Here is a 72,089-nt window from a genome sequence, read left to right as displayed (position 1 = left end):
AATTGTTTTCTATAAAGATCCAACTAATTCAGCTTCTAAAAAGAGGATTGCTAATATATTCAGAAATGGGAAGAAAATTTGTGTGGTAGCTGGACATACTCAATTTGCTCAAGCAAAGAGAGAAGAAAAAAACCAGATTGAAGCAGGAAAAGAAGCAAGCTATTCTAGATGCAAAGAAGGCTAAACAAAAGAAAGAGCAGATTACTATCTTGGCCAAGCTACAGGTGTGAATTCATCACAACAAATTCCTTCTCAATCATCTGAAGCTACTGAATCATGGAAACATGTTGAAGAACAGAAGAAATCTCCAAGAAAGAAAGAATTGGCTAAAAGAACAAAAGGAAACTGGATATTGTTGACAAGGAATTGGAAGATCAATTTCCTAAGGAACCCACACCAGCTATAACTCAAGCATCAAAGCCCTTTATGGTATTTGAAGATATAAGGGTGGTGGATCCCTACAGGAATATTCATGGTGAACCTATTTTGCCCAAGGATGAGCCAATAGAATGGGATAACATACCAATTCCTGACTTCAGTCTACAAATCCTTAGCAAGCCAAAAGGACAAGTCAAGGGCAGTCAAGAAAGTGAAATTGTCAACCCTCAAATCCAAATCTGTAGTCAAAGCTCAGCCCAAAGTAAATAAGGGAGAGTACTTGTACTTGTGTGACATCAAAGAATTTTCTGATCTAAACCTCTATCTGGATGAACTAGATGAAGTGAGGGGAATTGATGCATACAGAAACCTACCTGAAAGGTTAGTGTTCAAGTACAAAGGAGGAAAGGAGATTCAGTGGCCACTTCAGAGGATTCTTCAAGAGAGCCAAGTTGTACTGATTAAAGTTTATTCATCCTTCAAGAAGAACTTTGGGTTCAATGTCACTGCAAGAAGACTAGTATGGAAGAAGATTGAAGAACTAAGGAGTGTTAGAGCTAAAGATGCACTCCCAAAGACTCTAATCATCCCATACACAGGGAGAAGAGTGCATCTAAGGCCCTACTGGCTGATGGAGTTCATAGATGACAAAGGTGTAAGAAGATTCTTCAGATTAGAAGACTAACTGGGCATCTCCAGCAATGAGACCCTCTTGGAAATGCAAGAAAAGCTAAATCTCTCAGAATCTGATGAACTGAAATTCCACAGGCAGCTCCAAAATCAGATTGATGAAAACAACAGAAAGCTTGGAAGAAGATCCAGACCTTCAAGAAACTAGAAAAATCTGCTCAGGCTAGAGGAGCATCTTGAAAAGACTGTGAGCTAAACTTTGCACATTTTGATTAATTGAAGCACTTTCAGTATTATCTACTTTTCTTTAAAGCTGTATGTTTAGGATGTTTTGTTATCATCAAGTATCTCTTAATTTATGGCTACAATTCTAGTAGACATAAATTTGGGGAGATTGTTGTGCATATGTTGTGTACTTGATGATTTCACAAACAAAACACCTAAGTAGATTTTACTTAGTGAAATAATGTAGCACTCGACGGATAAGAATTTTAGTTTCGACGAATAAATCTATAGTCCCGACGAATAATGATTTATTATCCATCGAGTGAGTAGCTTATGTAATAATGAGTCTGTAGCACATTTCTGCATACACCTTTGTATAGATTATGTAGTAGCATATAAGTCATGTTGACTATAACTACATACGTAGAATAGGTTGATTAATTGTACATAGATGATATCTTCTAATTCTGCATAAATGAATTGAAGTCAAGTGCCAAAATAGCTACCGATGGATGATTAACAAAGCCATCGACGGATGATCAAATGGCTATCAACGGATGTTTTTATATAGCAGTCGACGGATGATCAATGAAGCCATCAACGGATGATCATAAAGTCGACGGATGATCATGTACTCAACGGATAAAGAATTCAAACATCAGTTGACAGTGATAACTGGTCACATCCATCGGGATGTATGCAAACGGAACGAGGAAGCCTATTAACTGGGTAATAGAGAAAAAAAGTAGCAAAGGATAAAAACTGATAGTTTTTATAATTATTCTATCTTTTGACTTTGTAATCTTGGTATTATATAAACCAAGAAGTAGCAAATAGAAACTAAGATCTGAGATAAAAAAAGTGAGAAACATTTGTAAGCAGAATTATTAGCATTTCTCTGTATTCTCAGTAGTTCAAATTTGTAAGCAGCTGTGAGCATTCTTGCACACAGAGTTCTCTCGATATAATATATAACTCTGTTGGAATTGTTTAAATCCACCAGAAAGTTTTTAAAGACTCTTATTTTTAATTACTTATGTTTTGATTCACTTAAATTTTTATTCCGCATTGTGCTAATCAAAACACTTATATTTGTATTCGAGTTTGAACATTTTTATTTTAAGAAAAAGGTTCAAGAATTCCATTCAACCCCCCCTTCTGTAATTCTTGCTATATTGTTAAGAGACTAACAAGCGTTACAAAGAGATGTTGAGAAAGTGTCCACATCAAGGAATGCCTGATTGGATGGTGATCACTGGTTTCTATAATGGTTTGGGGGCCCAATCTCGGCCCATGCTTGAAGCAGCAGCTGGAGGCGCTTTGTGGGCCAAAAGCTATACGAAGGCTTATAATCTTATTGAGACTATGGCTGCAAATGAGCATCAAAACCCAACTCAAAGGATGATTCCTGGGAAGGTAGCAGGTATTCTGGAAGTCGATGCAGCTACAGCTATTGCAACGCAGCTCCAAGCGCTGTCTATGAAGGTCGATTCTCTAGCTACCTATGGAGTCAATCAGATAGCTATGGTCTGTGAGCTTTATGCAGGTTCTCATGCTACGGATCAGTGTTCTCTTGTTAATGAATCTGTTCAGTACGTAAATAATTATCCGCGACAGCAGCAGCCTGTGTCAGCTACTTATCATCCTAACAACAGAAATCATCCAAATTTCAGCTGGAGTAATAATCAAAATACTATTCAGCAACCATATCAGCAAGGCGTGAGTAAAAAGTTCACTCCACCTGGATTCCAGCAACCACAGCATTATGCTCAAAGGCAATCATATCCTCAACAAGGAGGTGCAACTCCACCCTCTAGTTCTGATTTTGAGGAACTTAAGTTGTTATGCAAGAGTCAGACCATTTCTATCAAGACCTTGGAAAATCAAATCGGTCAAATAGCCAATGTAGTACTCAATCGTCAACCTGACACACTTCCCAGTGACACTGAAGTGCCAGGAAGGAAGGAAGCTAAAGAGAAAGTCAAGGCTATTACCTTAAGGTCTGGGAAAGTTGCTGATGCTGAGAAAATAAAAGAAGGAGAAGCTGAAGCTGGTGATGAAGACGCTAAGGAAAAGGAGAAAGCGGCGGAATCAAGGAAGACTACTGTTGAACACACTCTTCCTGAGGGTAATACAAGGGAGAAACAACTCTATCCTCCATCACCTTTCCCTAAGAGATTGCAATAACAAAAGCTGGATAAGCAATTCAGTAAGTTTCTGAAGGTGTTCAAGAAATTTTACATCAACATACCTTTCGCTGAGACTTTGGAGTAAATGCCTAGTTATGCGAGATTTATGAAGAGTATTCTTTCAAGGAAGGTGAAACTGGATGACCTTGAGACCATTGCTCTAACGGAAGAATGCAGTGCTGTGCTGCAACAAAAGTTACCTCCAAAGCTTAAAGATTCAGGTAGCTTCACCATTCCTTGCACCATTGGCAAGTTGTCTTTTGACAAGTGTCTTTGTGATTTGGGAGCAAGCATCAATCTGATGTCGTTGTCTATCTTTAAAAAGTTGAACTTGCCTGATCCAAAGCCCACCTACATGTGTCTGCAATTGGTTGATCATTCTATTACTTACCCAAGAGGCATAGTAGAGGATGTGCTAGTAAAGGTGGATAAGCTCTTCTTTCCTGCAGACTTTGTTATTTTGGATTTCGAGGAAGATAAGAAGATTCCCATAATCTTTGGAAGACCTTTCTTGGCTACCGGCCGTACCTTGATAGATGTGTAGAAAGGTGAACTTATTATGCGCGTGCAGGATCAGGATGTGACATTCAATGGATTTAAAGCAATGAAATTCCCTACAGAAGATGAGGAGTGCTTAAAAGTGGATTTGATTGATTCTGCGGTTACTTCTAAACTCGATCATATGCTAATGTCTGATGCATTAGAGAAGGCCTTAGTGGGGGATTTTGACAGTGATGATGAAGATGGCAATGAACAACTACAATATCTTAATTCTTCTCCCTGGAGGCGAAAGCTAGACATGCCGTTTGAATCTCTTGGTACTTCTGACCTCAAAAATGCTGAAGGAAGGCTCAAACCATCTATTGAGGAAGCACCTACCTTGGAGCTTAAGCCATTGCCTGAGCACTTGAGGTATGCTTTTTTAGGTGATGCATCTACTTTACCTGTTATTATTGCATCTGACCTTTCAGGTAGTGAGGAGGACAAGCTCTTAAGGATTTTGAGAGAATTCAAATCGGCTATCGGATGGACTATAGAAAACATCAAAGGGATCAGCCCTTCATATTGCATGCATAAGATTCTGCTAGAGGAGGGTAGTAAGCCGACTGTTGAGCAACATCGCAGACTTAATCCTATCATGAAAGAAGTGGTGAAGAAAGAAATTCTGAAGTGGCTAGATACAGGAATCATTTATCCTATTTCTGATAGTTCTTGGGTGAGCCCCGTGCAATGCGTACCTAAGAAAGGAGGTATTATTGTGGTAGCAAATGAGAAGAATGAGCTCATCCCCACTCGAACAGTCACATGATGGAGAGTATGCATGGATTACAGAAAGTTGAACAAGGCCACAAGGAAAGATCACTTCCCGCTTCCGTTTATTGATCAGATGCTTGAGAGGTTGGCCGGTCATCAGTATTATTGTCTTCTGGATGTCTATTCAGGGTATAATCAGATTTGTATTACACCAAAGGATCAAAAAAAGACTACCTTCACTTGTCCATTTGGCACGTTTACTTTTCGCAGAGTTTTATTTGGGTTATGTAGCGCACCAGCCACTTTTCAGAGATGTATGATGGCTATATTCTCTGACATGATTGGAAATAATGTCGAGATGTTCATGGACGACTTCTCCGTCTTTGGACATTAATATGATGAATGTTTGAATAATCTTCGTGCAGTACTCAAAAGGTGTGTGTAAACTAATTTGGTGTTCAATTGGGAAAAGTGTCATTTTATGGTGCGTGAGGGCATTATTCTTGGACATAAGGTCTCTAGCAAGGGTCTTGAGGTGGACAAAGCCAAGGTGGGAGTCATTGAAAATCTTCTACCACCAATTTCTGTAAAAAGAATCCGTAGTTTTCTTGGTCATGCGGGTTTTTATCGGCGTTTCATCAAGGAATTTTCGAAGATATCTAAGCCGCTGTGCAACTTGCTTGAGAAGGATGTGCCTTTCAAATTTGATGATGACTGCTTAACGGCATTCGAGACTCTTAAGAAGAGTTTGACAACTGCATCAGTTATTACAACACCTGATTGGACAGAGCCTTTTGAGATGATGTGTGATGCAAGTGATTACGCGGTGGGCGCAGTTCTTAGGCAGCGCAAGAATAATCTCTTTTATGTGGTCTACTATGCTAGCAAGACCTTAAATGGGGCCCAAATGAACTACACCACTACTGAGAAGGAGCTCTTGGCGATAGTGTTTGGTTTCGAAAAATTTCGATCTTATTTGCTTGGGACAAAGGTGACAGTGTTCACTGATCATGCGGCCATTCGCTATTTGGTTTCCAAGAAGGATTCGAAGCCGAGACTCATTCGTTGGGTGCTCTTACTACAGGAATTTGAGTTTGAGATCAAGGATCGAAAAGGATCGAAAAGCTGAGCGACCACTCAGGGGTCGACTGGAAGAATTTTTTTTTAGTCCTAATAAAAACCAAAAAAAAGCTGAAAAACAAAAAATAAAAACACAGCCCCATTACCCACGACTTATTTCCCCATTACCCCATGATTTTAACCCTCAAACCCACTCCTAATCAATTTTTACCCTAATCCATACCCTATATATACATACACTTATTCCATATATTCCCCATACACTTTCAAACCTTAAACTCCCTCCCAAACACAAAAACACAAATCTTTAACACTTTTACTCAGTTTAGATGGTACCCAAGAGATCAAGGACTATCAATAGCAGCATCACTGTCCCTACTGCTGATTCCTCGAGGGGTACTGCTGCGAGGCCTCGTTTGAATGATAAGGCTGCTGAGGAGGAGTATACTAGGCTTCTGGGTAAGCCAATTTTGAAGGAGAGGGGGTTCTTACCATCGGGGAGGGATGGTGAGTTGTTGCCTATGATTGCTGAGAAGGGGTGGATAGCTTTTTGTGAGTCTCCTGAAGCAGTGACGATGAGCGTGGTTCGCGAGTTCTCTGCGAACGCGAAGGCCGAGAAGAATGGGTATTCTGTGGTCCGGGGGATGACGGTTGATTATCACCCTGCGGTGATTCGCCGTGTGATTGGGCAGAGACAGAGGAAGCCCACGGAGGAGAACTGGAACGAGAAGACTGCTGAGGATTTTGACTTGGATTTGATTTGTGCTACTCTCTGTAGGTCGGGCACAGTTTGGACCTTCAAGACTGAAACTAATGAGTATCGTCACTTTCCGGCGATCGCCATGAATAGGTATGCTCGTGCATGGAATGCTTTTATTTGTGCTAATATTTTTCCTACTTCGCTTGCACATGAGGTCACAGTTGAGAGAGCACAATTGTTGTGGGGAATTTTGAATGAGGAGTACTATGTGGACCTTGGTGAGTTCATCTACCTAGGAATTCTGAAGTTTTTAAGGGGAGCTAAGCACATGAACATCCCGTATGCATCCACGGTTACCAAGCTCTGCCGAGCGGTGGGAGTTCCGTGGCCATCTCATGAGCAGTTGCAGTTACCGGCCGCTCCTATTGATTCCGGGACTCTGCATGCGATGCAGGAGTGGACCGGTGGTGAGCCCGAGGAGCATGGGCTTGGTTATCGTCTTCCAGGAGGGCGTCCAGCACGAGGTGCTACCATGGCGAGGCCAAGGTGAGATGAGGCTGGTTCTTCTAGAGCTCAGGAGGGTGCTGGGATGGCTGATGTCCAGTATAAGAGGCTTTCGAGGAGGATGGATGCTATGTACGAGACACAAAGCAGGTTTGCTCAAGAGCTCACCCTTGCACTAGGGACTGCTTTTCGAGGCCTTGGAGCTGACATCCAGTGGCCAGTTTTTGGTGAGGACTCTGCATATCCGCCTCCTGATACACCACCCTCTGAGGGTGATGATGATGATGATCTCTCCGAATAGGTATACCCTGTGTTCCTTTCTACTACCTTCATTGGGGACAGTGAAGATTTTAAGTTTAGGGGTGGTAGTTAAGGAATATTTTGTGTGTGTGTCATATAGTTGCATATTCATGATAGTTAGTTCATATAATTGCATAATTTTTGTCATATAGATTTTTTTATTATTTATAGCTTTATTTGTTTATCATGTCATGTAGCTCATGCATAGACCATGATCCATTTTGCGCTGATTTACCAATTGATTTGTGATGTTGATGCGAGTGTAGTGATAGCGTTAAAGTTGATGTTGAGTCGTGTAAGGTGGCATGCATGCTAGAAACACTTGTAATTTCACTAAGTCTTAGAGAATATTGAAGGACTAGATTGTTGTTATGGTTTAATGATTTTCAAGGTTAATCTATTGATTATGCTTAGAATTTTATAATAGGTTCTTAGTGATAAAAGACATGAAAAGAAAAAAATGGAGTAAAAAATGGAATTCATTCCTAATTGTGGCTAGGCGTCAAATGGCTAGTAGCCGGCTCGTATGTTTATGCGAGTAGTCTAGGGTTGAGCAAGATGGAGCGAAACGCACTTGCTCAGATTGAAAAAAAAATAGAAAAAAAAGATAGAAAAAAAAAGAGAAAAAGAAAAAAAAATAGTTTATGAATAATTGATCACGAGTGGGCTCTTTGGTATTCGAGTTATTAAGTTCTTAGGGGACTTTGTGCCTAGTGACCTAAGGCTTTTATAGTCTGGGATCCGCTAACCTAACACTCGCTACATGGATGCCATTGTATAAGTCTTTTGTGGACCTCACTCATTGCACGGTCAAATAAGCATTTAAATAAAAAAAGCATGATTCCGTAATAAGCTCCAGGATTCTTGAAGTGTTATAAGTCACTTTGTGCCTAGAATTTTTATTCTTCGTATAATCATGCGATTGCCTTGAGGATAGTTGATTCATGATAATTGATCTAGTTTCGAAGCATATCTGTTAAGCATTTGTACTCACCACGTTTCTGGCTGCATGTTAGTTTGTATGATTCGATTGATCTTTATTCGCCTAATTGCATTTGTTGAGATGTCGTAAGTTGGTTGGTTTGGTCATAGTAAGGGGGATCACTGCATTTTATATAGATTGCATTCATGCATGTTTTTTTTATTTTGTTTTTGAGTCTGTGACGCTTGAGGACAAGCATTGATTTTAGTTTGGGGGTGTGATAAGTGACATTTTATACCACTTAGAACGTCTTATAATAGCTTAAATTGGTGTCTTGAAATCAAGTATTTTGTGTATTTGATACGTTTTTCTAGTGTTTGTGCATTTCAGGGTATTAGTTGCATTTCGGGAGAGAATTCATCAATAATAAGCCTTGGCATGTGTTTAGCATTGCAAGTGGGAAGATAGGAGCAGATTACAGCGAATAAACGGAGCAAAACAGATCAATTTTCCAGAAGGGGTCTGAGCGCCCGCTCAGGAAAAGTGAGCGGCCGCGCAGGGTCGTAAATTCAGATTTATTATTTTAGACTTTTATTTATGTTTGGCTTCCAACTTCTGAGTTATCTGGGGTTTATGGGACTCCTATATAAGTAGATTTCAGAGACGTTTCACAAAGGTTGGATCGTTGTATTAATCAAGGAGCGAAGAAGATAAGGAAGAAGACCGTTTTAGCACACCGCAACGAAGAGGAAGCATATTTTCTTATGATTCTTTATTTCGTTGTAACATGGGATGCTAGTTTTCTTACTTTGAACCTATTTACTCTTATGACGTACTCTGGTTTAATATAAGTAGTTTTAGTTATTATTCTCTTGTGTTTATTTATCATGTTTTCATATGAACCCATGATGACGATGAGTGCTATCATGGGCTAATCGTGATCATGGGGTCGTAACGGATTTACTATGGAATTCTTTAGTTAGTTGTTTAATACCTTAGTGTGTGATGATTGTATGATATCTAGTATTGGTTGTGCGTATTCGTCTTATTTGCGTCACGAACATATAAGATAGGGTGTTAATCTCTTGTGAAGCGACGGTGGATCTTGAGATTTAGAACTTGCCATGCTAGCATAGGTTCATGTATGAATATACATGATCAGTGGGTAACTCTAACAGATTTATTCACCCTGTGTAATCAAAAAGGAATAACTTGTGCTTAAATCATTATGTTGTCAATTTCTGTAGACATATAGGGACTCAACATAATTGATGCCTATTCAACTTCTATCTTAATTGTGGATGTTTGGTAGAATGGTATTAGTACAATGAAAGTTGGCTTTTAAAAGTTTCGTGTTATTCGATTAATATCATCACTGTTGCATACTAAGGGTAATAACAATAGATATTGAAGGAAGTAGTAATGAAGTTGTGATCTCATGAGTGTTTTAATATTGTTAATTCGAGTGTTAATTAAGTGGTTAATTATAGTAGTTAATTGTAGTTAATAATTAGTTAATCAATTCTAAGTGTTATTGTCTTAACATTGAGAAGTAATCATACATTGATGAGTGAGTTAATTGAACAATAATTAGTCTGAGTCTCTGTGGGAACGAACTAGAAAGTATTCTATATTACTTGCGAACACGTATACTTGCGTGTGTTATTAGCGTATAATTAGAGAATGATTAACCCCAAAAACTTACCTTCTTGGCCTATTTATAGCCCAATGATAGGGTTTTGGGGTTGGTACCTTTAAATCATAGCCCTTGGTTCTGGGAGTGGAGGACACCTGGTTGGAGTGGATGTTTTACGCGTGTCAGTGCGGGACTGGTCGAGGAATGTTCTGAGGATCCTCTGACACGTGCCTTGATTATTTCCATGATTGATGTGTGACAGTTGTCCCTATCATGTGCTTGGGCCAGTGGCTCACGTGCTGAAATCCCTCAAGGTTGTCCTTGCGGGACTAGGTCAGCTAGGACTGGCGATGTCTGGGAGTAGACTGATTTAGGATGTAGGACTAGTCCTTTCCAGAGCTGTATGGAGTTAGGAGTCCAAGACTAGTCCTTCCAGGAGCTGTATTCCAAGACTAGTCCTTCCAGGAGCTGTATGGAGTTAGGAGTCTGGGACCAGACCTCTCAGGAGCTATATGTATTATCAGCACTCATGTTTGCTTCGATACTAGTGTATTAATCTATATTAAGGTTGAGATTAGAGATGCACAAAAAGTCCATCGGGTCGGGCTTTATCCGGCCTTTAAAAAGCCCGGTTTTTTGAAAATGGATTGGGCCGGTTTTTTTAAAAATCTGGTCAGGCCGGGCTGGGATTCCTAAGAAATATAAGGCACGTTTTAAGCCCGCGGGGCGGGCCGGATCGGGCCGAACTGGGCCTTATCCGGGCTTTTTAATTAAATATTAAAAAAAATAATTTAATATTTTATTACTCGAATTATGAGTAGTTTAAATACCGGAAAAAATAATATCTTGATATATCATATAGATAGTTTAGACACCAAAATAAATAATTATTTTTTAATATAATATATAAATAATCATATATACCTCAATTGCTTCTAAAATTATAATTTGTAATATAATATTTTAAAAATTATAAAAAGTATTGTATATTTTCAAATTTTATATAAAAAATCAGTTTTTTAATCAGGCTTTTCAAAAAGCTCGGGTTTTTATCCAGGCCGAACCGGGCTTTTATCCGGGATTTTTTAGATCAGGACTTTTATCCGGGCTTCGGGCCGGGCCGAATTTTTGAGAAAAAAAGGCCCATTGAAGGCCCGCGGGCCGGGCCGAACCGGGTGGGGCTTTTTACCGGATCGGGCTTTTCAGGTTTTTTTCCGGATCGGATTTCCGGTTTTGGATTTTTTGAACATCTCTAGTTGAGATAGGCGTGATCATTGTTTGAAAAATAGGATATTTGAGGCATGATTAATTCATGATCTTAATATGGGGTGGACTCACAAAGGGATAGATGGGGCCTAGGCCACCCCGAACCTTCCTGCAGATCCATATATTTATATACTAATTATAGTTTAAAATATTAATAATATATATAATCTGGCTCCTCCAAGGTTTAACTGGCTCATTAATATAATTTAAAGGGTAAAAATTTAAAAGCCCGTGTAAAAAAGTTTAACTTTTTAGTTTTAAATCAATAATTAGCAAGAGAAGTAATCAAGAATCATCTAGTATATATTTATTTTATTCTTGTCTTCTATTATTTTATCACTTTTATTCTTGATCAAAATTTTAAATTCATGTGTTAATTTTAGGGAATATGTTCTCACAAATTCTAAGATTTTTTTCTTAAGTAGCATTAATAAGTATTATTTTAATTTTAATTTTTTGTGTTTTTTAATTCATATCAACATTTATTTTAATGTAATCATTGTTGATGCCCGCTGTTATTTCTGTATTTTTGGTAGATGAAAAGGATAACTACTGTTTAATGTTGTATACTGAGAAAGAAATTGCTGATACGGTTTCCCGTAAATTTTTGTTATAAAAGATTTTCGTGACTTGAAAAAGAGAAGATTTTGTTTTGAAATATTATTTAATAAATATACGTTTTCTCATATTAATATATGTGTTTATATTTTTGGCCCCTCCAATTTTTGATCATGCGTCCGCCCCATTCTTAATGATATATCTTAATTTTAATAGTTGAAAGTTGGTCCTTACACTAAGCACATAGTCTTTCATGTTTTGTGTCTAATATTTTTCTTAGTAAGATCTAAATAGAAATTGATAAGAAATATTTTGCGTGAAAAAAAGGTATGTGATTTGTCCCACATTGAAATGGTGATATAGACTTGGTGGCTTTTTATAGTCCCGTGTGCAATAGTAGTTCAAAAATACCAAGGCATGTGGGTGTGCATGGTGTTATTGTGGGCCTCGTTCGCTCAAAGGCTCACGCCGCCATCGCCTCATCTCGGGTCGGGTCGGACAATTTGCGTGAATGTCTCGGCATGTCGCGTATGCGAGGTGACCTGGGCGAGGGATTTATCACTTGTTTTAATAAATTAGTATCTTTTAATAAATAATATATATATATATATATTCTTTATGGGCCTGGGTCGGTTTTGTCCAACTCTGATGGTGTGACGCCCACAAACTCGGGTTTAAGAATGAGGATTCACAACACTAATATACTAATATACTATAACAGTAGAAATATATTGAACCCCGAAAACTACTAGGATCTAAACAGGATAAAGTATGAGACAAGATTATAACTAACAACTAGAATATTATAAATAGAACCCTTATATAAATAAATCCAAATAATTTGATTCCGACATGGAATCGACATATAACCCAAAAGTATCTGATCCAGCTATTACAATCTTCACTAACTAACATCGCATCCTCACACAACATCTAGCTGATATGGCACCTGAAATTCGACGGAATGAAAAGGACCACCAGGAACACTCTTACGAACGGTGCGCCTAAATCTGGCCATCTTCTTGCTTAACTGTCAAGGTTAGATCAACACAAATAAATAAGCTAAACGGCTCAGCAAGTAATCGTTATACAATTCTAATATCAAAACAAAAATGACATTGGCAATCTCAATAAACTAGATGACAGTATTACAATATCTAGGAGAGGATGTGGGATAAGGATTCAAGGGATTTGAGGTTCAAGTGATGATTGTTCAGTTTCATGATCAAATGATAGGGTTCTTGCATATTTCAACAATTCCAAGATGTTTTAGGCTGTGTTCCCAAATCTAGGATAGAAAAGAAAAGAATAGAAAATAACCAATTTTCCTTTCTCTCCTAATCTTTCCAAAAGTGGGAAGAAGATTTTGGAGACAAAAATAAAGAAAACTTCTTCCCAGATCTGTAGCTTTCTTTTCCTTTCTTTCATAAAAGTTGTTCGGGAACAAGCTGAAGAAATATATTTTTTACATTTCTTTTCTTTTCTCTCCAAAAAAAGTTTCTGGAACACAACGTTAATCATCAAAAGACAATTTCAAATCATTATAAATTAACTTCAAATTTCAATTCAAGAGATAGTGCTTATTGCACAATAAAAACCTTTTTCATCATTTCAAACAACGTAGAACCTTTTTTGATTGGACTTATCCATCTTTTAAATATAATACGGGCGATCAACCCGTACTGAACTCCATCCGGTCATTAAGGTAACAATGGCATTATTTCAGCCTATAATGGACTAGCCCTGCTAGCTTCCTACGTGACTGGACTAGTCCCACTAGCCTCTTACATCTCTATCCAATCTTTAGAAATTCATTGAGAAACCTTTATATTGGAAAAAATAGAGTTTAAACTAAATTGCTTTTTAATGTTACCAGCATTTGAAATCATTTGGACTCTTTCAAGTCGAAAATCATTCTTAGGTTCAATTTAAGAATTCAAGGGGAATGAGCAATTAAAACGAAGAAAATATAAGTTGAGGAAATGAGTAATCACTATAAATAGGTATTACCAAAGTCATTAAACAAGACGGTTCTCAAGAAACAATACGTTGACAAGCATCGGGTTTACTGTTATAAACATTTAGGTAAACAAGGTATTAAACAACAAGGCTTAACAAACTATTAAAGATCAATGGTCTTTGTGGAACATAGGGTATACTGAAAGTAGGGTAAGGTATTTGAAATGAAATAGGTCAACAACAAGGTTTATCAATTTCATATTCATCAACTATATCTTTAAGATCGTCTATTCTATCAATGTATATCATATCAATTCTCTGTGATTGAATCACAATTAGAAAAAAATCAGAGTTACTTGCCTCACAAGATTTCCGTTTCATTGAAACTGAGCTAATGCCACCTAGAGCCTCTTTACCTTTCCTAGAACGAATGCATTTGCTTTCTGAATCTACAATCACCAAATAAACCCTAATCAGAACCTCAACAAGTCTTGACGTTTCTCAGAATGTTTAACTTTCTACCCCAATCGAAATATTTTACTTCCTATAATAACTTATATAATACTTAACACACATCAAATAACCAATTATATATACTTTATACCTTCGATCACTCATTTACTTTACAAATAGCACGTAATCACGTAGTCACATAATCCGACACTTTCATTCATAATCAAATCTTATTAAAGCTTTACATCTAAATTCCTGATACTTATATATATTAAACAATCAATCATTGATCCACTTGTACATAAATCACGAAATTATAAAATCTATAATTATATTAATACGAAATTTTGAATTCCATACTGAACTTAATATGAACTTAACTTTGAATTCTTAATTACATTCCACATATCACATATCATCTCAAAATTACTCGAACCTAATCTTATATCTTATAATTACACATAACTGAAGTTAATCAAATAATTCGAGCCGAATTATTCCAAAAATTCGAACCAAATCAAGTAAGAATATAGGAATTCTAAATGAAAATTCTGAAATTTTAATAAAATCAACATGCATCCACATTCTTAACAACCTAATACGCAATCGAGAATTATATCAAATTCAAATGAAAAAACTAAAGAAATTAAACCCTAAAATCTGAAAATTCAAGAACACACACATGCACATTAAATTCGAACTAAAAATGAAGTGTTTTATGTTAATCTCAGACTCAAGAAACATCATTGTCCCCGTCGGCTCACCGGTAGTTCACCGCCGACGGCAGCAAAGTTCGGTGGTGCCCTCTTCGATGTTTCCAACCGTGACTCCGCCTATAATCAGTTTTTAATCCTCATATACACATGTAATCACAGGAAATCAACACCAAGAATCACAATCCAAACAAACTCATCAAAAACCGAACTAAAACCGAATTTGGATTTTTCCAAAAACTCAAGGATATCAACATGCAAGCACATATATCTGCAGAGAAGAGAAAACCGAGCACAAGGATGGTCTCAGATTCGACAACCACCAAGAAACGGAGGAGGTAGGGGGAGAGGGAGAGTACCGAGAGAGAGAGGGGGGGAGAAAGAAAAGAAAAGGGAGAGGAAGGAATATATATATATATGATGTAGGGGCACCATCGTCTTTTCAGAATTAAAAAAAATATGATTTTCTTTTTATTCAAAATTCTATAAACACAATTCAATAATTTAAAAATAGTTTTATAAAATCTAAAAATGAGAAAAATCTTATGTTTAAATAAAGATTATGAAATTATCTCTTCTTCCATATTTTTAGAATAATTTTTGAGCGAATAATCTATATTATATGAGTTTTATAAATAAATCTCTAATGAGAGAAATAAACTCTGAAAAATCATTTAAAATACCAAGATATCCAAATAAATCCAATTATCATATCAAAAAAGTCTCTAAGACCATTTCAGAGATAATAAAACAATTTTCACACTTTAATCGTATTCAGATAATTTTATAAAAATATTTAACGACCAAACAATCATTATTTTGATCAAATAAAATCTTTTAAAAACCTTTAAAACTCCCAAATCACATTTATAAATATCAAACAACTTAAATTCATCTAATAATATCAATCACAACTCGTATCTATACATTTTACACATAAATTTCTATTTTATAAATATCTGCATGCGGATACTAAAAATCTGACACTTTTAAAATTATAATACAACTCGCAACTCAAATTCAAACAATCATAGATATATAGACTACTTAATATTCCATATTTTAACATAATCCTCATGTTATCTTATTCTCAATCCCTTCGTTAAATCCACCTTCTGTATAACGGGTCTGGTTCAACCTGACGACCCAAGAACAACTAATTAATTATGCTTTTCATAACATAATTTATGCCTTTTAATGACTCATCAAACTGGAACGAGACATTTTACGTTCCCTTAAACTATTTTACAGAAATTACACATAAGCTTTCTTTATACTCTTGTTAACTACAATTTACTGATTATCTCCTGTTTTTAACCTTCATGTTTTTTATTTCGTTATTGGTGATCTCTTGTCGTGTTTTGTTATTGGTAATATAGCAGCCTCATTGTTGTGCTATTATAGTCCTATTATTATTTTTTAAATCTTGAAAAGTTTACTGTTATTTTGTAATTTAACGAGATGGTTAACGAAACTGTTGGGACTATTCCTGTTGGTGCTACTATTACAGGTTCAGGGTCTGGAACCGCTGCTGTTCCGGCCACTATTGATTGGACCACGTACCGATTCCTTCATCCTATTGATTTATCGGGCATGCCTAATAAATTTAATGGGGGAGCTTCTTTTTCTCGCTGACAGAAAAAGATGAAGCTCTGGTTAACGGTTAAAGATCACGAAAAGGCTGAAGTTGTGACTGTTTATACACTATAGGTTGAGATGGGGTGGCTAGGGCAGCTATTCTGGCTACTTTAGTGAGCACTTTGTTTGATATTTATTCATCAGATGCCGAAATAGTTATGGGAGAAGCTTGACCAAACCCATAATACCGATTCTAAGGACTTGAGAAATATTCAGTGGCTAGGTTTCTTGATTTCAAGCTGGTGGATGGGAAATCCATGACTGAGCAAGTGCATGAGTTTGAGATGTTTGTTCATGCTTTGAAGGAGTCTGGAATGGACTTATCTTAAAAGTTTCAGGTTATTTCGGTGAGTAAAAAGCTCCTGAAGTCTTGGGAGGAGTTTACTCTCTCTCTCTGAGAAGACAGAAAGGAGAGATCACATGGACTAACCTTATATTGGACATCTCTATGCAGGAGCAGCACAAGTCCAAATAGGGACATGTGGTTCCTGCTGAATATAGGAGTAGTTTAAAAGTGAATATAGTGACTGCTGGACAGAAATGGAAATCTGTCACTAAGAAGGCAAACACTAAACTTGACAAGAATAAGGCTAAGAAACCAAAGGCAGGCAAAACATGTTGGTCTTATTGACAGGATGGTCATTGGAACAAGGGCTGTCCAGTGAAGAAAGCTAAGAAAGTTGGGGTGGGAGCTGAAGCAAATACTGCTTGGACTTGGAACCACTAGTGGGCCAGTGGTTAAAGGTTATTGGTGAGGTTGTTGCCTTTGGAACCGATGACGGGTATGTTACTTACAATCTTGTACTACTTTTCATTTATCTATCTCATGAGTGGTTGATTGATAATGGAGCTAATGTGCATATTTGTTCTAATATTACTCTCTTTTTATCTTATCAACACAGTCATGGAGTGATAATGACGATGGGGAATGCTAGTTCTGCACAATTGCTTGGAATACGAAATGCGGGCCTGAAGTTTGCTTCTGGGCGGATTATATCTTTCACTAGAGTGCATCATGTTCCCTCTATTCGTAGAAATATAATAAGTGGAAGATGTTTAGTTAAGAATAACTTTGAACTTTTTTTTGAAATGTAATAAAATAGTGAATACTCACACTGGTACATATTTTGGCAAGGGTTACTTGTCTGATGGTTTATTTTTGATAAATGTTAAACCTGTTTTGGGTAATCTTATTAATGATAGTGTTGCACCTTCTGTTAATTATGTTGAATCATCTGATTTGTGGTACTTACGACTTGGTCATTTAAATTTTGGTGCTTAAAAGAATATGATAAATATATAGTTGATTCCAATGCATGTCATTGATAAAAAATCTAAGTGTTAAATGTGTGTAATAGCTAAATAAACAAGGAAACCTTTTCATAATATTGTTAGGGATTCATACTTGTAAGATTTAGTTCACTCGCATGTATGTGAATTAGGTGGTGTGTTGATTGAGGATCACTGTAGATATTTCATTACCTTTATAGATGATTGTAATAGATATTGTTATGTTTATTTGCTTAAACATAAGGATGAAGCACTAGATAAATTCATTATTTTTAAAAATGAAGCTGAAACAAAAACGGGCAAAGTAATTAAACGTTTGAGGTATGATAGAGGTGGCGAGCATACAAGTACCTTGTTTAATGAATTTTGCGCAAGCAATGGTATAGTTCATGAGGTTACTCCACCATACACATCTGAGTCTAATGGGGTGGCAGAGCGAAAGAACAGAACTTTGAAAGAAATGATTAACACTATGTTGGGTTGCCTAAGTACATGTGGGAAGAGGCTCTGAATACAGCTTGCCATATTCTGAATAGAGTCCCTCTGAAACATATGGACAAGACACCTTATGAATTATGGAGAAAGCGTAAGACAAGTTTGAGTTATCTTCGAGTGTGGGGGTGTCTTGCTAAGGTGCTTGTCCCTGAACACAGGAGGAAGAAACTAGGTCCGAAAACTGTTGATTGTATCTTTTTGGGCTATCTTAAAACCATAACTGCTATAAGATTTCTAGTATTAAAATCTGACATAGATGGTATTATGGTGAATACGATAGTTGAGTTTCGTGATGCAACTTTCTTTGAGGAAGTGTTCCTTACGAAGACTGGTATACATTTGGGTAAGTCTGAGGATGATTCCACTCGCACATCGAGTTCTATTCCTGATCATGTGGAAAAGATAACAAATGTGGGGGCGGATCCTGGTAGTAGCTCTACTTCTAAGAAGTAGAGGAACCTAGAAGAAGTAAGCATGTAAAGATAGTCAAGGACTTTGGAAGTGATTTTATCACTTACAAGTCGAGGATGGGCCTTTAAATTCCCGTCAAGCCATGGATTCTTTGGACTAAGGCATTAGAAAGGTGATATAAAGAGTGAAATTGACTCAATTTTTTCTAATAGAACATGGAAGTTAGTTGATCTCCCTCATAGGTATTCTACTATTGGATGTAAATGGATTTTCAAGAAAAAGGTAAACCCTGATGGCTCAATAGATGAGTACAAGGCTAGGCTAATTGCTAAGGGCTTTAGGCAAAAAGAAGGCATTGACTATTTTGTACATACTCTCATGTTTCCCGAATGACAACAACAAGATTGCTTGTTGCATTGACTTCCATACATTATCTTATCATCCATCAAATGGATGTAAAGATAGCTTTTCTTCATGGTGAACTTAAAAAAGAGATTTATATGGATCAACTTGAGAGATTTTTTGCTTCTGGTAAAGAGAGGAAAGTATGTAGACTAGTCAAGTCCATCTATGGCCTTAAACAAGCACCTTTAGACTGGAATATAAAGTTTGATGAAACTGTTTTAGACTTCGAGTTTTTAGATAATGAAAGTGACAATTGTGTCTACTATAAGGTTATAGGTAATGATTGTGTGATTGCATGTTTTTATGTACATGATATTTTGTTGTTTGAAACCAATATTGAGATTATTAATGAGACAAGGAGTTTCTTGAAGAGGCACTTTAAAGTGAAGGATATGGGTGAGGCTAGTGTGATTTTTGGGATCAAGTTGACTAATTCAACTGATAGAATAATATTGTCACAGTCTCATTATATAGAGAAATTTATATTTGAGAAGTACGATTATTCAAATTTTAGAATCGATAATACACCATATGATTCAAAAGTTGCTATAGTCAAGAATAGTTCAGGAGTTCCTGTGTCTCAGTTAAGATGTTCTCAGATTATTGGGAGTTTGCAATATCTTGCTAATGTGACTAGACCAGATATTTATTATTATGTGTCTAAGTTAACTAGATATACAAGCTGTCCAAACAAGACCCATTGGGAGGCACTGGATAGAGTTCTTAGATATCTCAAGGAAAGTATTTCCCCTGGCTTGCATTACTGGAGATTTCTGGGGGTACTCGAGGAGTACAGTGATGCAATCTGGTTAGCTAAAAAATCCGGTTCCAATGGAGTGACTTGATTTATGTTTACCCTTGCTGGTGAAGTAGTGTCCTAGAAGTAGTCTAGACAGATTTTGATTAATCGGTCTACTTTTGATGCTGACTTGTGTGCATTGGATGCCACAGGGACAGAGGTTGAGTGGTTACATGGACTGATGTTCGTGTTATCACTAGTTAGCAAACCTCTTCCTATCATTTCTATTCATTGTGATAGTCGTACAACTATCGACAAGATCAGAAGTGTGAAGTATAATGTTAAACCTAAGAGATAAATATCTAAGTTAGAGTAAAGTCTATAAGGGATCATGTGTCTGATAGAATTATTGATGTAAAGTTCATAGGAACTCAGGATAATATAGCTGATCCGTTGACTAAAGGGTTTGACCATGTTGTAGTCCTTAAGTCAAGGTTGTGAATGGGACTGATAACCCATAATGATTCATCTACGGCGGGAATCAATAAACCTGAGAGGAGATCCCTCGAAGTATATTCAATGTGGTAATAACAAGTTATAAGGATGAATCGGTAGTGCCTCTATTATATATATATTTAGATACTCATATATCTGAGTCTATCCCGTGAAAACCTCAAGGGGTACCGTGACTGCTAGTATAGCAAGAATTAGACAAACACTGATGGGTCTGTACTGGATCAGAGTTTACAAACTCTAATGTACCAGCTACATTGGGTCAGAGTTTATCAAATTCTGAATAGGATCAAGTCGTAAGACGAGATGTTAGCATTACATCTTGAAGATGCCCAGCTAAGCGAATATAATTGTGAGATCGCAATTAGAGGAAATGGTTATTCCTTGAAGCATTATCGAACATGATCGATACATGACCATAACATCTCAAAATCGTAGATCTGGCCATAGCATTTGACTAGTTGTCATCTATGGAGCATGGTTACATACACGGATAAAGATTCAAGGTAAAATATTCCTATATCCGGTAGCCATCGAACTAGGGGACTTAGGAAAGTTCAAACTCGGAAGGATACCGACGTTGAAAAAATAAGTCATGATAAAATGTGATATGCATTTTTGTATGAATTTGTGGGGGATTGTTAGAACAGTAGGATGTTTAGGGCATGATTAATTCATGATCTTAATGATATATCCTAATTCTAATAGTTAGAAGTTAGTCCTTCCTCTAAGTACACAAACTTTCATGTTTTGGGTCTAAGATTTTTCTTAATGAAATCCAAAGAGAAATTGATAAAAAGTATTTTTCTTGAAAAAAGGATGTGTGATTTGTCCCATATTGAAATGGTGATATAGACTTGGTGGCTTTTTATAGTCTCATGCGTAAGAGTAGGTCAAAAATACTAAGGCATGTAGGTGTGTATGGTATTATTGTGGGTCTCGTGCACACAAAGTCACCTCATCTCGGGTCGGATCGGACAATTTGGGCGAATGTCTCGGCATCTCGCATACGCGAGGCGACCTGGGGGGAGGGATTTTATCACTTGTTTTATTTAAATTAGTACTCCCTCTGTCCGAACAATTTCTTTACACTTTCCTTTTTGGGATGTCCCTTCCAATTCTCTACATTTCAAAATTTTCCAAAAGTAGTAAAGTTTTTAAAATATAAAAAGTAAACTCTTCCACTACTTACCTCCATTATACCCACTTTATACATAAAATATTAATCGGTCCCACCACTTTACTCACTTTTTAACTTTCCACCACTACTTTATCATTTTTATTAACCTCCGTGCCCAAACCAAATGTAAACAAATGGCTGGGACGGAGGGAGTATCTTTTAATAAATAATATTTATATATATATATATAAGTATATTTATTCTTTATGGGTCTGGGTTGGTTCTTTCCAACTCTGATAGGTTTGTAAAAATTATCTAATTCTGAATATTTACGTGATTAAATATAATTATTAATGGGATATTAATTTAATTAAAAATGTATCTCTCTAATTTATGTTTACGTTTAATGTTTTTAAATTGGAAAAAAAAAAGATAGAAACCCTAGCAGCCTACTCTCTTCTTCTCTTTTAACTCTCTTTCTCTGAAATATATACAAATCGGAAAGCATAGGTTTTGGACGACTGAGGTCTGATCGTCGTTGGACATCGCGATGTTGTGAGTAGGTGTCCTGTTATTTATTTTTTATCCTGGGAGGGTTATTATGACTTCCCAACACAGTAAGTGGGGCAATAAACTCTTCAAGAATAGCCTCTTCCTCTTTAGGGATTGGCAACTTAACTATTGTAAAAACTTCGTTACGATAAGTTTTCTTTCTACTCTTGTTATTTACAATTTACTAATTATTTGTTGTTTTCAACCTTAGTATTTTTTTTTGTTATTGGTGATATCTTGCCTTGTTCTTATTATTGGTAATATAGCAGCCTCATTGTTGTGTTATTATAGTCGTACTATTGGTTTTCCTGACAATCAGTGGTCTCCAGCTTCTCTGATTATTCTCTTCTTCAATGAGTGTTAAAATTCGTCACATGGTTAAAAAAATTATTTTTAATATGTTCTCTCTTTCATATCAATTTTGACACTTATTGTTTTTAATAAAACTTCAATTATTCATATTTCAAAATTCCAACATATCATATCTTACTTTTAAAATATTATCATAAAAATATAATAGAGAAATATTAGTATATTCTCTCTTGAGGTCCACAAAAGAGGTTAGCACCCTAATTTACGTGATGTCAACTTTTGTCAAGTTGAGACCAAATGGCATCTAGAGCGCTAATAAAGGTGTCAAGCTCGTATCATGCAACGATAGAACCGCTTTTAGGCCTTACTCCCGAATTTTTAAATAGGAAGAAATTAAGTGATTAAAAGGTAAAGTACTTTCAACCCATTTTTGGAGTGAAAGTTTGAAGTGAAAATTTGTTAGGAATATGTGTATTAGTTTGATGATAAGTTAAACAAAACACTTAAGTAGAAATCTAGTGTTTATAGCCTCAACAGATAAGACCATCTTGGCTATCCGTTGAAGGAGTAGCTTTACTTAGCAATAAGTTTAGTATTGTAGCACATTTCATTCTCTGGATTCAAGTTGTAATTCTTAGATGTTGTAGGAAATTATCAGTCATGTTGACTACTAGTGGATATGCAAATAGGAGGGCTAATTGTAAATATTTCATGCCTTGTAATTTTGTGTAAGTGAAGAAGTATTAACTGATATTGAAGACCTTCAACGGATAAGAAACAAAGCTTCAACGGATGTCTCTAAAGCTTCAACGGATAATATCCATCAACGGATAAGTGCTTCAATGGATAAAGACTTTAACTGATAATGCATCAATGGATAAAGCTTCAACGGATAAAGCCTCAACGGATAAGGCATCAACGGATGAAAGCTTCAACGGATGCTTAGTTCATTAGCAGTTGATAGTGACAATTCAAAAGCTGACAGAGGCACATGGGTTGACAGAGACAAACTGGAATGTGGAAGCCTCTAGGAGGAATCAAGAAAATGCAGCATTTCCATTCTGGTGCAAACAAGGAAGTATTCAAAGATTAACAGCTAAGCCTAAATTGCATTGGATAGAGAAATGAAGAAGAAACAAGTGAAGAGCCTTTTTAATTGTATTTTACAGTTTTGTCTTCACTTGTAAACTTGGTGATATATAAACCAAGTAGCAGCTAGTAATTAGATGTGAATTTTTCAGAGCTGTTTAGAAAAATCCAGAGAAAAAATCATCTAGTTTGTACTAGGAAGCAGCTGTGATTTAATTCTTTGAATCACAGATTTTCTGAAATAACACATCTCTGGTGGAACAACAAATCCACCAGAAAAGTTTTTAAGTTCTTTGTGTTCTTTATATTTGTGTTTGAATATATATCTGTCTGTATTAGCTTCAAGCCATTCACACACATTTGCTCACTAAAACACTTAGCCTTAGAAACTACTCAAAACTTGAAAAAGTTTTGAGATTTAAATTCAACCCCCCTTCTGTAAATCTCATTGTTAGTCCACTGGGAATAACAATTGGTATCAGAGCAAGCTCTTAACATATAAAGAGTTTAAAGATCTATTCTGCTAACATCATGAGTAAGAAGGATATTGGTGTAAAGATTTCAATCTTGGAAAGAGATAACTATCATCACTGGAAAGTGAAGATGCATTTACATCTTTTCTCTCAAGATGAAAGCTACATCAACTGCATTGAAAATGGTCCTCACATCCCTCACTAGGTGGCCACAGCTGCTACTGCAACAGTTACTGTTGGACAGTCTATTCCCAAGCCAAAAGCAGAATGGCTTGTTGAAGATATTGAAGAGGTTCACAAGGACAAGAAAGCCATAAACATTCTGTTTAATGGCCTAGATCAAGATATGTTTGACAATGTCATTAACAGCCAAACTGCTAAGGAAATTTGGGATACTGTACAGCTTATCTGTGAAGGCACTGAGCAAGTTAGAGAAAACAAAATGCAGCTTCTCATTCAACAGTATGAATATTTTCATTTTGAAAAAGGAGAATCATTGAATGATACCTTCAACAGATTTCAGAAACTGTTGAATGGATTGAAGCTGTATGGCAGAATGTACCAAGTCAAGGACTCCAATTTAAAATTTCTAAGGTCTCTACCAAAGGAATGGAAGCCTATGACTGTTTCTCTAAGAAATTCTCAAGATTATAAGGACTTCACACTTGAAAGATTATATGGAATTTTGAAGACATATGTACTTGAGATGGAGCAAGATGAGCTGTTGGTAAAGGGAAAGAGAAAAGGAGGATCAGTTGCACTTGTAGCTGACAGTGAGAAGGTTGGAGCCAGGAATGAGGAGAAGACAATGCCAAGTCTCAAAATTGGCACAAGCAAATCAGAATCAAGCAAGGGTAAAGAGCAAGTAGCTGAGGATGAAAACAATTCCAGTCAGGATGACTCTGATGATGTTGATGAACATCTGGCTTTTCTGTCCAGGAGGTTTGCAAAGATGAAGTTCAGGAAAAATACAAAATTCACTAAGCCAAACAAAAACATGGTGGACAAATCCAAGTTCAAATGTTATAACTATGGCATTAGTGGACACTTTGCAAGTGAGTGTAGGAAGCCAACCTCTGATAAGAAGAAATTTGAGCAAGTTGATTATAAAAAGAAGTATTTTGATTTGCTCAAGCAAAAGGAAAGAGCTTTTCTCACTCAAGATGATTGGGCAGCAGATGGAGTCAATGAAGATGATGATATGGAATATGTCAACCTAGCCCTGATGGCTAATTCTGATGAAAATGAAACTAGTTCATCAAGCAACCAGGTAATTACTACTGATCTCTCTCAGCTTTCTAAAAATGAATGCAATGAAGCCATAAATGATATATCCAATGAATTATATCATTTGCGTGTTTCCCTTAAATCACTAGCTAAAGAAAACACTAGGATCAAAGAGAATAATGTGTTTTTAAGTGATAGGAATGCTGTGTTAGAGGATCAGGTAATTGAGCTTAAAAAGATTAAACTTAAACGCTTGACTGTTGAGAGTGAACTAGAAGAAGCTGTTAAAAAAGTAGAAATTCTTTCTAAACAGTTAGAAAGTGAGCAAGAGGTAATCAAGGCCTGGAAAACATTTAGGGATGTTAGTGTTCAGATTGCCAAAGTTCAGGGAATTGAATCATTCTGTGAGGATGCCTGGAAGAAAAACAAAAAGGAGTTGGAATTAATTGATGGATTGTCAAGGGATGTGGAATCAACAGATGATGAAAGTTATCCGTTGAAGGAAGAAAAGGAGCATCCGTTGAAGGCTCATCAATTAAAACAGGCAAGTAATTTCAAAAATAAAAATCTCAATAAGAAGGATGGTTCAACTCTCAAGAACTTTGTCAAAGAAGGAGCTAGCACATCCAAAGATGCCAGTAAGGTGAATATAGGACACATGACCTTAGATCAGCTGAAAAATAGGCTTAAGTTGGTTGAGGATAAGAAGGAAACTAAAAGAAAATCTAAAAGAAATGGGAAGGTAGGGATTAATAAACATAACAATTACACACCTGATAGGTATGCTCCTAGAAAAAGCTGTGTGCATTGTAAAAGTGTTAATCACCTATCTAATAATTGCAAATCTGTTAAAAATGATCCCATGCCTTCAAATCCCTCCATGCCTAACATGTCTATGTCACCTCTGCATGCTATGCCTGTTATGTCTCATCAGAATCCCCATGCACATTTTGCAAACATGCCATATATTAATAATCCTTATTTTACTGCATTTAGTATGCCTCAAATGCCATACAATATGCCTATGTGGAATAACATGTTTGCACAATCTATGCCTTATCAAATTCAATCAAATGTGCTAAATGATTCTGTGACTAACCCTACACTTCAACCAACCACATCTGAGATCAAGGTTGACCCAAAGTTACCTAAGTCAAAAGATGCAAGAGGAATGAAGTCTAGGAAAAAGACTAACAAGGTTGGACCCAAGGAAACTTGGGTACCAAAATCAACTTGATTGATTTTGTTGTGTGCAGGGAAAAAGAAGGAATCTATGGTACTTGGACAGTGGCTGTTCAAGACACATGACAGGAGATTTCACCCTGCTCACAGAGTTTAAGGAGAGAGCTGGCCCTAGCATAACCTTTGGAGATGACAACAAAGGATTCACTATGGGATATGGCTTGATTTCAAAAGAAAATGTCATCATTGATGAAGTTGTATTGGTTGATGGTCTCAAACACAACTTATTGAGCATCAGTCAACTATGTGACAGAGGGAATACTGTTTCCTTCAATTCTGAAGCCTGTATTGTCACAAGTAAGAAGGACAATAAAGTGGTTCTAACTGGAGTTAGAAAAGGGAATGTGTACTTAGCTGACTTCAACTCTACAGATGCAGAATCTATTACTTGTCTTCTCAGCAAAGCAAGCTCAGTTGAAAGTTGGCTATGGCACAAGAAGCTGTCCCATTTGAATTTCAAGACAATGAATGATCTAGTCAAAAAGGACTTAGTTAGAGGAATACCTTTTATAGAATTCACAAGGGATGGACTGTGTGATGCTTGTCAGAAAGGAAAGCAAAAGAAAGTATCATTCAGTAAGAAGCTTGAATCTGCAATTGATGAACCATTACAACTGCTACACATGGATCTTTTTGGACCAGTCAATGTAATGTCAATTTCAAGGAAAAAATATTGCCTAGTGATTGTAGATGATTTCTCAAAGTTTTCATGGGTTTATTTTCTTGGATCAAAGGATGAAGCTAGTGAAATCATTATCAATCATATCAAGCAAGTCAACAATCATCCTGATTTCAAAGTAAAGAATATTAGGAGTGACAATGGAACTGAGTTCAAGAATTCAACCATGAAGTTGTTCTGTGAAGAAAATGGGATCATGCATTAGTTCTCAGCTCCAAGGACCCCACAACAAAATGGTGTGGTGGAAAGGAAGAACAGATCACTAATTGAAGCTGTAAGGACAATGCTTGAAGAGTCAAAACTCCCAACTTACTTTTGGGCTGAGGCTGTTAACTGTGCATGTTACACTCAGAATATTTCTCTAATCAATCAGGCAAAAGGCATGACTCACTATCAATTATTCAAGAGAAGAAAACCAACTTTAAACTTTCTGCATGTCTTTGGTTGCAAATGTTACATCTTAAGGAATCAATCTGATCACAAAGGGAAGTTTGATGCAAAGGCTGATGAAGGAATATTTGTTGGTTATTCTGCTGGAAAATCATATAGGGTCTACAATCTAAGAACCAATATTGTCATGGAATCTGTGCATGTTGTGTTTGATGATAAAAAGATTGATGGACTAACAGATGAGGGACATCATGAAGGACTCAAATTTGACAATATTGAGATATATTGTGATGATAGTGAAGATGAGAATGATGAAGAAGGCATCTCAAGAAGAATTCAAAATCTGCCTTTGGATAATGCACATAATGCTGCATCCGTTGAAAGTCATAATTCAGCTTCTGTTGAAAGAAGCAATGCAGCATCCGTTGAAAGACAAAGTGCATCATCCGTTGAAGTTCATAATGAAGCATCCGTTGATCACAGTCTGTTAACGGATAATCAATTCACTTCATCAGTTGATAGAGCTCCCAATTCCTTTCAAAGGATCAGCAACTCAGGGGGAGTTTCAAACAATCAACATTCTATCTCACATCATGAAAATACTGAGGCAACCTCATCTAGAGCTAATCTACCACCTCAAAGGAAATGGACCAATAATCACCCTTTTGAACTGATCATTGGTGATGCTACATCTAAAGTGCAAACTAGAAGGGCTACTCAAGATGAATGTCTGTATAGTAGCTTTCTATCACAGGAGGAACTCAAGAGAGTGGAAGAAGCTCTATTCGATCCAGATTGGATTTTAGCAATGCAAGAGGAGCTAAACCAATTTGAGAGGAACAAAGTATGGAAGCTGGTACCCAAGCCAAAGAACAAGAGTTCTATTGACACAAAATGGGTATTCAAACAAGATGGATGAAAATGGCATTGTCATAAGGAATAAAGCCAGATTGGTTGCTAAAGGTTATTCTCAACAAGAGGGAATAGATTTTGATGAAATATTTGCTCCAGTTGCCAGACTTGAGGCCATCAGAATCTTTCTAGGCTATGCAGCCCATGCCAATTTCGAAGTCTATCAAATGGATGTCAAGAGTGCATTTCTAAATGGGGAATTGGAGGAAGAAGTTTATGTAAGACAACCTCCAGGGTTTGAAGATCCAAACTTTCCAGACTATGTGTATTATCTGTTGAAAGCACTCTATGGACTAAAGCAAGCACCTAGAGCCTGGTATGAGACTTTGTCAAAATTCCTTCTAGACTGGAAAGTAGGGATTCGCCACTTAGGTGACGAACTGCGTATCCCTCCGTGCGGGGGTGCGGGAGTACGCCGGAGTGCGGCCAATTGCATACAGGATTCGCCGCCTGGCGTATCTCAGAATTTTAGGGCAGAAACATGGCGGGGTATGGCAGAGGGAGCGCGGCAGTGGCATAAGTTGAAAATTCCGACCTTGATTTTTGACAATTCTCGGATGTCTTCATCTTCTTCATAGTTGATAAGAGGGTTATATTGGGGATTATATTAGGTTATATATTGTATGCCGACATATGTATATTACTGTAGTACTTTAGGAGAAAACAAAAGTCACTAAAGTAGAATTTTGGTTACTGGAATGTCACTCAACTCACATGGGTGGCACGGTTTTCTAGTAAAAATAATACTATATTAACACTGTTATAAACTGAGTGGTGAGTGCCATTAGTGCAGGGAATAAGGTTACTTTAAGTAATTGCAATGATTATTAGCCCAGGTATCTTGCTATAAATCAACTGAATTTGAGAATTTTGAATCATTTTTATGTATTTATTTAAATAGATATTAAATTATTTTAAATAAAATAATAATAATAATATATTAAAAAAATCAGATATATATAATATATATTTAAAAATATTATTTTATTTGCCGTATCCCGCCGCACCCGAATCCCCATATTTTCAAATTTAACGAATTCGCGAATCCCCGCACCGCGTATCCCCGCACCCGCACCCACACCCGTGCTTCCTAGCTTCTAGATAATCACTTCACAAAAGGTACTGTTGACAAAACTCTCTTCTTTAGAAATGTTAATGGCTCTAAAATACTTGTTCAAATTTATTTAGATGATATTATATTTGGATCTATAGATGATAAGCTTTGTAAAAAGTTTGCTATGTTAATGTAAAGTAAATATGAAATGAGCATGATGGGAGAGCTAACTTATTTTCTTGGTTTACAAGTTAAACAAGTTAGTGGTGGAATTTTCATTAGTCAAACTAAATATATTTATGATCTTTTAAAGAAGTTTGACTTAATGGACTGTTCATCTGCAAAAACTCCCATGACCACTGCCACTAAGCTTGAATTAAACAAGGCTGAAAAGTCTGTGGATATTTCAAGTTATAGAGGCATGGTTGGTTCACTTTTATATTTAACTGCTAGTAGACCTGATATAATGTTTTCTACATGTCTCTGTGCTAGATTTCAAGCTGACCCTAAAGAATCTCACTTAGTGGCTATTAAAAGAATCTTCAGATATCTCAAAGGGACTCCAAATCTAGGAATTTGGTACTCTAGAGAGTCTGGTTTTGATCTAATTGGCTACTCAGATGCAGATTATGCAGGCTGCAAAATAGACAGGAAAAGCTGTAACACCCCAAAATCCGGGGTCGGGGATTCGGGTTGTCACGAGTTCCATATCCCTTAACAACACTTAATCTTAACAATCAACCAATTACTGCGTACTGTGACCCCACAATATACACACACACACCGCAAGTTATAGTCTCGGAGATGAATACCCAAAAAAATAACACAAGTCATTTTATTCCACATAATAAGCCATTACACCTCAAGAAGGTTCTGAATAAATTTACATTTCTTTGCCATTATTACAATTCATATTATACATAAGTCTGGTTCATCAATAGTTGAAAACCTAGCCTATTGGTAGCTCCTACCTCAGCTACGGCGGCATCAACGCTTCCAGAAAACTGCGGAACATTTTCTAACCGCTTGCGAATTGGAAGCTTGGTCCTGTTCATCTTGTCTATCTGATGTTGTGTGATGAAAAAAGAAAGCAAGGGTGAGCAACAAGCCCACCAAAATAATATGTATAATGATTTACAATATATGAGCATTCTCATAGTACTCATGAAAGTCTTGGTCAAGAAGAAATGAACCAAGTTTGATATCTTACCGCGACCAAGTCGTAAAATATTCAGTATATATGTATATATACTTTTCAAAATCTTGGAAGTCCTCTTCCATGCATAATATACACAGAGTTCCAGTTTATAAATGTATAATAATATCGTTGCAAGGTGATCTCATATATCTAAGTCATGCATAAGATAATCATTTACTAGATATAAGTTTAAAAGATGAAGTTACAAGATACTCCAATATACTTATATCTTTTCCGAATACTACTTGTACTACCACCGTTCAAGTTATAATTAGTTAATCCCATAGATTAAGCTACAAGACAAAACTTGTATAGAATCAATCTTTAAAATATCATCAAAATAAAATGATGTTACGACATACTTCATTTGATGCAAACATCATTTTGAAAGCTTGACCCTGCCAACACTCAACAATCGCCCAACCGTAGCCTTCCTATCGAAGTGCTCTGGGTAGTGTTGTAGAAATATCCAATTGGATGATGAACTCATTACGGGAGTTTTATCGCGCCAGGAAGACCACTTATGATGATCAGTCATAGTAGTACAACCCCACCATTTTCTACATGTAGAGGAGAACCTGTCGGATTTACTTATCAACCGAACACTGGACTCCTAAGGAATGTACCGTCTTAGCGGAACTTCCGGGCCATTTGGGCCAATATAATAGGGCTGGGACGGTGCCACTCGACCACTTACGCCACTCCTAGTTCAGATGAAATCCATGACTCTGAAATGTAAAGCTCATCCCCCCTTTCCCCAAGTAGAAACTTGTTGATACGGCTCCACCAAGAAGTCGTATCTAGTTGGAAAGGAAAACTCACAAATATTTCCCAGGCGATGCCTGTTAATGGATTAACTTGTTCCAAGAATTTTACTTCCCGAGTATTGGGTAAGTAATCAAAAACACTTTTATCAAGACAACAACCTTGTTGCGAATATAAAACATACCACAGAGCCGGATCCCTCAAGTTTTGAGCGAGTATTTAAATCTCCTTCGAAAGGAGGATCTTAAATATAAAAATGAGCTTTGGGATCCGCCCTAACCTTTAAAATCATTTTGAAGACTCGAAAACATTTTTAAGAATATTTGGAGTGATGCTGATTTAATAAAATAAATCAGTCCCAATATATTAGAAAATATCTGAATATTATTATTTAAATAATATCCCCATAAAGAATAATCTTTATAAAAATAATTAAAGTAGAAGTTTTAAAACTTATACTTGAAATGAATATTAAATAACCAAAGATATACTTATACGAAAGTACTATCTTTATTTGAATAATCAAAAGTGAGTTTGATTATCGACACATTATTCTTTAATAAAATAAAGAATAATAATTAGTAAATAATCGGAGTCATAAGTCCTCGAATGAATATTCAAAATAATATTCATTAATAAATTAAGCGGAGTCATAAGCCCTCGAATGAATATTCAAAATAATATTCATTAATAAAATAAAGTTATCGAATAAACCTTATTTGATTCATAGTTTTAAAAACTATTCATATATATATAAATATATATATATATTATACTCGGGAGCTTCGACTCCCGGTTTTAGAAAAATGTTCACCTTTGGGTCCCCTATACTAAGGGTATATGCAAATTACCGCTTATCTCTAGTATAGGTATTATCAACTGAATCAACAGATATATGTATCAAGATTACGAAACAGGCATGCATATATAACATATCACATGCTACAATATATCGCAAGAATTTGCTAATTTAACCATCATGCATCTATCACAAGATAATGCATATACATATGTATACATCACAACAACAGTATAACGGATAGAAAACTTGCCTGAGCGACTGGGGGTTACAAATGGCTTGGGACGAGTCTGGTAACCTATAAACAACATATAAGTTGGAATTAAACCCAAGTCACTTATCAATCTATACTTTAACCAATTTAGACTATAACGCTCACTTTGCGCTTACTGATTCTCTTAAGTCGCTCGAGTAGCCTCGGCTCCACCATTTTTAATAAATCAACCATTACGAGTTTTAAGGAGATTCTTTCGTGAGTGTCTTACCAACTTCCTAATACACTTTACATAATTGTTTCATACTCCAATTAGTCCTTTTAGGTCTTTAACCTATGTTTCAAAGTAAGGCGAGGGGTAATGATTCGTTCGCGAAACGTCGATACTTAAAACGGTCGTTTCTCCTAAACTGTACAGCGGAATCAAACGAACTACATATCAAAACGAAGTTCGTAACATGAACTATCTAATCATGGCAATGGTCAAAACCTAATAGTGAGTTCAAGGGTTCTGATGTTAAGAACAAAAACAGTCTACGGTAAATCGGGCATTACGACGGCTATGTTTACGCGATTTCCCAAAATTTTACCAAACCAATTCAACACCAAACCATCACCAATCAATCCCAATACAACCATATGACAATATCACTCATCAACCACTTTAAACCATTTAAACCAAGCCCAAATCATATCATGAATTATCAAGAACAACTAGTGCTACTCTTAACTTCCGAAATCAACAAAAACACTTAACAACTAAGATCTCAACATGACAAAGCAACTACTACACTTAATCTATCATTCCATCATCATAATCATTTATACCAAACAACTTAATGCTAAGATAATTTAGAGTTATACCTTCCTTGAAGCTTTTAATCAATGAAAGATCCTTGGAATGCCCATGGAAGCCTTGATCTATGCTTAAGCTACCTTGAACTTTCATAAAAATCAAGAAAACCAAAGTTATTTCTTGAAGGTTACTATTCACCATCTTCTTCCTTGATTTATTGGAAGAGATTGTGAAGGAATTAGAAGCTTAAACTCATGGGATAGCTATATCTATGTATAAGGAACCTTAGATAATTACCTCACAATTTAACAAAGCTTGGATCTTGGTTTTGGATTTTTCTTTCCTTTGAAAATGAAAAAAGCCGAGAGCTTGATGAAGAAATGAGATAGCTTTTTGTTTTTTTTGGTGAAAATGAAATGTTTTGGCTTGGTTGGTTGTTTTTTGATTTGTTTTGTTTTCTTACCTTTTACCATGGTAACTTTTGTGTGGTTCTAAATCAACCAACAACACACTTGCTTTGGTCATGCTTATGTCACCATGTGATGTCACCCTCCCACCTTTGTCCTCTTCTCATTGGTGTGATGACATCATCCCCACTAATCTCTTTGATTAGCTTCTAATTACTTGGCTAATGATTGCTGATCTGTTATACGGTTCGCTTAACTTTCGTTTCCATTTATCGTTTGAGGGATCATACCCGGGATCTTATTACTTGGGTTCCCTTAACCTTTCTTAATACATTATATTCCTTTTATGATCCTCTCTTACAATCCTTGAATTTAAATCATTTTTATCATGTTACCTTATACTCAATTCTTTCGATATCTGGTGGATTTTCGGGAAAAATCAAAGTGTTCGAATTTGGATTCTGACGATCTTTACATACACTTATATCCCATATAAAGTACTAATAAGATCTCAGAATAACAATAGAAGAACCCCTACATAGTGTGGCATGAGAAGTTTTCTTATTCAGCAAAATCACTATTCATAAGGGTTTCAAAAATTCCAAAATTTGGGGTTATTACAGTCTCCCCTCCTTAAAAGGATTCCGTCCCGGAATCAGATAGAAAATGAATAGGGATACTCTCTTAACATTGCACTTTCTAACTCTCGAGTAAATTTTCCCACATTGTGGTTCTTCCATCAAACTCTGAATAGTTTGATAACCCTTCTCCTAAGCACTTGTTCCTTTTTCAATCTATAACCCTTCCTGGTTGCTCCATATAGGTTACGTCTGGTTGCATGTCTAGGCGCTCATATGCTCCTATTTATCTGGCATCAGAATTACACTTCCTTAACATTGATACGTGAAACACGTTATGACTTGCTACATGTTCGGGGGTAGGGCTAGCTCATATGCTAACTCCCCAATATATCTTAATATATCCAAGGGTCCAACAATTTGTGGACTTAGCTTTCATTTCTTTCCGAACCTCATCAATCCTTTCCAAGGGAATACCTATAACAACACTAGGTCCCCTATTTCATACTCTTTGTCCTTTCGTGTCAAATCAGCATACTTCGTGTTCCCATCTTGGGCTACTACCAGCCGCCCTCTGATTAAATCTATTATATCCTTGGTCCTTTGGACCACTGCTGGTCCGAGCATCTTGCGCTCTACAACTTCATCCTAACATAAGGGAGATCGACATTATCTTCCCTCAAAGATCTCATAAGACGACATCTCGATACCTGACATACGATCTATTATCGCGAGAAAACTCAACCCGCGTTAAGTGATCATTCCAAATTCTTTCAAATCTATTGCACAGACTCTCATTATAGCTTTTAGCATTTGAGCTTTTGCTTCTCAATACCCATTCTTTTCCAGTTCGTAATCGCTACTACCTTCCGTTCCTAATATTATACTGGTTATATTCTTGCTCGTTAGCGTTCTATAACCTTTTAATAACCACGTCAACCTTAGTATCACGAATGTGTTTCCATTCGGAATACCACCATAACTTTACTACTTGTAACACCCCCAAATCCGGGGTCGGGGATCCGGGTTGTCACGAGTTCCATTTCCCTTAATAACACTTAATCTTAATAAACAACCAACTACTACATACTGTGACCCCATAATATACACACACACCACAAGTTATAGTCTCAGAGATGAATACCAAAAAAATAATACAAGTCACTTTATTCCACAATTATATGCCATTACACCTTAAAAGGGTTTCTGAATAAATTTACATTTTCTTGCCATTATTACAATTCATAAATATACATAAGTCTGGTACATCAAAAGTTGAAAGCCTAGCCTATTGGTAGATCCTACCTCGGCTATAACGGCATCAACGCCTACAGGAAACTACGGAACGTTTCCTAACCGCTTGCGAATCGGGAGCTTGGTCATGTTTATCTTTTCTATCTGTTGTTGTGTGATGAAGAAGAAAGCAAGGGTGAGCAACAAGCCCACCGAAATAATATGTATAATAATTAACAATATATGAGCATTCTCATAGTACTCATGAAAGTCTTGGTCAAGAAGAAATGAACCAAGTTTGATATCTTAATGCGACGAAGTTGCAAAATATTCAGTATATATACTTATATACTTTTCAAAATCTTGGAAGTCCTCTTCCATGCCTAATATACACAGAGTTCCAGTTTATAACTGTATAAAAATATCGTTGCAAGGTGATCTCATATATCTAACCTTGTCTCAACATTTTTGTGAAAATCTTTGTCATGCATAAGATAATCATTAACCAGATATAAGTTTAAAAGATGAAGTTACAAGATACTCCAATATATTTATATCTTTTCCAAATACTACTTGAACTACCACCGTTCAAGTTATAACCAGTTTCAAAAGTTCATCACACTGATGAGACTATAAGACAAGATTTGAATAGATTCAATCTTTGAATATCATTATAAATAATGAAGTTACGAGGTACTTCATTAAGTCCCGATATATATATACACTTATATATATATATATACATTTCATACACTGCTTGAAAACCTCTGTTATGAAAATTATAAACAGAGTTGCAATATCCAATGAATTTGGAAAGGAGAAAACCTTGGCATAAACCTGATATCTTGCTGATCAGGCAAAGATACCAATAAGTAACCTTTTCTACTAGTAGAAGGACGAATTCCCCACTGGTCATCACCCTGGCCGCAATAGGACCTTATGTTGGACTGCCACTCAGACACTTATGCATTTGATGGACTCCCACTGAGCCACTTACACTTTCATGGACGCCCACTGAGCCCATACTGCTTATGCCGACTCAATAGATGGACATACTTCCCGAACTTTGGGTAAGTAATCAATTCATTTATCAAAACAGCAACCTCGTTGCGAATATAAAATACACCACATAGCCAGATCCCTCAGGTTTTGAGCGAATATTTAAATCCCTTTCGAAAGGAAGATCTTAAATATAAAAATGAGTTTTGGGATCCGCTCTAACTTTTAAAATCATTTTGAAGACTCGAAATATTTTTAAGAATGTTTGGAGTACTGCTGATTTACTAAAATAAATCAGTCCCAATATATTAGAAAATATCTGAATATTATTATTTAAATAATATTCCCAAAAAGGATAATCTCTATAAAAATAATCGAAGTAGAAGTGTTAAAACTCATACTTGAAATGAATATTAAATAACCAAAGATATACTTATACGAAAGTACTATCTTTATTTGAATAATCAAAAGTAAGTTTGATTATCGAAACATTATTCTTTAACAAAATAAAGAATATTATTTAATAAAATAAGCGGAGTCATAAGCCCTCGAATGAATATTCAAAATAATATTCATTAATAAAATAAACGGAGTCATAAGCCCTCGAATGAATATTCAAAATAATATTCATTAATAAAATAAAGGGAGTCATAAGCCCTCGAATTAATATTCAAAATAATATTCATTAATAAAATAAAGGGAGCCATAAGCCCTCGAATGAATATTCAAAATAATATTCATTAATAAAATAAAGGGAGTCATAAGCCCTCGAATGAATATTCAAAATATTATTCATTAATAAAATAAAATAAAGTTATCGAATAAACCTTATTCGATTAATAGTTTTGAAAACTATATCTATATATATATAAATATATATATATAAATATATATATATATATTATACTCGGGAACATCGACTCCCGGTTTAGAAAATGTTCACCTTAGGGTTCCCTATACTAAGGGTATACGCAACTACTGCTTATCTCTAGAATAGGTATTATGCAACTTATAAGCATTTGAATCAACAATTAGATATCAAGATTACGAAACAGACATGCATATATACCATATCAGCATGCTCCAATATATCACAAAATTTGCTAATAACAATCATGCACTTATCACAAGATAATGCATATACATATATTTACATCACAACAGTATAACGGGTAGAAAACTTGCCTGAGTGCTCCCGGATAGACTTAAGTTTAGAGTGGGTCCGATAACCTATGAACAACAACATAAGTTGGATTAAACCCCGGTCGCTTAAGAAACTAGACTTTAACCAATTGAACCCTAACGTTCGCTTATGGTCACTCCTACGCTTAACGAATCACCTAGGTCGTTCGAGTACCCTCGGCTCCATCATTTTTAATAAATTAACCATTAAGAGTTTTAAGGCGATTCTTTCGCGAGTACCTTACCAACTGCCTAATCCACTTAACATAATTGTTTCATATCCCAATTAGTCATTTAAATTCCTTAACCAAGGTTTCAAAGTAAGGCGAGGGGTAATGTGTCGTTCGCGAAACGCCGTTACTTAAAACGGTCGTTTCTCCTAAACCGTACATCGGATTCAAACGAACCACATATCAAAACGAAGCTCGTAATATGAACTATATAAACATGACAATGGTAAGAATCTTGCAGTGAGTTCACGGGTCCTGAAGTTAATAACAAAAACAGTCTAAGATAAATCGGGCATTACAACGGCTATGTTTAAGCGATTACCAAAGTTTAAACTATTCCAATCAACCACCAACCAACTCATAACCATCAATACAAAAAAACTTCACCTAAACCATATCACATCAGTCCATAACCTCCAAGTTTTTCAACTCAAACAACCACAATCAAGACCTATGAACTATAATCAAGCTTTAATTACCAAAACACTTCCAAATCAAACCAAACTACTAATAATCACAATCTATGCTTCTCATTTCACAAAACCAACAATTAAACTTACTAACAAATAAAGTAAAGGCTAGGGTTTGATGTTTATACCTTCCTTGAGAGGTGTTAAGTTGCTAGGAAGCCTTAGGAAGCCTCCTACAAGCTTGATATTTCCAAAGAAATCAAGAACACAAAGTTAGGCTTTGAAGTTTCTAAAAGTCCGATTTAAAGAACTGTAAAAATGAGGGTCTAACGATACTTATTTGGACGAGACTTGTGAACAAAAGTTGTAGGCCATCTCAATACCTTTCCAACGAGCTATAGAACACAACATTTGAGTGAGTATTGAATGATATATGGCAGTTTGAAGTTGCTGTGTTTATTTTGGCCGAGAGCTTCTTCTTCCAAAGTCAACTCTTCTTTTTTTGATTTATGTTATTTGCTTGGTTGATTCTTCTTTTTGTCTTGAAATTTATTTTTACCTTTTTACCATGGTTAATTTTGTATGGCCCAAAATCACCCAACAAACAAAACTCCTTTGTCATGCTTATGCAAGCAAGCTTGTGTCATGTGATGACATCATCATCCACTACCTTTTTGATTAATCCCTTAATTACTTGGCTAATGACCGCTGATCTGTTATACGGTTCGCTTATCTTTTGTTTTCGTTTATCGTTTGAGGGATCATACCTGGGATCTTATTACTTAGGTTCCCCTAAACCTTTCTCAATCTTTTATATTCCTTTTATGATCCTCTCTAAAAATCCTTGAATTTAATTCCTTTTTATCATGTTACCTTATACTCAATTCTTTCGGTATCTGGTTGATTTCGGGAAAAATCAAAGTGTGCGGATTTGGATTCTGACGATCTTTACATACACTTATTTACTTTATGGAATACTAATACGATCTTAGAATTTCCATAACAGTACTCCTATATAGCGTGGTCTGATAATTTTCCTTAATCAGCATCATCAGCAAAAGTTACTATTCATCCGTGCTTCAAAAATTCCAAAAATTGGGGTTATTAAAGTCTCCCCTCCTTAAAAGGATTCCGTCCCGGAATCGGATAGAAAATGAATAGGGATGCTCTCTTAGCATTGCACTTTCTAACTCTCAAGTAAATTTTTCAACATTGTGGTTCTACCATCAAACTCTGACTAGTTTGATAACCCTTCTCCTAAGCACTTGTTCCTTTTCAATCTATAACCCTTCATGGTTGCTCCATATAGGTTACGGCTGGTTGCATGTCTATGCGCTCATATGCCCCTATTTGTCTGGCATCCAAATTACACTTCCTTAACATTGATATGTGGAACACGTTATGAACTTGCTACATGTTCGAGGGTAGGGCTAGCTCATATGCTAATTTCCCAATACGTCTTAATATATCCAAGGGTCCAACAATTCGAGGGCTTAGCTTTCCTTTCTTTCCGAACCTTATCCATTCTTTCTAAGGAAATACCTATAACAACACTAGGTCCCCTACTTCCTATTCTTTATCCTTTTGTGTCAAATCAACATACTTCGTGTGCCCATCTTAGGCTACTACCAGCCGTCCTCTGATTAAATCTATTATATCCTTGGTCCTTTGGACCACTGCTGGTCCGAGCATCTTGCGCTCTCCAACTTCATCCTATCATAAGGGAGATCGACATTGTCTTCCCTCAAGGATCTTATAAGGCAATACCTCGATACTGACATACGATCGATTATCGTGAGAAAACTTAATCCTCGTTAAGTGATCATTCCAAATTCTTTCAAGTCTATTGCACCGACTCTCATCATAGCTTCTAGCATTATAGCTTTTGCTTCTCAATACCCATTTTTTTCCAGTTCGTAGTCGTTACTATCTTCCGTACATAATACTATACTGGTTACACTTTTGCTCGTTAGCGTTCTATAACCTTTTAATAACCACGTCAACCTTAGTATCACGAACGTGTTAGAATCAGAATACCACCGTACTGATACTACTTCCTTTCTAGCTGCTTCTATCTTTGAAAGCTTGATCCATCATATAGAAGTAAAGGAATTTGTTGAGAGATCACTATGATCATGAACACTTGCTATATCACATAGTTAGTACAGAAGGTGGCCAGCCTTTAGTACTTGACAAGCAATTAAACAATAGATGGTATCCTACTAGGCTTCTATCACACAGATAGATATTCATTCGGCAATACATCCCCTTCTGGAAGGGTTGTTCTTCTCAGCTTACATGAAATTAAAAGGAGAGAAAAGAACGAATTGAAGAGAATTGTATATATATTAAAATATATACCGCCACAAAATATCTGGCTTGAAATCTACCTCTGAACTATAGAGGTTTATCATAGGAGAACAAAACATATATGTATATAAATCAACATTAAGCATTATAGCATCGTATTTCACATGCCTAATTATTTTTGATATTCCGTCCATCATTCTATGGACCCATGTTCTTCCTCGAGCTTATACACAATCACATTTGAAACTCCCTTGACATCGAAAATCGAATCTGGGATTTCATTCTAGACATCATCGTTACTAGAATTCTATGCTTGCACCGCAACTTTCTTCGTAATAATACGACTCTCTATTCCTAAGAAGGAATAAATATTCAATAGGCAGATAATCGACTTGATTAGTCTATCAATGATAACTTATACATCACCACGACCCAATTAGTGGTACTCAATCTCAACATCCATTCTAATACAACTCTTACAGTTGTAATCGACTCATTACTCGCAGAATCATTGCTTCATTACTATGGTCCAGCGCTGACCCACTGTAGTCATTCATTTTCCTTGGATCTTAATAGCTAACCATACGGAGTCCATACCTGTCGTATCAAATTCTTCTAAGGAGTTAACATAATCACCATTCATAATTCATGAAGAACACTCCAGATCCTGACGTACTTTCATGACATGAAGCAGATAAAATTGCAAAAGAGTTTCAATCAAAGCAACGATAGCAGGTTAATACCATTCCTAATCATATGTCCTCAATAAGAGACTGGAAACTCAAGGGTTCATTTAGTTCTTTCATAATATGGCCCTGGCTTATCTCAAGATATGACCTTCTAAGATAGATAGCCCTCTTACGGCGGTTGCATAAATTAAATCTTTACCAAACTACTATTATGGTTGAGTATCGCACAATTATCAGAAGGAATATCAATCCTTCATACCATAATACAACCTTCATGGCTTTAACCATCATCGTTATATTCATTTGGCACGAGCGCCTATAATTGTCCTCTTACACTTAAAGTGTCGGCCACCTCTTTGGCCTTTCCTGATAGTAAAATTTCCTTACAATCAATGTCTTTTAAATGATCTTCAACTAAATTTTTCTACCTCATTTCCAATCACTACTTGCGTGAAAATGCTCTTCCTTACGCTTTGGTGAAAAAATATATCACCATTTTTCCATAAGTTATTGCCTCGGTCTTTTAGAGGTTAACATTGTCACAACTGACTCTCGATCATACTTAGGGCGTCTCTTATCTTGGGTCCTACATGTTTTCACCAATCTCGACCTTCATTGGGTCGATCTATACTTTCTTATGGTTCAACACGTGCCCACCTGGCATCATTATAATTATGTCATATTTCCTTTATCAAAATTTCTATTCTTGAGAACTTTGAATATTACTTTTTTTCCTTGTAAAACCTCTTAGGTTATTCTTGAATCGTTCCTCCTGTATTCCCTAGATACAGGGCATATCAAAATACCATTTACTAATACCAGAATCATTGTCTATATACTTCTGAAAAATTTCTCCACTGATCCTTAAAGGTTGTTGTTACCTTAATCCTTTCCAATTCATACTGTCAAACTCATACTATCCCTATTAAGTGTGAAATGCCAACCTTTATGCATTCCCCTAGGATTCATTTTAAGTTATCGATGTTCTATCCTTAATTCCACCTTTAGAAAAAGTACATGCATCCTTCCATGGATAAATCAAGTCATATATCCTTGATAGATTATCTTATTTAATCATTCCCATCTCGATAGTCTATACCAAATTTCACAATAATATCCTTATTCAAAATGAGGTCAACCAATATGGCCTCCAAAAGATAACAACGGTTATCCGCTTTTCTTGCCTGGTTTAGTAACGATAACAGGGATGTTCTAGAAGATATTGGTCGTGTTCAACGTGAACTTCTTCTTAATAAATCCTTATTTTCTTTTGTTGTTTATCTCAATAATCATCTCAATGTTGGGATATCTTTCATACCCGGCGTCTCCCTTTCTGGGTATCATGCCCCCGGTCTTACACTTCACTTTCTTGAAGGTCACTTCCTTCATCCAATTTTCTTAATTTCTTACTTTCTTGTCTCCTCAGTCTATCCACGTCTCATTATTTATCCTTCGAACTATCTAAAGGTTTCCCCGAATCCTTCCAACTTGAAGGGGTACAACATATATATCTCTTATGCCTTCAACCATCAACTTTAACTCATGGTAAATCATCCTCATCCTGACGATCATATACTTTTCTATTTCTATTACTATGAGTCTTTAGGGTTTCCTCATACCCAACTCCCTTATCATTCCTCAAACTCTATTACCTTTATATTCCTTTCCACATCAGTTTCTTTTTATTTTCCTTTCTCTTATCATTATTTCATGAACCCACTAATCATTGACTTCAAACATCACATCATTCTGGGATTCATCACATCGTTCTGGGATTCTTGTCATCAGAACGAATCTTGACAACTTTTACAACTTAGCTTCATAATTCATCATACTCGTCCGCCTTTGTTCTGGCTCTAAAGCTTTTACACTATCTCCATAACCATGGGAATTACTTTCCCGAAAACAATTGATTGAACTTTAATCAGTTTATTCTAACCTCTGGCTCCATGCCTTTCTTGGTCTTTACCAGCGGGTGATCTCTCTCTTAGGAGGGTAAGTGACAAAAACAGTCTTTTGCGCTTCATCAATCATTTAGAATATAAAATCATTTCTCTATTTCCTTTGTCCAGGCTCTTGCCTCGGCTAGGTCAGCTTGTTCCTTGGAACTCTGAGAGCTTAGTGACTTAAACTTCCTGAAAGAATTTCCCACTACATTGTTTCCTCAGGGTGGTGTTTGGGAATAAAAGTATAATTTTTGTTTAGGCAGGTCCATGAATTGCCCCATAAGAGTACCATCCCGGTTCTCCCTATCTTGCTCGACTTTTGTTTTCTCACTATGAAATGTTTCATCCTTCTCCCAGAATCAGGGTTATCTTATACGTTAAAATCCTTATTTTCCATTTCATTATGTTATGGGTTCTTCTATCTTGATGTCAACCTCCCTGACTATCACGTTTAGGGTTTGCTCTAAATCTTATTCCTCAAACTAGCTTTCATCTAAGATCTCATCTTTAAGCTCTTGAACATTTGGAACCCAAATTCTGTATGAATACCTCATTATTTCCTTATCATCTTTCTCGATATTAATCTTTTATCTAATTGTTGGCTCTCTGCCTTCATTCATCACTTTTTCTGGCATAATATGTTCTTTTCCGATAATTTGAACTGTATTGCAATCTCAAACAGCTTTTCGGTACCGGCTCCGGTTACCTTCACTTTTATTTCCATTTTCTCAAAATCTCTTATAAACTCTCCAAAAGACATTATCATCTTGAGTCTCTCCTTTTTACTAAGGGCATCAGCCACCACATTGGCTTTCCCCGGATGATAAAGAATCTCCCAATCATAATTCTTGATTAGCTCTAACCACCTCCTCTGGCGTATGTTGAGCTCTTTCTACGTAAAAATGTACTAGAGCTCCTATGGTTTATGAATCTCGCACTTCTCTCCATACAAGTAGTGCCTCAAATCTTTAGGGCAAAACTATTGCCACGAGCCCAAGCTCATGGGTGGGGATATCGAATTTTATATTCCCTTAATTGTCTTGACGCGTACGCGATTACCTTGCTGTGCTGTATAAGAAGCACCCTAATTCTTTATGCGAAGCGTCATTACAATTCACAAAATCTCCTTTTTCCATCCGGCAATGCCAACATAGTAGCCGTCACCAATCTTTGCTTTAGTTCTTAAAAGCTTTTCTCGCATTTCTCTATCCATTCAAACTTCTCCGTCTTATGAGTAAGCCGCGTTAAAGGGGCTACTATCTTTACAAACTTGAACGAACCTCCGGTAGTGACCGGCCAATCCTACCTCTGGTAGTTTCCCTAACCATGGTTATCAATTCCTCAGCGATCATCTCTTCAGTCTTGTTAGGATCCTCCACGAGATCCTTCTCAACAACAATCCCTTCTGGGACAACATCCTCAACCGCTACATCCTCAATATGAATATCATCCGGTCCCTCATTAGGGTATTCCATTGGATCCACAATCTGATCCCCAATCAGTAATAAAACATCATCGCGTTGTTGCTCCTCAACCTCAGGGTTCGGAGTCCCGCTACCATATACGATAACGAACTACGCTTCTATCACGATATTTATAAGGGTTCCCATAAGGGTTTTAACTGTCAGTACTATGTTAGCTAGCCCGACTATGAACTTGGCAAGAGTTCTTATTATCTTAGTGAACTTATTATCTTAACGTCACATCATCTCTGAGGTTTATAACGCTTAGCTCTGATACCATTTCTGTAACACCCCCAAATCCGGGGTCGGGGATCCGGGTTGTCACGAGTTCCATTTCCCTTAATAACACTTAATCTTAATAAACAACCAACTACTACATACTTTGACCCCACAATATACACACACACCACAAGTTATAGTCTCAGAGATGAATACCAAAAAAATAATACAAGTCACTTTATTCCACAATTATATGCCATTACACCTTAAAAGGGTTTCTGAATAAATTTACATTTCCTTGCCATTATTACAATTCATAAATATACATAAGTCTGGTATATCAAAAGTTGAAAGCCTAGCCTATTGGTAGATCCTACCTCGGCTATAACGGCATCAACGCCTACAGGAAACTGCGGAACGTTTCCTAACCGCTTGCGAATCGGGAGCTTGGTCATGTTCATCTTTTCTATCTGTTGTTGTGTGATGAAGAAGAAAGCAAGGGTGAGCAACAAGCCCACCGAAATAATATGTATAATAATTAACAATATATGAGCATTCTCATAGTACTCATGAAAGTCTTGGTCAAGAAGAAATGAACCAAGTTTGATATCTTAATGCGACGAAGTCGCAAAATATTCGGTATATATACTTATATACTTTTCAAAATCTTGGAAGTCCTCTTCCATGCATAATATACACAGAGTTCCAGTTTATAACTGTATAAAAATATCGTTGCAAGGTGATCTCATATATCTAACCTTGTCTCAACGTTTTTGTGAAAATCTTTGTCATGCATAAGATAATCATTAACCAGATATAAGTTTAAAAGATGAAGTTACAAGATACTCCAATATACTTATATCTTTTCCAAATACTACTTGAACTACCACCGTTCAAGTTATAACCAGTTTCAAAAGTTCATCAAACTGAGGAGATTACAAGACAAGATTTGAATAGATTCAATCTTTCAATATCATTATAAATAATGAAGTTACGAGGTACTTCATTAAGTCCTGATATATATATACACTTATATATATATACATTTCATAAACTCCTTGAAAACCTCTGTTATGAAAATCTAATGAATTTGGAAAGGAGAAAACCTTGGCATAAACCTGATATCTTGCTAATCAGGCAAAGATACCAATAAGTAACCTTTTCTACTAGTAGATGGATGAATTCCCCACTGGTCATCACCCTGGCCGCAATAGGACCTTATGATGGACTGCCACTTAGCCACTTACGCATTTGATGGACTCCCACTGAGCCACTTACACTTTCATGGACGCCCACTGAGCCCATGTTGCTTATGCCGACTCAATAGATGGACTTACTTCCCGAACTTTGGGTAAGTAATCAATTCATTTATCAAAACAGCAACCTCGTTGCGAATATAAAATACACCACAGAGCCAGATCCCTCAGGTTTTGAGCGAATATTTAAATCCCCTTCGAAAAGAAGATCTTAAATATAAAAATGAGTTTTGGGATCCGCTCTAACTTTTAAAATCATTTCGAAGACTCGAAACATATTTAAGAATGTTTGGAGTACTGCTGATTTATTAAAATAAATCAGTCCCAATATATTAGAAAATATCTGAATATTATTATTTAAATAATATTCCCAAAAAGGATAATCTCTATAAAAATAATCGAAGTAGAAGTGTAAAACTCATACTTGAAATGAATATTAAATAACCAAAGATATACTTATACGAAAGTACTATCTTTATTTGAATAATCAAAAGTAAGTTTGATTATCGAAACATTATTCTTTAACAAAATAAAGAATATTATTTAATAAAATAAGCGGAGTCATAAGCTCTCGAATGAATATTCAAAATAATATTCATTAATAAAATAAACGGAGTCATAAGCCCTCGAATGAATATTCAAAATAATATTCATTAATAAAATAAAGGGAGTCATAAGCCCTCGAATAAATATTCAAAATAATATTCATTAATAAAATAAAGGGAGTCATAAGCCCTCGAATGAATATTCAAAATAATATTCATTAATAAAATAAAGGGAGTCATAAGCCCTCGAATGAATATTCAAAATAATATTCATTAATATAATAAAGGGAGTCATAAGCCCTCGAATGAATATTCAAAATAATATTCATCAATAAAATAAAATAAAGTTATCGAATAAACCTTATTCGATTAATAATTTTGAAAACTATATCTATATCTATATATATATATATATATATTGTACTCGGGAACATCGACTCCCGGTTTAGATAATGTTCACCTTGGGGTCCCCTATACTAAGGATATACTCAACTACTGCTTATCTCTAGAATATGTATTATGCAACTTATAAGCATTTGAATCAACAATTAGATATCAAGATTACGAAACAGACATGCATATATACCATATCAGCATGCTCCAATATATCACAAAATTTGCTAATAACAATCATGCACTTATCACAAGATAATGCATATACATATATTTACATCACAACAACAGTATAACGGGTAGAAAACTTGCCTAAGTGCTCCCAGATAGACTTAAGCTTAGAGTGGGTCCGATAACCTATGAACAACAACATAAGTTGGAATTAAACCCCGGTCGCTTAAGAAACTAGACTTTAACCAATTGAACCCTAACGTTCGCTTATGGTCACTCCTACGCTTAACGAATCACCTAAGTCGTTCGAGTACCCTCGGCTCCACCATTTTTAATAAATTAACCATTAAGAGTTTTAAGGCAATTCTTTCGCGAGTACCTTACCAACTGCCTAATCCACTTAACATAATTGTTTCATATCCCAATTAATAATTTAAAGTCCTTAACCAAGGTTTCAAAGTAAGGCGAGGGGTAATGCTTCGTTCGCGAAACGCCGTTACTTAAAACGGTCGTTTCTCTTAAACCGTACATCGGATTCAAATGAACCACATATCAAAACGAAGCTCGTAATATGAACTATATAAACATGACAATGGTAAGAATCTTACAGTGATTTCACGGGTCCTGAAGTTAATAACAAAAACAGTCTAAGATAAATCGGGCATTACGACGGCTATGTTTACGCGATTACCAAAGTTTAAACTACTCCAATCAACCACCAACCAACTCATAACCATCAATACAAAAAACCTTCACATAAACCATATCACATCAGTCCATAACCTCCAAGTTTTTCAACTCAAACAACCACAATCAAGACCTATGAACTATAATCAAGCTTTAATTACCAAAACACTTCCAAATCAAACCAAACTACTAATAATCACAATCTATGCTTCTCATTTCACAAAACCAACAATTAAACTTACTAACAAATAAAGTAAAGGCTAGGGTTTGATGTTTATACCTTCCTTGGGAGGTGTTAAGTTGCTAGGAAGCCTTAGGAAGCCTCCTACAAGCTTGATCTTTCCAAAGAAATCAAGAACACAAAGTTAGGCTTTGAAGTTTCTAAAAGTCCGATTTAAAGAACTGTAAAAATGAGGGTCTTACCTACTTATTTGGACGAGACTTGTGAACAATAGTTGTAGGCCATCTCAATACCTTTCCAACGAGCTATAGAACACAACATTTGAGTGAGTATTGAAGGAGATATGGCAGTTTGAAGTTGTTGTGTTTATTTTGGCCGAGAGCTTCTTCTTGCAAAGTCAACTCTTCTCTTTTTGATTTATGTTATTTGCTTGGTTGATTCTTCTTTTTGTCTTGAAATTTGTTTTAACCTTTTTACCATGGTTAATTTTGTATGGCCCAAAATCACCCAACAAACAAAACTCCTTTATCATGCTTATGCAAGCAAGCTTGTGTCATGTGATGACATCATCATCCACTAACTTTTTGATTAATCCCTTAATTACTTGGCTAATGACCGCTGATCAGTTATACGGTTCGCTTATCTTTTGTTTTCGTTTATCGTTTGAGGGATCATACCTGGGATCTTATTACTTAGGTTCCCCTAAACCTTTCTCAATATTTTATATTTCTTTTATGATCCTCTCTAAAAATCCTTGAATTTAAATCCTTTTTATCATGTTACCTTATACTCAATTCTTTCGGTATCTGGTGGATTTTCGGGAAAAATCAAAGTGTGCGGATTTGGATTCTGACGATCTTTATATACACTTATTTACTTTATGGAATACTAATACGATCTTAGAATTTCCATAACAGTACTCCTATATAGTGTGGTCTGATAATTTTCATTAATCAGCATCATCAGCAAAAGTTACTATTCATCCGTGCTTCAAAAATTCCAAAAGTTGGGGTTATTACACTACTCCTTTTTTAGCTGTTTCTATTTTCCAAAGTTTGATCAATCATATAGAAGTAAAGGAATTTGTTGAGAGATCACTATGATCATGAACACTTGTTCTATTGCATAGTTAGTACAGAAGGTGGCCAGCCTTTAGTACTTGACAAACAATTAAATAACATGTGGTATCCTACTAGGCTTCTATCACACAGATAGATAGTCATTCGGTAATACCTCCCCTTCTGGAAGGGTTGTTCTTCTCAGCTTATATGAAATGAAAAGGAGAGAAAAGAACGAATTGAAGAGAATTGTATATATATAAAATATACTGCCACAAAATATCTGGCTTGGAATCTACCTCTGAACTATAGAGGTTTGTCATAGGAGAACAAAACATATACGTATATATATCAACATCAAGTATTATAGCATCGTATTTCACATGCCTAAATATTTTTGCTATTCCGTCCATCATTCTATGGACCCATGCTCTTCCTCGAGCTTATACCCAATCACCTTTGAAACTCCCTTGATATCGAAAATCGAATCTGGGATCTCATTCTAGACATCATCGTTACTAGAATTCTATGCTTGCACTGCAACCTTCCTCGTATAGTAATACGACTCTCTATTGATAAGAAAGAATAAATATTCAAAAGCTAAATAATCGACCTAGTTTTTCTATCAAAGATAACATATACATCAACACAACAGTATTAGTGGTACTCAATCTCAACATCCATTCCAATACAACTCTCACGGTTGTAATCAGCTCATTACTCGCAGAATCATTGCTGCATTACTATGGTCCACCACTGACCTACTGCCGTCATTCACTTTCCATGAAATCTTAATATCTAACCATACAGAGTCCATACATGTAGTATAGAATTCTTCTAAGGAGTTACCATAATCACCATTCATAATTCATGAAGAACACTCCTGATCCTGACATACATACATGACATGAAGCATATAAAATTGCAGAAGAGTTTCAATCAAAGCACCGATAGCAGGTTAATATCATTCTTAATCATATGCCTCAAATAGAAGACTTAACTCAAAGGTCCTTCTAGTCCTTTTTGAAACATGGTCCTGGCTTATCTCAAGATAATACCTTCTGAGATAGATAGCCCACTCATGGCGATTACATGAATTAAACCTTTACCAACTACTATTACGGTTGGGTATTGCACAGTCATCAGAAGGAATGTCAATCTTCCAACCCATAATACAACCATCACAGCTTTAACCATCATCACTGTATTCCTTTGGCACAAGAGCCTATAATTATCCTCTTACCTTTAAAGTATCGGCCACCTCTTTGGCTTTTCCTGATAGTAAAATTTCCTTACAGTCAATGTCATTTTAACCACCTCCAAATAAATTTTCTACCTCATTTCAATCACTGCTTATGTGAAGATGTTTTCCTTAAAATCTGATGAGTAAAAAAAAATATCACCATTTTTCCATAAGTTATTGCCTCCGTCTTTAGAGGTTAATCACTGTCACGACTGCTCTCAATCATACTTAGAACATCTTTTATCTTAGGTCCTAATTGCCCTGAACAATTTCGATCTTTACTGGTTCGGTCCATACTTTCTCGTGGTTTAACACATGCCCCACTTGGCATTATTATAATTACGTCACATTTCCTTTACCAAAATTTCTATTCTTGAGAACTTTGAATATTACCTTTTTCCTTGTAAAACCTCTAAGGTTATCCTTGAATCGTTTCTCCTGTATTCCCTAGATACAGGGCATATCAAGATACCATTTATTAATATTAGAATCATTGTCTATATACTTCTGAAAAATTTCTCCACTGATTCTTAAAGGTTGTTATTACCTTAATCCTTTCCAATTCATACTGTCAAAACTCATACTATCCCTATTAAGGGTGAAATGCCAACATTTATGCATTCCCCTAGGATTCGTTTTAAGTTACCGATGTTCTATCCTTAATTCCACCTTTAAAAAGGTACATGCATCCTTCCATGGATAAATCAAGTCATATATCCCTGATAAGCGTGTCTTATTCAATCATTCCCACCTCGATAGTATATGCCTAATTTCACAATAACATCTGTATTTAAAATGAGGTCAATCAATATGGCCTCCAAAAGATAACTACGGTTATCTACTTTTCTTGCTTGATCTGGTAATGATAACAAGGATGTTCTGGAAGATATTGATCGTGTTCAACGTGAACTTTTTAGTTCTAACTACTCATTTACCTCTTTTATTTATCTCAACAGTCATCTCAACGTTGGGATATCTTTCATACCTGGCGTCTCCCTTTCTGGGTATCATTTCACATGCGTTACTTACACTTCACATTCTTGAAGGTCACTTCCTTCATCCAATTTTTCTAATTTCTTACTTTCTTGTCTCCTCAGTCCATCCGTGTTTCCTTATTAATCAATCGATCTATCTCAAATTTTCATCGAATACTGTCAACTTCAAGGGAATTAACTATACGTATCGCTTATCCCTTTAAACCTTGAATTTATCTCATGATCAGTCACCATCGCGCTGATGATGACACACTTCTCTATATTTATTGCAAGGGTTTCTTAGGGTTTCCCATACCTAACTCCCTTATCACTTCTCAACTCTATTTCCTTTATATCCATTTATACTCCTGCCCTTTTCAGTCTTTTATTTTCGTTTCCATTACACCCATTTCACGAACCCACTAATCATTGACTTTAAACATCACGTCGTTCTGGGATTCTTGTCCTCCAGACGAATCTTGACAACTTTTACAATCTTAGACTCATAACTTATCATATCCGTCCGCCTTTGTTCTGGCTCTTAAAGCTTTTACATTATCTCCATAACCTTGGGATTTACTTTCTCGAAAAAAAAATTCCACTGAACTTTAATCAGTTTATTATAATCTCTTGCTCCGTGCCTTCCTTGGCCTTTCACCAGCGGATGGCCTCTCTCTTAGGAGGGTAAGTGACAAAAACAGTCTTTTGTGATTCGTCAATCATTTAGAACCTCAAATGATTCCTATATTTCCTTTTGCCAGGCTCTTGCCTCGACTGGGTCAACTTGTTCCTTGGAACTTTGAGAGCTTAGCAACTTAAAGGTCCTGAAAGAATTTCTCACCGCATTATTTCCTCAGGGTGGTGGTTGGGGATAATAGTCTAAGTTCTGTCTAGAAAGGTCCATAAATTTTCGTATAGGAGTACCGTCTCGGGTCTCCTTTCCTTACTCGACTTCTGTTTCCTTAGTCTGAACATTCCCTCCTCCTCCCCATAATCGGGGTCATCCTACATATTTTAAATCCTCATTTTCCACTTCATCATGTTATGGGTTCCTTCTATCTTGATGGCGACCTCCCTGACTATCACGTTCAGGGTTTGCTCTAAATCTTATTCCTCAAACTAGCTTTCATCTAAGATCTCATTTTTAAGCTCTTGAACATTTGGAACCCAAATTCTGTAGGAATACCTCATTATTCCCTTATTATCTTTCTCGGTATTAATCTCTTATCTATTTGTTGGCTCTCTGCCTTCATTCATCACTTTTTCTGGCACAATATGTTCTTTTCCAATAATTCGGGCTGTATTGCAATCTTAAACAGCTTTTTGGTACCGGCTTCGGTTACCTTCACTTCTATTTCCATTTTCTCAAAACCTCTTATAAACTCTCTCGAAGACATTATCATCTTGAGTCTCTCCTTTTTACTAAGGGCATCAGCCACCACATTGGCTTTCCCCGAATGATAAAGAATCTCATAATCGTAATCCTTGATTAGCTCTAACCACCTCATTTGGTGCATGTTGAGCTCTTTCTACGTGAAAATGTACTAGAGCACTTATGGCTTAGGTAAATCTCGCACTTCTCTCCATACAAGCAGTGCCTCCAATCTTTCGGGCAAAACTATTGCAACGAGCCCAAGCTCATGGGTGGGGATATCGAATTTTATACTCCCTTAATTTTCTTGATGCGTACGCGAGTACCTTATTGTGCTGTATAAGAGCACCCTAATTCCTTATGCAAAGCGTCAATACAAATCACAAAATCTCCTTTTTCCATCCGGCAATGCCAACATAGGGGTCGTCACCAACCTTTGCTTCAGTTGTTAAAAGCTTTTCTCATATTTCTCTGTCTATTCAAACTTCTCAGTCTTACGAGTAAGCCGCGTTAAAGGGGCTACTATCTTTACAAACTTGAACGAACCTCCGGTAGTGACCGACCAATCCTACCTATGGTAGTTCCCCTAACCATGGTCATCAATTCCTCAATATGAACATCATTCGGTCCTACGTTAGGACGCTCTATTGGATCCACAATCTGATCTCCAATAACTAATAAAACATCATCGCGTTGTTACTCCTCAACCTCAGGGTTCGGAGTCCAGCTACCATCTACGATAACGAACTACACTTCTATCACGATATTTATAAGGATTCCCATAAGGGTTTTAACTGTCAGTACTATGTTAGGTAGCCCGACTATGAACTTGGCAAGAGTTCTTATTATCTTAGTGAACTTATTATTTTAACGTCATATCATCTCTGAGGTTTATAACACTTGGCTCTGATACCATTTCTGTAACACCCCCAAATTCGGGGTCGGGGATTCGGGTTGTCACGAGTTCCATATCCCTTAACAACAGTTAATCTTAACAATCAACCAATTACTGCGTACTGTGACCCCACAATATACACACACACACCGCAAGTTATAGTCTCGGAGATGAATACCCAAAAAAATAACACAAGTCATTTTATTCCACATAATAAGCCATTACACCTCAAGAAGGTTCTGAATAAATTTACATTTCTTTGCCATTATTACAATTCATATTATACATAAGTCTGGTTCATCAATAGTTGAAAACCTAGCCTATTGGTAGCTCCTACCTCAGCTACGGCGGCATCAACGCTTCCAGAAAACTGCGGAACATTTTCTAACCGCTTGCGAATTGGAAGCTTGGTCCTGTTCATCTTGTCTATCTGATGTTGTGTGATGAAAGAAGAAAGCAAGGGTGAGCAACAAGCCCACCAAAATAATATGTATAATGATTTACAATATATGAGCATTCTCATAGTACTCATGAAAGTCTTGGTCAAGAAGAAATGAACCAAGTTTGATATCTTACCGCGACCAAGTCGCAAAATATTCAGTATATATGTATATATACTTTTCAAAATCTTGGAAGTCCTCTTCCATGCATAATATACACAGAGTTCCAGTTTATAACTGTATAACAATATCGTTGGAAGGTGATCTCATATATCTAACCTTGTCTCAACGTTTTTCTGAAAATCTTTGTCATGCATAAGATAATCATTTACTAGATATAAGTTTAAAAGATGAAGTTACAAGATACTCCAATATACTTATATCTTTTCCGAATACTACTTGAACTACCACCGTTCAAGTTATAATTAGTTAATCCCATAGATTAAGCTACAAGGCAAAACTTGTATAGAATCAATCTTTAAAATATCATCAAAATAAAATGAATTTACGAGATACTTCATTTGATGCAAACATCATTTTGAAAGCTTGACCCTGCCAACACTCAACAATCGCCCAACCGTAGCCTTCCTATCGAAGTGCTCTGGGTAGTGTTGCAAAAATATCCAATTGGATGATGAACTCATTACGGGAGTTTTTTTGCGCCAGGAAGACCACTTACGATGATCAGTCGTAGTAGTACAACCCCACCATTTTCTACATGTAGAGGAGAACCTGTCGGATTTACTTGTCAACCGAACACTGGACTCTTAAAGAATGTACCGTCTTAGCGGAACTTCCAGGCCATTTGGGCCAATATAATAGGGTTGGGCCGGCGCCACTCGACCACTTACGCCACTCCTAGTTCAGATGACATCCATGACTCTGAAACGTAAAGCTCGTCCCCCCTTTCCCCAAGTAGAAACTTGTTGATACGGCTCCACCAAGAAGTCGTATCTAGTTGGAAAGGAAAACTCACCAATATTTCCCAGGCGATGCCTGTTAATGGATTAACTTGTTCCAAGAATTTTACTTCCTGAGTATTGGGTAAGTAATCAAAAACTCTTTTATCAAGACAGCAACCTTGTTGCGAATATAAAACATACCACAGAGCCGGATCCCTCAGGTTTTGAGCGAGTATTTAAATCACCTTCGAAAGGAGGATCTTAAATATAAAAATGAGCTTTGGGATCCGCCCTAGCCTTTAAAATCATTTTGAAGACTCGAAAACATTTTTAAGAATGTTTGGAGTGATGCTGATTTAATAAAATAAATCAGTCCCAATATATTAGAAAATATCTGAATATTATTATTTAAATAATATCCCCATAAAGAATAATCTTTATAAAAATAATTGAAGTAGAAGTTTTAAAACTTATACTTGAAATGAATATTAAATAACCAAAGATATACTTATACGAAAGTACTATCTTTATTTCAATAATCAAAAGTGAGTTTGATTATCGACACATTATTCTTTAATAAAATAAAGAATAATAATTAGTAAATAATCAGAGTCATAAGTCCTCGAATGAATATTCAAAATAATATTCATTAATAAATTAAGCGGAGTCATAAGCCCTCGAATGAATATTTAAAATAATATTCATTAATAAAATAAAGTTATCGAATAAACCTTATTTGATTCATAGTTTTAAAAACTATTCATATATATATATATATATTATACTCGGGAGCATCGACTCCCGGTTTTAGAAAAATGTTCACCTTTGGGTTGCCTATACTAAGGGTATATGCAAATTACCGCTTATCTCTAGCATAGGTATTATCAACTGAATCAACAGATATATGTATCAAGATTACGAAACAGGCATGCATATATAACATATCACATGCTACAATATATCGCAAGAATTTGCTAATTTAACCATCATGCATCTATCACAAGATAATGCATATACATATGTATACATCACAACAACAGTATAACGGATAGAAAACTTGCCTGAGCGACTGGGGGTTACAAATGGCTTGGGACGAGTCTGGTAACCTATAAACAACATATAAGTTGGAATTAAACCCAAGTCACTTATCAATCTATACTTTAACCAATTTAGACTCTAACGCTCGTTTTGCGCTTACTGATTCTCTTAAGTCGCTCGAGTACCCTCGGCTCCACCATTTTTTAATTCAACCATTACGAGTTTTAAGGCGATTCTTTCACGAGTGTCTTACCAACTGCCTAATACACTTTATATAATTGTTTCATACTCCAATTAGTCCTTTTAGGTCTTTAACCTATGTTTCAAAGTAAGGCGAGGGGTAATGGTTCGTTCGCGAAACGTCGTTACTTAAAACGGTCGTTTCTCCTAAACCGTACATCGGAATCAAACGAACTACATATCAAAACGAAGCTCGTAACATGAACTATCTAATCATGGCAATGGTCAAAACCTAACAATGAGTTAAAGGGTTCTGATGTTAAGAACAAAAACAGTCTACGGTAAATCGGGCATTACGACGGCTATGTTTACGCGATTTCCCAAAATTTTACCAAACCAATTCAACACCAAACCATCACCAATCAATCCCAATACAACCATATGACAATATCACTCATCAACCACTTTAAACCATTTAAACCAAGCCCAAATCATATCATGAATCATCAAGAACAACTAGTGCTACTCTTAACTTCCAAAATCAACAAAAACACTTAACAACTAAGATCTCAACATGACAAAGCAACTACTACACTTAATCTATCATTCCATCATCATAATCATTTATACCAAACAACTTAATGCTAAGATAATTTAGAGTTATACCTTCCTTGAAGCTTTTAATCAATGAAAGATCCTTGGAATGCCCATGGAAGCCTTGATCTATGCTTAAGCTACCTTGAACTTTCATAAAAATCAAGAAAACCAAAGTTATTTCTTGAAGGTTACTATTCACCATCTTCTTCCTTGATTTATTGGAAGAGATTGTGAAGGAATTAGAAGCTTAAACTCATGGGATAGCTATATCTATGTATAAGGAACCTTAGATAATTACCTCACGATTTAACAAAGCTTGGATCTTGGTTTTGGATTTTTCTTTCCTTTGAAAATGAAAAAAGCCGAGAGCTTGATGAAGAAATGAGATAGCTTTTTGTTTTTTGGTGAAAATGAAATGTTTTGGCTTGGTTGGTTGTTTTTTGATTTGTTTTGTTTTCTTACCTTTTACCATGGTAACTTTTGTGTGGTTCTAAATCAACCAATAACACACTTGCTATGGTCATGCTTATGTCACCATGTGATGTCACCCTCCCACCTTTGTCCTCTTCTCATTGGTGTGATGACATCATCCCCACTAATCTCTTTGATTAGCTTCTATTTACTTGGCTAATGACCGCTGATATGTTATACGGTTCGCTTAACTTTTGTTTTCGTTTATCGTTTGAGGGATCATACCCGGGATCTTATTACTTGGGTTCCCTTAACCTTTCTCAATACATTATATTCCTTTTATGATCCTCTCTTACAATCCTTGAATTTAAATCCTTTTCATCATGTTACCTTGTACTCAATTCTTTCGATATCTGGTGGATTTTCGGGAAAAATCAAAGTGTTCGAATTTGGATTCTGACGATCTTTACATACACTTATATCCCATATAAAGTACTAATAAGATCTCAGAATAACAATAGAAGAACCCCTACATAGTGTGGCATGAGAAGTTTTCCTATTCAGCAAAATCACTATTCATAAGGGTTTCAAAAATTCCAAAATTTGGGGTTATTACAGTCTCCCCTCCTTAAAAGGATTCCGTCCCGGAATCAGATAGAAAATGAATAGGGATACTCTCTTAACATTGCACTTTCTAACTCTCGAGTAAATTTTCCCACATTGTGGTTCTTCCATCAAACTCTGAATAGTTTGATAACCCTTCTCCTAAGCACTTGTTCCTTTTTCAATCTATAACCCTTCCTGGTTGCTCCATATAGGTTACATCTGGTTGCATGTCTAGGCGCTCATATGCTCATATTTATCTGGCATCAGAATTACACTTCCTTAACATTGATACGTGAAACATGTTATGACTTGCTACATGTTCGGGGGTAGGGCTAGCTCATATGCTAACTCCCCAATACGTCTTAATATATCCAAGGGTCCAACAATTTGTGGACTTAGCTTTCATTTCTTTCTGAACCTCATCAATCCTTTCCAAGGGAATACCTATAACAACACTAGGTCCCCTATTTCATACTCTTTGTCCTTTCGAGTCAAATCAGCATACTTCGTGTTCCCATCTTGGGCTACTACCAGCCGTCCTCTGATTAAATCTATTATATCCTTGGTCCTTTGGACCACTGCTGGTTCGAGCATCTTGCGCTCTACAACTTCATCCTAACATAAGGGGGATCGACATTGTCTTCCCTCAAAGATCTCATAAGACGACATCTCGATACCTGACATACGATCTATTATCGCGAGAAAACTCAACCCGCGTTAAGTGATCATTCCAAATTCTTTCAAGTCTATTGCACAGACTCTCATTATAGCTTTTAGCATTTGAGCTTTTGCTTCTCAATACCCATTCTTTTCCAGTTCGTAATCGCTACTACCTTCCGTTCCTAATATTATACTGGTTATATTCTTGCTCGTTAGCGTTCTATAACCTTTTAATAACCACGTCAACCTTAGTATCACGAATGTGTTTCCATTCCGAATACCACCATAACTTTACTACTCCTTTTTCAGCTGTTTCTATTTTCCAAAGTTTGATCAATCATATAGAAGTAAAGGAATTTTTTGAGAGATCACTATGATCATGAACACTTGTTCTATTGCATAGTTAGTACAGAAGGTGGCCAGCCTTTAGTACTTGACAAGCAATTAAACAACATGTGGTATCCTACTAGGCTTCTATCACACAGATAGATAGTCATTCGACAATACCTCCCCTTCTGGAAGGGTTGTTCTTCTCAGCTTATATGAAATGAAAAGGAGAGAAAAGAACGAATTGAAGAGAATTGTATATATATAAAATATACTGCCACAAAATATCTGGCTTGAAATCTACCTCTGAACTATAGAGGTTTGTCATAGGAGAACAAATCATATACGTATATATATCAACATCAAGTATTATAGCATCGTATTTCACATGCCTAAATATTTTTGCTATTCCGTCCATCATTCTATGGACCCATGCTCTTCCTCGAGCTTATACCCAATCACCTTTGAAACTCCCTTGATATCGAAAATCGAATCTGGGATCTCATTCTAGACATCATCGTTACTAGAATTCTATGCTTGCACTGCAACCTTCCTCGTATAGTAATACGACTCTCTATTGATAAGAAAGAATAAATATTCAAAAGCTAAATAATCGACCTAGTTTTTCTATCAAAGATAACTTATACGTCAACACGACACGATTAGTGGAACTCAATCTCAACATCCATTCCAATACAACTCTCACGGTTGTAATCAGCTCATTACTCGCAGAATCATTGCTGCATTACTATGGTCCACCACTGACCTACTACTGTCATTCACTTTCCATGAAATCTTAATATCTAACCATACAGAGTCCATACATGTAGTATAGAATTCTTCTAAGGAGTTAAGATAATCACCATTCGTAATTCATGAAGAACACTCCTGATCCTGACATACATACATGACATGAAGCATATAAAATTGCAGAAGAGTTTCAATCAAAGCACCGATAGCAGGTTAATACCATTCTTAATCATATGCCTCAAATAGAATACTTAACTCAAAGGTCCTTCTAGTCCTTTTTGAAACATGGTCCTGGCTTATCTCAAGATAGTACCTTCTGAGATAGATAGCCCGCTCATGGAGATTACACGAATTAAACCTTTACCAACTACTATTACGGTTGGGTATTGCACAGTCATCAGAAGGAATGTCAATCTTCCATCCCATAATATAACCATCACATCTTTAACCATCATCACTGTATTCCTTTGGCATAAGAGCCTATAATTATCCTCTTACCTTTAAATTATCGGCCACCTCTTTGGCTTTTCCTGATAGTAAAATTTCCTTACAGTCAATGTCATTTTAACCACCTCCAAATAAATTTTCTACCTCATTTCAATCACTGCTTATGTGAAGATGTTTTCCTTAAAATCTGATGAGTAAAAAAAAATATCACCATTTTTCCATAAGTTATTACCTCCATCTTTAGAGGTTAATCACTGTCACGACTGCTCTCAATCATACTTAGAACATCTTTTATCTTAGATCCTAATTGCCCTGAACAATTTCGATCTTTACTGGTTCGATCCAAACTTTCTCGTGGTTTAACACATGCCCCACTTGGCATTATTATAATTACGTCATATTTCCTTTATCAAAATTTCTATTCTTGAGAACGTTGAATATTACCTTTTTCCTTGTAAAATCTCTAAGGTTATCCTTGAATCATTCCTCCTGTATTCCCTAGATACAGGGCATATCAAGATACCATTTATTAATACCAGAATCATTGTCTATATACTTCTGAAAAATTTCTCCACTGATTCTTAAAGGTTGTTATTACCTTAATCCTTTCCAATTCATACTGTCAAAACTCATACTATCCCTATTAAGGGTAAAATGCCAACCTTTATGCATTTCCCTAGGATTCGTTTTAAGTTACCGATGTTCTATCCTTAATTCCACCTTTAAAAAGGTACATGCATCCTTCCATGGATAAATTAAGTCATATATCCCTGATAAGGGTGTCTTATTCAATCATTCCCACCTCGATAGTATATGCCTAATTTCACAATAACATCTGTATTTAAAATTAGGTAAATCAATATGGCCTCCAAAAGATAACTACGGTTATCTACTTTTCTTGCTTGATCTGGTAACGATAACAAGGATGTTCTGGAAGATATTGGTCATGTTCAACGTGAACTTTTTAGTTCTAACTACTCATTTACCTCTTTTATTTATCTCAACAGTCATCTCAACGTTGGGATATCTTTCATACCTGGCGTCTCTCTTTCTGGGTATCATTTCACATGCGTTACTTACACTTCACATTCTTGAAGGTCACTTCCTTCATCCAAATTTTCTAATTTCTTACTTTCTTATCTCCTCAGTCCATCCGTGTTTCCTTATTAATCAATCGATCTATCTCAAATTTTCATCGAATACTGTCAAGTTCAAGGGAATTAACTATACATATCGCTTATCCCTTCAAACCTTGAATTTATCTCATGATCAGTCACCATCGCGCTGATGATGACACACTTCTCTATATTTATTGTAAGGGTTTCTTAGGGTTTCCCATACCTAACTCCCTTATCACTTCTCAACTCTATTTCCTTTATATCCCTTTATACTCCTGCCCTTTTCAGTCTTTTATTTTCATTTCCATTACAACCATTTCACGAACCCACTAATCATTGACTTCAAACATCACGTCATTCTGGGATTCTTGTCCTCCAGACGAATCTTGACAACTTTTACAATCTTAGACTCATAACTCATCATATTCGTCCGCCTTTGTTCTGGCTCTTAAAGCTTTTACACTATCTCCATAACCTTGGGATTTACTTTCTCGAAAAAAAAAATTCACTGAACTTTAATCAGTTTATTATAATCTCTTGCTCCGTGCCTTCCTTGGCCTTTCACCAGTGGGTGGCCTCTCTCTTAGGAGGGTAAGTGACAAAAATAGTCTTTTGTGATTCGTCATTCATTTAGAACCTCAAATGATTCATATATTTCCTTTAGCCAGGCTCTTGCCTCGACTGGGTCAACCTGTTCCTTGGAACTCTGAGAGCTTAGCAACTTAAAGGTCCTGAAAGAATTTCTCATCGCATTGTTTCCTCAGGGTGGTGGTTGGGGATAATAGTCTAAGTTCTGTCTAGAAAGGTCCATAAATTTTCGTATAGGAGTACCGTCTCGGGTCTCCTTTCCTTACTCGACTTCTGTTTCCTTAGTCTGAACATTCCCTCCTCCTCCCCATAATCGGGGTCATCCTACATATTTTAAATCCTCATTTTCCACTTCATCATGTTATGGGTTCCTTCTATCTTGATGGCGACCTCCCTGACTATCACGTTCAGGGTTTGCTCTAAATCTTATTCCTCAAACTAGCTTTCATCTAAGATCTCATCTTTAAGCTCTTGAACATTTGGAACCCAAATTCTGTAGGAATACCTCATTATTCCCTTATCATCTTTCTCGGTATTAATCTCTTATCTATTTGTTGGCTCTCTGCCTTCATTCATCACTTTTTCTGGCACAATCTGTTCTTTTCCAATAATTCGGGCTGTATTGCAATCTCAAACAGCTTTTTGGTACCGGCTCCGGTTACCGTCACTTCTATTTCCATTTTCTCAAAACCTCTTATAAACTCTCTCAAAGACATTATCATCTTGAGTCTCTCCTTTTTACTAAGGGCATCAGCCACCACATTGGCTTTCCCCGAATGATAAAGAATCTCATAATCGTAATCCTTGATTAGCTCTAACCACCTCATTTGGCGCATATTGAGCTCTTTCTACGTGAAAATGTACTAGAGCACTTATGACTTAGGTAAATCTCGCACTTCTCTCCATACAAGTAGTGCCTCCAATCTTTAGGGCAAAACTATTTCCACGAGCCCAAGCTCATGGGTGGGGATATCGAATTTTATACTCCCTTAATTTTCTTGACGCGTACGCGAGTACCTTGTTGTGCTGTATAAGAGCACCCTAATTCCTTATGCAAAGCGTCAATACAAATCACAAAATCTCCTTTTTCCATCCGGCAATGCCAACATAGGGGCCGTCACCAACCTTTGCTTCAGTTGTTAAAAGCTTTTCTCGTATTTCTCTATCTATTCAAACTTCTCAGTCTTACGAGTAAGCCGCCATAAAGGGGCTACTATCTTTACAAACTTGAACGAACCTCCGGTAGTGACCGGCCAATCCTACCTATGGTAGTTCCCCTAACCATGGTCATCAATTCCTCAATATGAACATCATCCGGTCCTGCGTTAGGACGCTCTATTGGATCCACAATCTGATCTCCAATAACTAATAAAACATCATCGCGTTGTTGCTTTCGGAGTCCCGCTACCATCTACGATAACGAACTACGTTTCTATCACGATATTTATAAGGGTTCCCATAAGGGTTTTAACTGTCAGTACTACGTTAGGTAGCCCGACTATGAACTTGGCAAGAGTTCTTATTATCTTAGTGAACTTATTATTTTAACGTCATATCATCTCTGAGGTTTATAACGCTTGGCTCTGATACCATTTCTATAACACCCCCAAATCCGGGGTCGGGGATTCGGGTTGTCACGAGTTTCATATCCCTTAACAACACTTAATCTTAACAATCAACCAATTACTGCGTACTGTGACCCCACAATATACACACACACCGCAAGTTATAGTCTCAGAGATGAATACCCAAAAAAATAACACAAGTCATTTTATTCCACATAATAAGCCATTACACCTCAAGAAGGTTCTGAATAAATTTACATTTCTTTGCCATTATTACAATTCATATTATACATAAGTCCGGTTCATCAATAGTTGAAAACCTAGCCTATTGGTAGCTCCTACCTCAGCTACGGCGGCATCAACGCTTCCAGAAAACTGCGGAACATTTTCTAACCGCTTGCGAATTGGAAGTTTGATCCTGTTCGTCTTGTCTATATGATGTTGTGTGATGAAAGAAGAAAGCAAGGGTGAGCAACAAGCCCACCAAAATAATATGTATAATGATTTACAATATATGAACATTCTCATAGTACTCATGAAAGTCTTGGTCAAGATGAAATGAACCAAGTTTGATATCTTACCGCGACCAAGTCGCAAAATATTCAGTATATATGTATATATACTTTTCAAAATCTTGGAAGTCCTCTTCCATGCATAATATACACAGAGTTCCAGTTTATAACTGTATAACAATATCGTTGCAAGGTGATCTCATATATCTAACCTTGTCTCAACGTTTTTCTGAAAATCTTTGTCATGCATAAGATAATCATTTACTAGATATAAGTTTAAAAGATGAAGTTACAAGATACTCCAATATACTTATATCTTTTCCGAATACTACTTGAACTACCACCGTTCAAGTTACAATTAGTTAATCCCATAGATTAAGCTGTTAGGTCACACACACACTGTAGAGGGGGTGAATACAGTGTATAGTACACTCAAATCGAACTTTAAGAACTTAAGTAACAGAAAACAAACTTTATTGAAACAATAAACTCTGTTACAGTATGGAACTGTTACCTCTCAGTGATGAACAATATCACGAGAGCTGCTAGGGTTACAATGAATAATCTTCTCGAATTATGATAACACTTATAGTGTAAACCCTATGTCTGTGTTTATATACTACATAGTTACAAGATAATCGCTAATTGATATGGAATATAATTCTGCTTCCTAAAATATATCAATCAGATATCTTTTCTTCCAAGTATTCCATTCTTCACGGAATTCCTTCTTCATGCATATTTCTTCTTATGTTTATCTTGATCTTCTTTCCTTTAATCAGCTACTGTCCTTATCTGATCGTCCTTCAGCACTTAAGTTCTGATATCTATCTTCTGATGATTATCTCCTGATAACATAAGTACTGATATCCTTAAGTCCTGACTTCCAGTATAAGTACTGATCAACAGTTAAGTACTGATTTATCCTGTTCAAGTAAGATCTGAAAGCTAAACATAAAACATATTAGCCATGACATTATCAAATATATCTAACAATCTCCTCCAACTTGTAAATTAGCATAATATACAAGTTTAACAGATATTTGATGATGTCAAAAACATTAAGTACAAATGCATGAGAATTAGACTAGATAACTACAACTTACAGTCCTTAAAGCTTTACCAATATTCAACTTCTGATAACAACTTCAGTCTGTATAAATATCAGAATTTAAACAGTTGTAGATCTTCGACTTGGCTTCATCATCTGATCTCTCTGATGTCAGGAGTTGTTCTGAGATAGTTCTTCAACAAACATTTCTCAGCATATCTGAGTTCGTTAATCATTCTCCTTTTGACATCTTTAAGCTCTGCAGTATCTTCACCAGTTTGAAAGATTGCAGCTCTGAGATCATTGATCTTTGCTTTTCTCAACTCCTGATCTAGTCTTATGACATAAGCTTTGTCAGACTCCAGATTAAATTCAAGTCCTTTAATACCAAGATATGTTCTGATCTGTGCAGTATTAGGCTTCATATCAACAATATCACCATTGTGATCTCTGTACTTTGGAACATATGTGCTGTCAGACTTAACAGAATAAAGCCTTTTCTGTCTCTGAATCTGTTCTTTTAAGTAGTTTGCAGCAGTCCCTGTTATTCTGTCATCCACTTGAAGTAAGAAAAGTACATACTCCAATTCTTCAAAATACTTCAATGGAATGACATTTTGTCTTATATGATAAACCCTACCATCTATCATGAAATACAACATGATGTATTCTTTCAAGTAGGTATGGTAAACCATCTGTACAGATTCCAGTTGATTCAATCTCTCAGGAGTTGCTCCAATACCTGGTTCACTCAAGGAAGTTGGATCATTGGTAGTGTTGTGTACTCTTCTTTCATCAGCACTTCTCAATCCAGTTTTATCTCTTGCTTCCTTTCCAGTAACTACTCTTGCTTCAAAACCACTTACAGTAGTCTTCAAAGATTGAGTCTGTTTTGCTTTAGTGAATCCTGGTAGGAGTGTCTTTGGTCTATCTTCTGATATCAAGTTAACTTGAGCTGTGTCAGAGGTTACTTGCTTCTTTTGAATATCAGAACTTACAATTTCTTGACTCTGAACAACTTGAGCCATGTCAGAGGTTATTTTGAGAACTTTTCTTGAAGTCAGAGCAAGATCATCCTTTTCATCAGTAATTTCTTCATCCTCAGGAGGTACATAAACCTTGATAGGTTCACCAACCTTTTCTTTACCCTTGGATCTTGGATCTATCTGTGGTTGTGATCTAGCCAATGTTGCTTCAGTATGTGTCCTTTCTTTGATCACAATGCCTTTGAGTTTTAGAAGTGACTTTTTACCAGAAGCTTCAGATTTGGATGTGACTTTCTCTGATTTAAGTCTGGCTTCTTCTTCCTTTAAACTTTCCAAGTCCATTCCTGGATTTTCTTGAAGAAATAATCGTCTTGACATTTCCTCATCAAGATCTAAAAGTTCATCAGAACTTAACTTTTTACCAGCAGCAGAACTTATTCTTTTCCCGGTATCAGAACTTGTCCTGTGACTAGCTTGTCTTGATGTAAACCTTCTACCTTGACTATGACCGCTACCCATTCCAGAGTATCATTGGTCATCATTTCCATCATCCTTTCCTTGCAGTGTCTTGTTAGTTTTGCATTTGGACTTAATTACCTTCTCCCCCTTTTTGGCATCAGCAGGTAGTAAAAGAAAGATAAGTAATTCCACTGAGGATTGGATTTCAGTAATTTGCGATTGCTGAGAAGCTTGATTTGTCAGAATTTCATCAATCTGAGCTTGTTGATGATCTTAAGTCTTCTCAATATAAGCAATCCTGTCAATGGTAGGTTGGAAGAACTTTTTCTTATCAATTTTCCAAACTTGTTCTTGTTTGATAAAGTTCTCCTGAATCTTGTGTAGCTCTGCATGAGTAGTTGAATGAAGACCTTGTAGATGTTTAGTACTCAATGCAGTGACCCTAAGCTGGGTTTTAAAATCATCAGAATTTAACATTGCATCAGCTTTAGTCAAGTGCTCAGCAAGATGTTTTTCAGTTGGAACACATGAAACTGAGTTCCATTCCTTAGTCCAATCCTGACCTGCAGGAGTTTCACTCCAAGGTACTGGTGCTTCCCCGATAATAAACTGCTTAACCAATTCAGACTTAGGAAGAGTCTGTTGAGGAGTATGTTCGGAAGGACCTGCTGCATCAGTATCTACAACATGAGCAGTTGGAGCAGCATCACCAGTATCTCCAGCATGTGCAGCATCAGAACTTAAAGAATCAGTATCTTCTGATAAGACAACAGTGTGAGTAGCAATAGAGGATTCAGCATCCTCTAATTGCTGATCTTGTTCTAAGTTCTGATCAACAACCATATCATGATGCTCACCTAAATTCTGATCATCAGCATCTTGATGCAGAGAAGGTGTTGTTGATAACTCTGGAGTTTGAATATCATCAGTAACAGGTGTTGTGGAAGGAATATTTGTTGTTGGAGCTTCTAAGAGAATTACTGCAGGCACAACCAAGTTTTGAACATCAATATCAGCACTTGTGCCTGGATCAACAGAAGACACAGAGGGTGTGATAGCCTTTTCAGAAACAGCTTCCTGAGATGGAGTTGATGGAGAAGAAGTGACTGGAGCAAATTCCTTGTCTTGTGAGATCAGAGATTCCTGATCCCCTTCCTTAGCTGCTTCCTCTTCATCATCTGAAACTGGCCTTTTTGCCCTCTGTTTCTTGTATCTCGTTGTTGATTTGGATTCCTTGGGAGTTTCAGGAACTGTCATTCTTCTAAGCCGTTTGAGAAGCCTAGATCCCCCAATTCCAGAATCCTTCTGAGAAGTCACTTTCTCAGCTTCACCTACAACAGGTTCTGAAGAAGGAACCTGTTCCTCAGTATCAGATTCATCTCTCAGTACAGTCCTCCTCCTCTTTTGAGGTGTTTGAGGAATAGTTTTTGTCCTCTTTGGCTTGGAGGATGAGGGTTGAACAGTCTGTGAAGTAGAGAGATAGGATTTGAGATAAGTCCTGAGGGTAGGTTGAATAGTATGAGTGGTAGGTGCTGAGGATGATGGTTTTTGGGTGTTTGTGGTTGGTTGGACATCAGATTAAACAGATCTATAAGTATCAGGATCAGCATTTACTAGGATCTATTTTACAGACGGAGGAATCTGTAATGGTCTAACCACTGTTTTCTTTGTATCAGCATTTACCAGATCATTAAAGTATCATTTTGCAACTCTAAAAGGTGGGGTTGAGGAACTGACTAATTGAGGTTCATCAGTACAAAAAGTATATATAAGTTGACAGAATCTAGCAAAATAGACAACATTTCTATCCTCTGTCATCCTATCCCCAATAGAACCAATTATTCCAGTTGCGAAATCAAAATGAGTTTTATGGATAATAGCATACCCTATGTGCTGACTCAGAATTGGGATAGCATCAAAATTCGAACATTTGTTCCCAAAAGCTTTGGTGATGCAGTCAAAGAAGAAACTCCATTCTCTTCTGATATTAGCCCTTTTTAACTTCCCAAGCTTTGCCAAACTCTTTTCATATCCCAAATCAGCCATTAACTCCTGAAGTGCTGATTCCTCTGGAGTTGAAAATATACAATTGTCTGGGAGATGTAGAGCTTTGCGTATTGTACCAGGAGTGACTGCATAAGATGAATCACCCACTTCAAAAACAATACTGGGAGTGCCATGTTTACCACCATCATCAAAGTGCCCAGTCCGCCAAAACGTCAGAACTTGTTGACTTGAAAAGACTTCAGGCTGAGTTAATGCATACCCAATCTCACTGTGTGCAAGAAGATCTTGCACAAAATGCAATTCAGATGGAGCTTCGGCATGATCAAGAATTGCAGTGTAGTTGTTTCGAACAAACTTAGCTCCATCAATGATTAAATCCTTAGGTGCCATGTGAAAAATTGAGATTCAAAAGTGCCTGTTAGGTGTTTGATAAGATGGCTGTATGAAAAACCAACGTGAGAAGAAAGAGAGTAAAAGTAAGTAAAGAGAAAAAAATATGAAGGAAATAAAAGATTAAAGAAATCATCTCTCTGTTGTACTTATGCAGTAATAACGGATAGTTACTGGGCTCGAGAAAACATGAATCATTACTTACCCATTTGCCTAGTTTCAAGGAAAAACCGTTCCATTTATCAAGAGAAACAGTTTTAATTCAAAATTTAAACCGTTATCACTGATTGAATTATTTTTCACTGCATCATTAATATTCTGAAAATAAATCACATGAAAATGACCAAGATAAATTAGATAAGTGCTGAAAACGAATCAGAACTTAATATAAAACAAAATTTATAAGGTCATCAGAATATCAATCAGGATTTATCAACACAAGATAAAATAACTCAGAGACAAAATCTTGAAGTAAAAACAACTTTCATTAATATATCAAGACAATACATTCATGAAATGGAAATTACATCAATACTTATACAAGATTTTCCCTAAGCTTCTAAACCTAACATCAACAGCCTTAGTCCTAGCTAAGAAGCCTGACAAAGCTAATGATGAAGAAAAACAGGAAGAAGACGAGATTAAGTCATCTTCTTCTTCCTACTCTCGACAAACAGAATGGCGAGTCGGATGATTCGCTCTTGCTGGCGGAGATGATGAAGATGAAGTTCTCTTCGAACGGCCACCAGATCACGTTTGATAACCTCTGGAAATTGAATCCATAGATTGTGAGGAATGTTGGTGATAGGGTATGAAGTTGGAATTCCATTCAAAAAGACATGCACAGTCTCATCACCATAATTGTAGAACCAGCCAAATGCAGCCATTTGTGATGATAAATGAAAAACGAGAGTGAGTTTGTGATAAAAGTGTGATGGGAAGGCTGATGTGAAGTGGTTGCTTATATAGGCAAGAGAATGTCAGGAGACGCAAAGAAATTGAATGCTGACAGGTAGAATTAATTCTACCTCGTCTCCCTAGACTTTGAAAAAGAATAACATTCATTGGAAAGAGGAATCATGGTTTAAAACGCACAAGAAACAAGAAACAGTGGACTGTTCAAGTACGAATACCATTAATCCTAATCATAGTGATTATTAATCTTCCACTTCAACATATTCTAGTTCGAACTGAGACTGTTATCAATATTTATTCACAGATAAGCCAAGTAAAGGATTAGACTGAGAAATCAGAACTTAGACCTATACCAGAACTTAACAGTCATCAGAACATAATTTCTTAACTCGAAAAAGGAATGCCCATCTTAGTAAATCCTCATACAAGTTATGAGTTATAGACTTCAGAACTTAATCATCAGAACGTGTAACTAGAACTTGTCCTCAGAATTTGTGCAAAGTGACACAGTGACTGTTTATCTAAAATAACATAGACCACCACAGTAATTTTCATCATTCATATGGAGTGATTAGTGTGTGTATTAAGCTAAATAACAGACAAAGAGTAAAGTCTGATTCACTTCAGTACATCTTAGAAATAAGGCATAATTAAAATTTTGCTAAAGAGCTGTCATTATCCTGAAACCTACTGATGAATGAGGTCATGCATGAGTCCACCTCAACTGTTTTGTGCTAATTTTATGCATCTTTTCAAATTCTATGTTACAGTGGCTTCTCAGTGTAAGTGAGTCACGACTGCGTATCAGAATTTATGCTTTTATCAGTATATTTCTCCAGTAATCATAGAGTGTGAAAAGTCACCAAGAAAATAATTTGCTTTTCTAATGCATATTTACTTAATACCAGCAATGCACTTGGGTCGTCCCTTCCATATTTTTACTCTAGATCTCAAAGGAGTACCTGATGTTATTCTTTGATCTTTTTGCTTTTTCTTTTGATAAGGGAGGTTTATCAGCACTTAGTACATTCAGCAGTTTTACTAGTATCAGAACTTAACAGATGAGTAGCATTATTCTAATTTGTGACTTAGTAATAAGATATACAAAGTAAACTCAACTAAGCTCAATTATCAGAATTTGCTAGTGTCATAAGATTTCCACTGAAATAATTACTTCTTACATGGAATCATTTGTTTATTGAAGACTACTAGGTCAGTATCTAGCACAGTTATCCTCATAGGATTGAATAATTACTTAAACAGACATATCACTTATCAGAGTTGAGAAATATATATCAGACAACAGTCAGTACTTAAAAACATTTATCAATTAAGCACAAAATACACAATGAGATTAATTCTGTAAATACTGAGCATAAAGTCTGATAACACAGAACAAGACTAAGCAGATTTAGAGAAAGAACCTGAAACCATTCCAAGTTCATTTACCAATCTTGTAAAAGTAGCTTCACACAGTGGTTTTGTGAAGATATCTGCTAGTTGTTGATCTGTGGGAACAAAATGCAATTCCACTGTACCTTCATCCACATGTTCCCTGATGAAGTGGTACCTGATGCTGATATGCTTTGTCATAGAGTGTTGAACTGGATTACCTGTCATAGCAATAGCACTTTGATTATCATAGTAAATAGGGATTTTGAAATATGTTAACCCATAATCCAGTAACTGATTCTTCATCCAAAGAATCTGTGCACAACAGCTTCCTGCAGCAATATACTCTGCTTCTGCAGTTGATGTGGAAATTGACTTTTGTTTCTTGCTGAACCAAGAAACCAATCTGCCTCCAAGAAATTGGCAGCTTCCACTTGTGCTTTTCCTGTCAATTTTGCAGCCTGCAAAATCTGCATCTGAGTAACTTATTAGTTTAAAGTCTGATTCTCTAGGATACCACAATCCCAGATCAGCTATTCCTTTAAGATACTTAAAGATTCTTTTCACAGCTGTTAAGTGAGGTTCTCTTGGATCTGCTTGAAATCTTGCACAAAGACAGGTAGCATACATGATATCAGGTCTACTAGCAGTTAGATAGAGTAGAGAGCCAATCATACCTCTGTAATCAGTAATATCTACTGATTTACCAGTATCCTTATCCAGTTTTGTTGCAGTGGCCATGGGAGTGGATGCACTTGAACAATCTTGCATTCCAAATTTCTTCAGCAAGTTTCTGGTGTACTTAGATTGACAAATGAAAGTGCCTTCTTCATTCTGCTTGACTTGAAGGCCCAGAAAGTAGCTAAGTTCCCCCATCATACTCATCTGATATCTTGACTGCATCAGTTTGGCAAACTTCTTGCAAAGTCTGTCATTTGTAGATCCAAAGATGATATCATCAACATAAATCTGGACAAGAAGTAAGTCATTTCCATGGTTAAGGTAGAATAGTGTTTTGTCTATTGTTCCTCTGTTGAATCCACTTTCCAGAAGAAACTGAGCTAAAGTCTCATACCATGCTCTAGGAGCTTGCTTAAGTCCATAAAGTGCTTTATCAAGCCTGTAGACATAATCTGGATGTTTGGAATCTACAAAGCCTGGAGGTTGTTCAACATATACTTCCTCCTCCAATTCTCCATTGAGAAAAGCACTTTTCATATCCATTTG

Source organism: Apium graveolens, chromosome 5 (assembly GCF_009905375.1).
Source record: "Apium graveolens cultivar Ventura chromosome 5, ASM990537v1, whole genome shotgun sequence".
NCBI classification, from domain to species: Eukaryota; Viridiplantae; Streptophyta; class Magnoliopsida; order Apiales; family Apiaceae; genus Apium; species Apium graveolens.
The sequence above is the reverse complement of the archived record's forward strand: the minus strand, read 5'-3'. Positions refer to the sequence as shown.